The sequence below is a fragment of the Panthera tigris genome, chromosome B4, assembly GCF_018350195.1.
Source record: "Panthera tigris isolate Pti1 chromosome B4, P.tigris_Pti1_mat1.1, whole genome shotgun sequence".
NCBI classification, from domain to species: Eukaryota; Metazoa; Chordata; class Mammalia; order Carnivora; family Felidae; genus Panthera; species Panthera tigris.
This window is the reverse complement of record NC_056666.1, coordinates 105,230,293-105,302,381: the sequence shown is the minus strand read 5'-3', so window position 1 is coordinate 105,302,381 and position 72,089 is coordinate 105,230,293.

Below are 72,089 nucleotides of genomic sequence, written 5' to 3'. Positions count from 1 at the left end.
TTTTTGTAAGTCTCATAGTAACCACAAAGGAAAAACGTTTAGTAAAGACACAAAACACACAAAAAAATCTAAGCCTACCACTAAGAAAATCAACAAATTACAAAGAAAGAGAGCAAAGTGGAGAAATTGCAAAATAGCTGGAAAACAATAAACATAATGACAATAAATCCATATTTATCATTCCAAATAAAAATATATACAGTGGCTGAAAGGATTAAAAAATGAGCATTTATTTGCTGCCTACAGGAGATTCACTTCAGGTATAAGCACACACAGGCTGAAAGTGAAGGGACGGAAAAGGTGTCTATTGCAAATGGAAACCAAAAGAATGCTGGGGTAATTATACTTATATTAGATAAATTGGACTTAAAGTACTGTAATAAATAAGAAACAAGTAAGGTAGTTATATAATGATAAAAGTGTCAATCCAACACAAGGAAGAAAAAAATAACTGTAAATGTTTATGCCTCCAACATAGAAGAACCTAGTATGTCAAGCAAGTATTACAGTCAATGGAGAAGTAGACAGTATTAAAAAAAAGAATGGCAGGGGACTTAAATGTTTCCACTTACTCAAAGGATAGATCATCCAGACAGGAAAACAACATGGAATCGCTGGACTTAGACCACACATTAGAGCAGATGGACTTAGAATTTATAGAGCATTCCATCAAAAAATAACATTTTGTTCTGTTTTGAAACATATTTTGATTTGCTGTTTGATTTTTTACTTGGCCCATTGCTTGTGCAATAGTGTGTTGCTTAATATTTACATTTAAATATTTAATATTTACACTGTAGATTTTCCAACTTTGTTTTATTGTTGATCTTTAGTTTTGTACCATTATAGTTGGAAAGTATACTTGGTATGATTTCAGTCTTCTTAAATTTGTAATATTTGTTTTCTCTTTTTATGTGATTTAACCAGGGGATTCTTCTGTGTGTACTTGAAGACCATGTGTATTCTATTTTCCTTGGATGGAATGTTTTATATACATCTTTTAAAACCAAGTATTATTCAAGTAAGAGAAAAGAGTTCCTGTTGGAAGAAAAATAACTTTAACTGAGCGTACTCTTTTAAAATAATGCATATTAGAGGAGAGGTTCAACACACACAAATCATCCGTAATACACGGCATTAACAGAATGAAGGGTGAAATTCACATGGTCATTTTAATAGACGAAGGAAAAACAACTTGACAAAATTTAACATCTTTTCATGAAAAAACCTTCAACAAATCAGATAGAGAAGGAATGTACCTCAACATAATAAAGGCCATATATGACAAATCCATAGCTAACATCATATTGCACCTGAGATGAGTAGAAAGTAATGTATGTGCACTCTCAGCACTTGAATCAAAATCATTTTGAAGGGGTGCCTGGGTGGCTCAGTCTGTTAAGTGTCCAACTCTTGATTTTGGCTCAGGTAATGATCTCATGGTTTGTGAGATCGAGCCCACGTTGGGCTCTGCGCTGACAGTGTAGAGCCTATTTGGGATTCTCTCTCTCTCCCTTTCTCTCTGCCCCACCCCCACTCATGTTCATTCTCTCTCTCAAAATAAACAAACATTTTATAAAAAACCTTTAAAAGTAATATAGAAAATCTAGTTTCAGCAACTGGGCAAGAAAAATAAAAAGCATCCAAATCAGAAGGTAAAAATAAAATTATCTTTGGTGCAGATGGCATGATATTTTATATATAAATTTATATATATATATACATTTATATTATATATATTATAAATATATAAATATACATTCATATCATATATATTATAAATATATAAATATACATTCATATCATACATATTATAAATATATAAATATACATTCCATAAAAAAATGTTATATTAAATTAATTCAGTAAAGTTTCAGGAAACAAAATCAACATACAAAAATCAATTGCATTTCTATATACTAATAACCACCTAAAGAGAAATTAGAAAGCAATCTCATTTACAGTCACATTGAAACCAATAAGATATTTAGAAATAAATTAATGAAGGAGATTAAACATCTTTACACTGAAAACTATAAGATATTGATGAATGAAATTGAGGAAGACACAAATAAATAGAAAGATACACTGTGTTCTTGGATTAGAAGAATTCTGTTAAAATATCTATGTATACTACTTAAAGTGATATACATATTTACCACAATCCCTATCAAAATTCCAATTTTAGTTTTCACAGAAATGGAAAAAACTATCCTAAATTTGTATGCAACCAAAAATACTGAATAATCAAAGCAATCTTAAGAACAAAGCTGGAGGCCTCACACATCTATATTATGAAGTATAGAAATCAAAAAACTATGGTACTGGCATAAAAACAGGCAGATAGAGGGGCGCCTGGGTGGCTTGGTCGGTTAAGCGTCCGACTTCGGCTCAGGTCATGATCTCACAGTCCGTGAGTTCGAGCCCCGCCTCGGGCTCTGTGCTGACTGCTCAGAGCCTGGAGCCTGTTTCGGATTCTGTGTCTCCCTCTCTCTCTGCCCCTCCCCTGTTCACGCTCTGTCTCTCTCTGTCTCAAAAATAAATAAAAACGTTAAAAAAAATTAAAAAAAAAAACAGGCAGATAGACAAGAGGAACAAAATAGAGATGTCATAAATAAATCCATATATATATATATATATATATATATATATAGTTAAAGAATTTTTGAAAGGGTCAAGAACACACAAGTAAATGACAGTCTCTCAATAAATGGTGTTGCGAAAACTGGTTATTCATATGCAAAAGAATGAAATTGGACTCTTACAGCACTGACAAAAATCAACTCAAATAGATGAAAGACTTGAACATAAGACTTAAAACCATAAAATTCTTAAAATAAATCATGGGAAAATGATCCTTGACATTGTTCTTGCAAATAATTTATTGGATAAGGCAACAAAAGCTCAAATAATTAAGTCAGAGTATATCGAACTTAGCACAATGAAAGAAACAATAAAATGAAAAGGCAACATATGGAATAGGAAAAAAATATTTGCAAGTCATATCTGATATGGGGTTTAACATCCAAATTATATAAATAACTCATACAACTCAATAGCACAAAAGTAATTAATTCAATTAAAGAGTGGTCAAAGGACCTGAATAGACATTTTTCCAAAGGAAACATACAGATGGCCAAAAGGTATATGAAAAGGTACTCAACATTATTAATATCAGGGAAGTGCAAATCAAAACAGTTAGATGTCCCTTCATACCTGTTAAGTTGGCTATTCTTGAAAAGAGATGACAAGCCAAGAATATGGAGGAAGAGAATCTTTATATATGTTTGATAGTCATGTTAATTGGTATAGCCATTATGAAAAACAGTATGGAGCTTCCTCAAAATATTAAAAATAAAACTATTTTAGTATCAAGTAATCCCACTCCTATGAATATATCCAAAGGAAATGAAATAACTATTTCAGAAATATCTTTATTCCCATCTTCATTGCAGCATTATTCATAATAGCCAAGATATGGAAACAACTTTAATATCCTTCAACAGATATATGAATAAGGAAATTAGGGTATTTATACAATAAAATATTACTCCATATAAAAAAATAAAATCCTACCATTTTCAATAACATGGGTAAACCTAGAGGACATTGTGCTAAGTGAAATAAGCTAAGTGAAATAAGAGAAAGAAAATACTATATTATATCACTTACATTTAAGTCTGAAAGAAAGAAAGAAAGAAAGAAAGAAAGAAAGAAAGAAAGAACCAAATTCATAGAAATAGAATAGAATGGTGGTTTGAGGAAAAATGGGGAGATATGAGTCAAAGGTACAAACTTTCAATTAGGAAAAGAATAGCCTGCATAGCATGGTGACTACAGTTAATAATATAGTACACATGAAAGTTGCTGAAAATAAATCTTTTTTTTATGTCTATTTTTTTTTTTTTTTGAGAGAAAGAGACAGAGCCTGAGCAGGGGAGGGGCAGAGAGAGATGGAGACACAGAATCAAAAGCAGGTTCCAGCTGAGCTATCAGCACAGAGCCTGACATGGGGCTCGAACCCACAAGCCCATGTGAGATCATGACCCGAGCCAAAGTTGGATGCTTAACTGACTGAGCCTCCCAGGCACCCCAGTTGCTGAGAAAAGTCTTAAGCACTCACATAACAGAAAAAAAGTAAGATGATGGATGTGTTAATTACCTTGATCTTGGTAATCATTTCATAATGTATATCTTTACCAAATGATCACCTTGTACACTTTAAATATATAATCATACTTGTCAATTATTCCTCAATAAATTTAGAGAAAAAAGTTGAATTTATGTCAAAACCATTGCAAGAGATTGGAAAGGCAATTTATGATATTAAAGAATGCTGTTAAGGATGAAGTTATAACAGTTTGGAATATGTATATACTAAGAAAAACAAAGTCTATATTATAAAGCAAAATTGTAGAAGTAAAGGAATATTAGTAAACCTCTAGTGTGAGGAAACAATTCATTTTGTTATCCCAGAAAGTTCAGTAGGTAAATAATACCAATGAAAATAGTAATCAAATGTAAAGACAGAGTTAAAAACATAATTAATGTTTTAGGTCTATAGCTCATTGAATATATTGAAATCCACATGTAAAAAGATACTCCTTACATAGTCAAAAACCAATAAATATAACCAGAAAGTCTAATACAAAACAAAACAAAAAAAAGAAAGAAAAACTCCATAAATCCCAAAGCATATTTTCCAGATACTATTATCTGATTAAAGAAAAGGAAAACTAGAAACTATTAAAATCAAAATCTGAAAACCAAAAGACCCTACAAATCAAAATTAATAAATTCTTCCTTAAATGATTCTCTAGTAAAAAAAGCAAATCAAGCCAAAATGTTATAAAATCTATAAAATGTTTGAATAATGACATTCTATATTGAAATATATAGAATACAGCTAAAGCTGTATTAAAAAGATAATTCATAGCTATAAATTTTATGTCAATAAAAAGAGATAATAAAATAAATAAACCTATTCAAAATGTTAAAAAAACACAAATAAAGCCAAAGAAAAAAATAGAAAATGATTATTGATGATAAAAGCAGAAATTATTAATAAACCTGGAAAAAATAAACCAATAAAACTGAAAGTTAGTTTTCAAAATAACCATACAGTGAACAAACTACTAGCCAATCTGGTCATAAAAAAAGAATATAGAACAAATACATACAGTTTTAAAATATGGGATATAATATCAAAAATTAGAAAATTAGAAAAACCATAAAAATTCTTTATTAATAAAATAGATTTAAAACATAGATCAAATGAAAAAAATGGACCCTGACTGTATTTGCAATAGAACCCTAAACATAATGATTCCCACGTGAAAAATAATGTTGGTAAAATGAGATCTCCCCCCAAAGTGGTAAGCCTAGATGGTTTTACATTGGAAACATAAAATCCTTAACTAGTAGAGCATTACAAAGCTATTTAAACTTTTCTAGACCATAGGTTTAAAAAAAAATACTAATTTTATTTTTCAAAATAGGCATAGCACAGGTTCTCAAATCTGTCAAGCCCTGCATAAAAATACTACAGACCCAAATCATTTATAAATTATAATGAAACATCAATTATAAAATATTTGCAAATAGGATTTGGCAGATCATTGCAGAAATAATACATAATTTTCATGAGATTTTTGTTCCATATATAAGGACTTTTCAAAATTAAACAATTAATATAACTTATCATATTAACAAGCCTCAGGAGAAATGTAATAATATCTATAGATATTAATTAAATATAAAAATAGTCAATGTATAGGAATTTATAGACATTTTCTTAACATGACAAAATATATTTATCTCAGCTCAAAAAGCTTAATGGAGAACAACTAAAAATTTCCCCTAGCAAAGTATGGAAAAGATAAAAATGTTCTCTATCACATTAGCATTTAAAACTATACTTCAGTTACTGGCCAGAATACTTTGATACAAAAAAGAAAAGAGATAAAATTTGGAAGTAAGACTGCCTTACTATTTCCAGATGATATGATTACATAACTGTAAAACACAAACGAATCAACAAAAAATATTATATAAGAAAACAGTGGGGCGCCTGGCTGGCTCAGTCAGTTAAGCGTCAGACTTCAGCTTAGGTCACCATCCCACTCTGGTGGGTTCGAGCCCATTTCGGCTCTGTGCTGACAGCTCAGAGCCTGGAGCCTGCGTTGAATTCTCCCTCTCTCTCTCTCTGCCCCTTCCTCTCTCTCTCTCTCTCTCTCTCTCTCTCTCTCTCAAAAAATAACTAAACATTAAAATTTTTTAAAAAAAGAAAACAGAGTATGGGATAAAATATTAATATGCATACATGATTAGGTTTTAAATAAAACAGTTTGAATCATATTGAAGGATTATTTTTTGGGTCAAAATCCATAAGGAATGAGCAATTCAATTAACCACCATCAACAGCAACCAGCAAAAAGAGATAATGGAACTATAATAAAAGAAAATAAGCTATTGTAAGAGTGAAAAAAAGATATAGTATCTACAAATAAGTTTAACCAGAAATGAATTAAGTCTTTGACTAGAAACTTAAAAATACTCATGAAGGAAGACTACTCAAACAATTTATAATTTAAGGTGAGGTCAGTTTAAAAAAACACACACACACACTTTTTTTTTTTTTTTAACTAAGCAGGTTATTCTAAAGATGACATGGAAAGTAAACAAACATGAATAGACAGGAAAATTTTTTAAAGGAAGGGCAATGAGGATAATTAGCCCACTACTATTAAAATACTCTCTAAAGTTCCATAATTGAAACAAGATAGTATATTAATATACAGACTACTGGAGAATAAAACATCACAAATAAAGATATATAATATATATATATACACACATACATATACACATACATACGCAATACTTTATGAAAATGTTTGGATCTCAAATTAGGAAAAGAAAAAAAAGACATTCCATAAAAGATTTTGGGAAACTGGATAACCATCAATACAAAAATAAATTTGGAACTGTTTGTCGTATCACACATTAGAAAAAATCCAAAATAAGCCAAATATTGAGATGTCAAATTTTAACAATTGCATACAGTGCAGCTGGGAAATGAATGACCCTAATTTTCTCTTGCAAAACCAGAATGACCTTCTAATTACAGAATCTAATTTCCCAATTCTTGATCCACTGGACATATTTGAACATTTTGCAGCTGTTCATTTCTGCTTAAAACTCCAGTCTTTGGCTCCAGGGATTTCAGGGTTCAACGAAGACTTAGGCCAGACAGTTACTTGTTCAGGCTGCCAATACATAAAGAACACTAAAATGTCACCGAATATATGAAGAAAAATGAATTTCTAAGACTATCCCTGGGTATGTCATTGATTAAACTGCTTGAGACTGAGGGAAATTCTGCTTTGACTCACCCTCCAATGACAACAATGTTTTATGGAGGTAAGTTTTATCAAGTCTAAGTCTTGTTTTGCTGCAGTTTATACAAACTGAGGCAATATATTTTTCCAAAATACCTCCATATAAATGTTTAGCTTCTTTGAATAAATGAAGAACAGCCACTAATAGTGAGGTTGGAATGGACACCCAGCTATTGGCTTGTCTAGAGATGTCCACGTTTCTGTATGTCGTAGATACTAAATCTTCTGATCTCTCTGGTCCTTTAAAATCTTCTTCTCTGGTGTCCTTCATGTTTGTTAAATAGTACTGTCTTCCCCATTTGGGTTCTCCCCTTCAGAGATTTCATATACTCTCGCAACTCAAAAATCAAATATATATATGGATGACTCCAAAATCTATAAAATTATACCTTTAGTCTAGAAAACTTTTGGCTCCAGACCATTATTACCAATTTTCTATCAAATTGTTGTCTGAAGCCAGAGACAACCACACAAAGGCATCCTAATATACTATTTAAGGGCATTGGAGCCAGATTGTCTGGGTTCAAATCCAAAGTCAGTTAATTACTAGATATTCAATCTTGCACAATTTGCTCAGTTTTCCTATCAAAATAATAGCAGTACTTGGTGTGTTTGGGTGGCTCACTCAGTTGAGCACTGGACTCTTGATGTCGGCTCAGGTCATGAGCCCAGGGTCGAGGGATCTATCCCCACATCAGGCTCTGTGCTGAGCATGGAACCTACTTAAGATACTCTTCTCTCCTCTGCCCCTCTCCCCTGCTTACTCTCTCTCTAACATTAAAGGAAAAAGAAAAATAACAGCAGCACCTACTTCATATAATTTTTAGACAATTGAATTAATAACTATTTATAAACCATGCAGAGCATGTTATAGTACAGAATAAGAGTTATACAAGTGTGTTAAATGAATATATGTAATGATAAATAAGGAAAATTTACAGCGCAGATATTCCCAACAGGCCTACCAAGTTAGAGGTCTATCACCCAGGACTATGATGCCCTATCAGCATTGTCCAGAATAAGATAGTTGACAGTAAAAGAAACAACACTGTCCCTTCAAGCCAAATAAAACAAAGAGATTCCTGTCTCTTTGCTCTGTATTTTTCCCCAGAGCAGCTAGAAGCATACAAGCAGAAGACAGAAGTGAGACATATGTCCCAGAGAGACAGACTATGACCTTCCATTTGACTCTTGTTGATAGTAAGGAAATGAGAAAGCAGATCATACTTCTTTCCAAGTTCCTAGGCCCCAAACCATGCTTGCCTTGTGATGCGGAGAGGATATGAGATTGGAGTTGCAAACTAGATTTTTTAATAAAGTAAAAAGAGGTTATGGAATCTGCCCAAGACGTCATTAGAAATCTGCTACCCAGCAGGGAAGGAAAATTGACATTGCACAGTTGGGGGCATTGATTAAAGAAAATAAATTCTTTTCAAGTGTGTACTTCATAAAGCTGAGAATCTCCAATAAACCTGATATTACTATATATAGTTTATAAAGAAGCTTTGCCATAGGAGGGGCATGCTGTAGCACTCAAAAGGCTCTGCTTGGAAAAACTTCAGCAAAATTTAAAACATTTTCATCAAGAAAAAAAAAATTCAGTAAGATTTTGTAGAAATCAGGAGCCATTCAAAATAGCTTACACTGATTTTATTGACATAATGATAAAAGTTTAATATTAAAAATTACTTTTTGCCCAAAATAAATAATTTCATTAAACTCAGGAATTTCTATAAACAGATATGCCTTTCTTTATACACATACATACACATACAAAATTTGGAAAATTAAGTCATATTTTAGCAAAATAATGATTATATCCTTATTTTATATGAATTAGATTGAATAGGAGGGTAGAAATAAAAGTGATAAATAAAGGTAGGCAATAGAGTAGATAACCACCTCCACAGTCCTGTTTGAAGAATACTAAAACACCTATCGGATACAGAATTAATTTTGCCCATTCCATTTATTGACAAATTGACTTTCTCATCCTTCACTATAGCTATTAAAACACACTGGGATTACAATAATAAAGCTGGGGTGAGGGGCATATTTTCTTTTTTTTTTTAATTTCAAATAGGTAAAAAAATCAAATCAGCCTGTTAATGTATAAAACACTCAGAACTGTAACAAACACTTAGCAATCATTACATATATGTAAGCTTTTGGGTATTATTATTAATCCCTGGGATGTGATGATTTGTATATTCCCATCAAAATCCACTAGGTTAATGGTTTTGATAGTTGAGACTTTATACCTGACTGAAGACTTGTGATAAAGCATTAGAAGCTCTCAAGTTTAGGTGAATCAGGGGGTAAAGAACACAGAGAAGACAGGTAAGACAACACGAGGATAGTAACAAGTAGATCACAAATGATTATTTGCAAAAAGTACTGGGGGGAGTCACACCCAAAATGAAAGGAAGGCTCAAATCTTTCCTCACTTAAAATATTTTTCAAAATAGTTTTGCTTTTAAACTTAATTTTTATGAAAACACCAATAGAAGACACAGAAACAATATGAAAAATGGATGACATGAGGAGAATGCCATGTGATCATAGAAACAGCAATTGGAATAATGCAGCGATAAGCCAAGAAACACCAAGGGCTGTGGGCCACCACTCAGAGCTAAGAAAAGACAAAGCATTCTCCCCTAGATCTACAGAGAAAGCACGGCCTCACTGACACCTTGAGTTTGAACTTTGAGCCTGCAGAACTGTGATAGAACAAATATCTGTTGTTTTAGCCACCAAGTCTATGGCACCTTATTAAGACAACCCTAGGAACCTAATAGCAGATTCGGGTTGTGAGAATCCACCAACTGTATGAAAGTCTTTAAACATGATGGAGATGAGGGATCTCTGCTTTGTGTTAGTTTCTTTATTCTCTTTCTCATGCCTCCATACAATTCTCTCTCAATCTGAATCCATAAATACCATAGGAACGTTTACTGGAAACACCAACTTCTCCAAATTAGCTTCAGCTGGTTCCTTCAGGCATTTCAGGAATTCTGTGTATTTTCAGAGTCTCTACATAGGTCAGCATCTCAGTTGTTCCAAATCCCCTCCCACGTCTTTTTCCTCCTCCTTTCTGTCCTTCTCTTTGTTCTTATATCTACCTTTTCAGTTTTAACCTCTTCTTCCTCATTTTGGCAAATTTGAAATTTGAAATACTGCCCAGAAAACTCTTCAGGACACTTCCTCTCACAGCTGTACTTTTCCAGCAAATATGCACAGCTAGCAGAGCCCTGGTTCCCATTCCTTATCCTGTTCTATAGAAAACTTTCAACGCAGTTTCCCAAGGCCTATCTGGAAGGAAATCAACAAAAGGAGATGGCCATCATCCATTCTTATAGATAAAGGATTCTCAAATTGTGGTCCCCAGACTGGTAAAATCAGCTATACTTGAAGGCTAATCAACAATACAAATTTTCCAACCACACCCCAGGACCCACTAAAGGAGAGACTCTGGGGTACAGGCCCTGACATTTTTGTTTTAATAAGCTCTCAGGTGATTCTTTTTACAAAAAAAAAAATTTAACGTTCATTTATTATTGAGAGACAGAGAGAGACAGAGCATGAGCAGGACAGAGAGAGGAGGAGACACAGAATTTGAAGCAGGCTCCAGGCTCTGAGCTGTCAGCACAGAGCCCAAAGCAGGGCTCGAACCCACCAACTGGGATATCATGACCTGAGCTGAAATCAGGCGCCCAACCAACTGAGCCACCCAAGTGCCCCAGCTCTCAGGTGATTCTGACACATGATAAAGTTTAAAAATTACTGCTACAGATGATGCTCAATAAAGTTAACTTTCCCCTGAAAGCTAGTTAGTAGCTGAGGCAGAGGGGTGAGCTGGAAGCAGATCGACATAGTTAATTAAGAGAGAAACCATGAAAAAAACTAGAGTTGTGTACTGTAGTCCTTTCCTGGTGTTTAAGTGGCTCAGAGGTAGAAGAATAAATTGTACTTTGATCAGAATAACTAAAAGGATCATTATCAACTAGCTATGATAAAAATATATGAGTTGTAATTTATGGTTTGATTTAGTTATTTACTTATTCAGCCAACATTTGTTGAAACCTTTGAGGACAATGAAAATACTACAGTCAACAAGACAGAGACCATACTTCATAGAGTTAAATTTTAATAGATGAAAGGAAGGAAAAGATCTCCTCCAATCTCTTTGGGTGGAGAGGCTCCAGCTGAGCCTTAGAATTAAACTGACATAGTAAGAAACAGGAGAAAAGCACACAAGTTTTAGTAAATTTTCGTATATAAATGGAGGCCTTCACAGAAGAATAAAGACCTGAAGAAGTGACTCAAGCAGAAAGCTTTTATATCTTAGACAAATAAACAATAAATTGATGAAGAATTTAAAAATAAACAATTAAGAATTTATAAATAAACAATATATTGGTAAAGTCCCTAAGGGGCTGGGTTAGAGGTAGTAAATTGTTGAGAACTGAATAGGAAGGTAAGGGTTAACTTCACAATGTTAGTGTGGACAGATTTCTCAGCCTTGATTCCCCATCTCTGATGATAAGAATGTCTTCCTTCCTTGTGGTATAGGGAAGGGGTATTATCTCCTGCTCTCAGGAAAAAAAAAGGAGGTTCAGAGGGCCCTTCTTGCACCTGCTTTTTCTCAAGTAACTTTAATTCAAAATAGTATGTGAGAAGGTTCCATATTTTAGGGTGACACATTCTGAACACCTTCATAGAGAAGACAGACAATAAAAACTAAACACTATAATTCTAGGTAATGGTAAAAGCTATTAAGAAAAGAAAGTATGTGTAAGGGGTTAGGTAATGACTGGGGCTGGAGAATGAGATGACCAGGAAAGGGGAATTTTTTTTAATGTTTATTTATTTTTGACACACACACACACACACACACACAGTGCAAGCAGGGGAGGGACAGAGAGAGAAAGAGACACAGAATCCTAAGTAGGCTCCAGGCTCTGAACTGTCAGCACAGAGCCTGATTCAGGGCTTGAACTCATGGACTGTGAGATCATGATCTGGGCCAAAGATGGATGTTTAACCAACTGAGCCACCCAGGTGCCCCAGGAAAAGGGAATATTTAAACAGAAAACTGAATGAAGTTTAGGAAGAAGTCTTTAATCTGAAGATAACATTCTGTCAGAGAGAACATATAAATGCAAATTCCTTGGGGTGGACTGAGCTTGAACATTTCAAAGAATAGCAAGAAGTCCAGAGTGGCCGCAGTGGACTTAACAAACAAACAAACAAACAAATAAAATAAGTGTAGGAGATAAAGCAGAAACAATGGCCGAATTATGTAAGGCCTTGAGGGCATCTCTGGGATGTCAGATTTTATTCCAAATATTATATGAACTCATTGGAAATTTTTCAGTGTGGAGATTGACATGATTTGCTCAGCTGCTGTGTGAAAAGACTATCTGTGGGGTGAGAGTAGAAAAAAGGTAGGACCACTTAGGACTGTAGGGTAAAGTTCAAAACAAGAGAAGGTGGTAATTTGGATGAGAATGACAGCAGAAGAGATAAAAAGGAATGCTAGATTATGGACATATTTTAAAGTTCCAACTACACAATTAATGGATGGAATAGATGTGAAGTATGACAGAATAAGGATACAAGGATGACTTTTAAGATTGGAGGCTGAAAAAGTGAAGATCTGATAATGCTTTTTATTGAAATGAGGATCAGTGTGACAGCAGTAGGCTTAGAAGGGGACATTGAGATCAATTTTGCATGTTAATCTGTTTATCCAAGTATGAGTACAGAGTTGGATGTTTCATGCTTAGGTGGAGAGGAAAGACAAGCTGGTGAGAAAAATCAGGAGGAATTCATGATGTAAGAGACAGAATAGCTCTGAAGACAACACAATCCATAGGAGTGAGAGCAGGAAGAGTGCTCACAGGTAAGGAGCCAAATATGGAACTTCCTTGGTGTGATGTGAAATGTCCAGCTAGAAACTAAATGGCAGGATTTGCGGCAAACATCCATTAAAATGTGTGTTGATAGTTTAAAATAGACTCTGTTCACAAACATGTTTCTGGCTAATTGGATACATTAATAGACCCCAAATTTTCATTCCATGATCTCCTCTCAGTGAAATACAAAAATTCACAGATTTTCTCCCAATTAATCAGGATTGATAACATTTAAATACAATGACAAAATAAGGAAGGAAACTGCCTCAAAGGAAAAATAGAAGTCAAATTTTAGATACGTTTTTCTCACGTAGAAAAGGGCTAAAAGAATACTTATAGCAAATATGCTACTATTGACAACAAAGAGCACTATAAAAACAGATTCACAGCCAAATATTAATGATTGATATAACGTATTACACATTGTCAAGAGAGTTTGATAAATGTGTTCTATTGCCTGTTAGTGTGGTATGCATAAACAAATAAAATGATGTGATATATTTTCTTAAAATGTTTCTATATATTTTCTTGGCCAAGATATTAAAGTAACTTGTAACTCTATTTCTTCTATTATATCCTAAAGCTACAGAATCTATTTTTGTAAACTTGTTAATATGTACATATTAAACAACTCTAATGTTTGTATTTCAGAATATAAGTAAATATATATTTCTTCTAAGTGTTATTTGAATATTACAGTTTTAAATAGTTGACTTCTGCATCTTAGATAGGAAAATTTGATTGTAAGCATAAAGAAAAGCCCAGAAAAAATGAACTTCTAGTTAAATACGAAAGCAAAAGCTAAAGTAAAACAGTTAGGTGTCTAATTAATATGGCTTTTACCAGAAGGACTATAATATGTAAATCAGTTTTTAAAAAAACATAAAGGAAACAATTCTTTCATAAACAATACATTTTAAACAATATGTTTTGGTTACAAATTCACACTAGCAATTTTATAGCAAATGTATAACATGTGTACCACCATGAAGACAGGCATGCTGTAATCAGATTGCTTTGTGAATTTACTGTAACAAAATGATTAGATACTGGATTTAATCACACCACGTCTGGCATTTGGCATTCTAACAACTGTAGCCCAGCTGCCAGCCTTGCCACAGTGGTAGAAACTTACCAGTTCTTTGTAATACACATGTCTGGAGCTATTCCTTTGATTATTTTCAAGAGCAAGGGAGAGGGGGGTAAGAATTACACACATTGTCTACATGCAGAGACATGGCATGACTCATGTGATTGGAGGTTTTTCTTACTTTATCTTACTCCTCAATGATATCCATATGAGTTATCACTGCCATGAGATCAGGAACTGAGCATCTGGAAAGCTTTCATGACGATACTAATATATTATTCTAATGAATTCTGATGAGCATGAACTAATACAATAATCTCAAAGATTTTAAATTATGTTGTGCTAGAATATAGCTGTTATAGCCTTAGCTAGCTGCCTTTCCAAGTTCTAAGATGTTATACTATAGTATAAATATCATGATAAAGAATTTGATTTGCTGCCAAATCATATCTCATAAAATATAACAACTGAATGTATCAAATATCTGTAGAAGAGTTAATTCTTCTATGGTCAGATTTTGAAATGCCCCTGTTCTCAGTCTCACTGAAATCCCAAACTAGAGAGGTTGCATCATATATATATACATATACATATATATATATATATATATATATATATATATATATATATACATATATACATATATATATATATATATTTGACAACTAACTTCTAGCATGATGATAACATTAACAGAAAAACCAGAATGTTGCAAAGGAGAACTGACTGGAAACACATATTAAAATTCTGTTCTAAGATTTTAGAATTTGATATGACACTATATTCTGCATATAAACATTGAGGTGATAGTTTGTAATTTATTGGTGTGCCTTAGAGCAAATAATCCTAGCTGCTGTAATAACAAATCTGAAAATCTTAGTAGCAACATATAATAAGTGTATTCCTTGCTCCAATGCAGATGTTCCTGTTGGCAAGCACTTCAGGTGATTATTCAAAGAGCAGGCTTTTTACCTCTTGTGACTCAGACCTCATCCAGTATCTCCATTCATTTACTGAATAAATATTAAGAGAGTCAAATATTACATATAGATTTTTGGAAGCTGAACCTTGAAGTGACATTTATTAATCACCCTTGTCCACATTCCATGTAAAACCGTAAGGAGAATGGAAAATACAGTCTCCTTGTGTGCCTAAGAGTAAAAGGTAAACACACAGATTCTGTGTCACATTTTGCTTGATTGAAAGGTGAGGAACTGCAATGTGAATCTGGGCAGAAGCACAGAGGTGACTACAAAAACTTAATGATGTGGGTCTGTATGAAAAAGTCAAAGTTTAAAATTGCATCTTGGGGTGCCTGGGTGGCTCAGTTGGTTAAGCATTTGACTTCGGCTCAGGTCATGATCTCCGAGTTTGTGAATTTCAGCCCCGCATTGGGCTCTCTGCTGTCAGCTCAGAGTTTGCTTTGAATCCTCTGTCTCCCTCTCTCTTTGTCCTTCCCCAACTTGCGTGCGCGCATGTGTGTGCACACACTCTGTCTCTCAAAAATAAATAAAAGCATTTTTAAAAATTGCATTTTAAAATGCAGTTGTACTTATGGAGAAAGAGTAGATGTAATTTTTTTCAAGTATATCAATATTAAATTAATCTTTGTAAGTACGAATTACATTAACTAAGTATTTTTGCCAATGGGATAAATGAGATCAATACATTGAACTGGTTGAAGAGATCCAAGTTCTTTAGTTTTATGCACCATTGAAGTCAACTTCTAAGAAAACATTCAGTGTTTTGTGTTTTTTTGAAATTATTTTTTTTAATTAAATTTAGTATGGGCCTCTGTAGAGATATAGCTCCATGTTATGCCTGCACAAAAGGAGTATTTTTTTTTAAATCCTACTTTCCAAAATATTAAACATCTCTCTTATACTTTCTTCATAGATCATGTTTTAAATCTTTGTTGGATTAAATCAAAACTATGCAAATTAAAAGATTAGCCATATTGTTTGGCAAGGTGCACAAACAGAAACCATAAATAGATATATTCAGTATTTCAAGTTAAATATCACATAAAAGCAGCTGCTTACACATAATGTTGTGCAATACTCTACACATTTAATGATATATATTGTTAACTGGGATTTATAGTTTAGATTTATGCATTTAAATGTGCCTCAAAGTCTTTTATTTTTAAATCGTCTTTTTTTTTCAGCAAATGAGTGTTTTTTTAATTGGCACATTCTAATATCCTCAACGTTCATTTCAGTTATAGACCTGTTATTCTGACAGATGTTTCCAAAGGAAATGTTTGTTTCAATATTAGCAGAGAAACATCTGCTGCTGGAATGAGAGAGATTGGCCATTTTATTTCTCCACATCTTACATAGGCCAGTCGCTCATCATCAAAACCATGTACCATCCATCTTGGACAAACATATTGATATTATTGGAATGGCAACAATTTCCTCAACATTAGGAATGGCAACAATTCCAGTTGTGTTTTGCTGAGATACATGAAAATATTTTTGCAATTCAATACTCTTTATTTGCCTATAACCATACAACCCAAAACTAATAAAGCTGAGATAGACTTACAACTCAGGTAAAAATTATTATAAATATAGTATTGGAAAAAAACCCCTACCATTTAAAAGGCAATCAACCGTTTTACTTATCCATCTGAAAGTAACTTCAGACTTGGAGGATATTTTTCTCATTATAAATTAAAGGTCAGAAATATATCTGGTGTTTTCTTGAGTTCTGTGTTGTCCAGAGAAATTTTATCTTGATATGATTTCTATCTTTTAAAGAGTTTTAAGGAAAATCAAATTGCCTAATCCAATTCATACATCTTCCTATCACTACTTTTTAGGAGAAAATCAAACTCTGTGAGCTCTCATTTAATGAATACCTTACAAGTAATGAGCATTTTTTAATAAGTAAAACCTAATGTTCCAATGTAAAGACTCTTAAATATGACTGTTAAATCTTTAATGAACTGTGACATAATATTAAAGAGGAAAAGTCTAAATATATCATTGCTTCAAGCAGTAGAATATCCAAATAGAACAGAAATAATAGCAGTATTGATTTGAGTCCATGTGTTTTTGTCCAAGCCAAATAAAAATTAATAACATCATAAAGTAAAAAGTATTTTTCAGGCAACTATAATGATTATATCTCTTTACACAATTTTTCCCCTCAGTTATGACTAGTTCTCAAGAAACCTAGAGGATTAAAATTGTTTGGAACTTTAAGAGATTAACAACTGATTCAAGGACTTCAAGTAGTTCATAGAAATGGCAATGGCTACTTCTGCACAGGTGAAATGATAATATTTATTTGCCGATCTATTCTCTTAAACTCAAATCCCAAGGCAACAGCTTTCTATCTATATGACATGGAAAATGACTTAACCTCTCTATTCCTCACCACTCTCATCTGGAAAATAATGTAATACACAATTCATAGGATTGTAAGTACTAATCTTGTAAAGTTCTTAGAACAGTACCTGACTCATAGAAGGATATTGTTATTATTATATTATCAAGTAAGAGAAAAAGAGATTATAAGAAAGCACAAAAGAAACATATAACCTGCTGTCATCCTTCTGTTTTATACCAATAAGATTATGCTACATGACACTTTTATTTATTCACCCATTTAATTTTTTCTTCATTTGAGAGAGAGTGTGTGCTGACTGGGGGAGAGACTCAGAAGGAAAGAGGGAATCTGAAGCAGGCTCCATGCTCAGCATAGAGACTGATATGAGGCTTGATCTAGACCCTGGGATCATGACATGAGCTGAAATCAGGAGTCAGATGTTTGACCAACTAAGCCATCCAGGCACCCCACCCACTTAATATTTTTAAGTGATAGTCTGTATCAGGCCTTTTTAGGAGGGCTACAATTCTAGCCATGGACAAGGCAAAAGAGGCCTGTCCCTTAGAGAATTCCACAATTAGAGAGTATTATACAATTGTACGCAATTAAGAGTTGCAGTGGCCTTGAAGCAACCACTGATATAAGCCTTTATAATTAACAATGTCATATTAACTGTTAATTTAACAGTTACCTTACATTTGTTATGTCTATCTTTATAACAAATTACAGGGTGTATATTTAACTCCTATTAGAAATAAAGATCTTGAGATTGCACAGAATTTAATAGCATCTCTGAGCTCACAAAACTAGTAGAGTAACAGGTTCAGAATTCACATTTCTACCTTTATTCAATCCACTGTTACAAAACAGAGTTCCATTTTTGGAAATCCCTAGATTCTGTACTTTGCACATTTTTTAAATTCCTCGGTGCTTTCTTCCCTATTAGGGAACCGGTCCTTATTTTTACCCCAAATCAAAAACAAACAAACAAGCAAAAGATTCTTCAACTAAACCATTGGTTCTCAAATCTGTCTACATATTGAATTCACCCTTAAAATATACTGATACCTTGGTCCTACTACCAGAAATTCTGATTTAATAAGTCTGGAATATTGTCTGGGCATTGGAATTTTTTAATGGTCCCCATGTGCATAATGCATTGTGAAGGTTTACGATCAATAAAAGTAAGGTATAATTGATTGCTTGGGCAGTATAGTGCTTAAAACAGGGATCAGAGAGTTGTTCAGGTCCAAGATAGCAACACAGGAAGACTCCGAACTCACCTCTTTCACCAACACAGCAAATCTATACCTATTTATGGAACAATTCCTCCTGAAGAAGAATGAAGGCTGACAACAGCTTATGCACAACAAAAGACAGACCACATAGAGAATCAGAAGACAGAGACACAGTAACAAAGGAGTTACTGATGTTGTGAACAGTAGTGGGGAGATATAGTACTGAAAGACTGTAAGCAGATTTGTCTGCCCTAGAGCACAAGAAAAAAAAAGCCTTGGTTTAAAATAAAAACTAGCGTATAAAAGATCCAGTCCTAGAATGCCACAAAAGGCAGGGGAGTTGCTGTAATTCTCTCCAGATCAGAAGGGCTATGGTTTTACGCAAGCACTATGGTTTTATGCAAGCACTATGGTTTATGTTCCTCATTCACCATGATAGTACAGAAGGGAACAAGGTCCAGGTGCCACAGCTGGCCAGCCACTTCAGTGAGCCATGGGACCCTAGCCCATACTGTCCCAGACACCCTGGGGTCAGAAATAAAAACCCACAGTTTAAAAGAGTAACTAGAATATAGAGGATCTAGCCCTAGACCCTGTCAAATGGTGGGGCTGCTGCTGAAACACTCTGGATCAGAGGGGCTGACAAGAACCATGGTTTACATTCTCCCTTTACCTTGACACCATGGATGGGAACAGGGTCCAGGCACCCTAACTGGCCTACTGCCTCAGTGAGCAGCAGGTCCCTAATCCATATCAGCTCTGGCCATCCCACCAAGGTAATCCCAGGCCAATGCACACTGGGATACCATTGGTCAATGCTCACTACAGCTCTAGTCATGGTGCCGTGGTGACCACATGAAAACCACCCCTAGAACATTCTATGCCCACATCATTTTGGCTCCAGATGGCTTGTTAGAGCACCCTCACGGGGTGGGGGGGGGGGTGTTCCGGAACCTCCTAGCTTCTACCTGCTTTAGCTCTAGCTGCTCTACTAGGGTAGAGCAACACAGGAACTCCTGGCCTGTGCCTACTCCATCTTTAGTCACTCAACCAGGGCATCCACTACACTGAGCACCCTGAGACATTCTGGCTGGCACAATCTTCAGCTTCAGTTGTCCTACCAGGATGTGAGCTAGTTAGAGAGCCCCAGGATGCTGTAGTTTGCACCCCCTTCAGCTTGAGCTATCCTCCCAGGGTGCTATCTGTGTAGAGAACCCTGGGACCAAGCCAGACCATGCCCACTTCAGCTACAGTTGTACTACCAAGGTGCCCCTGCACAGAGCACCCTGGGACTCCTTGGCCTGCATTCTGCCTTGGATCCAACCACCTCACCAAGGCAGTTTCTGTGTGGAGAACCCCAGGATACCCTAGCTTGTACCTACTTTAGCTTCAATTATCTTGCCAGTGTGCCCTTCACATGGAAAACCCTGGGACCACCCTGTCCCATACTTTAGCTCCAGCCTTCCCACCAGGGCAGCCTATCACAGAGTGCCCTGGAACCCCCAGACAACATCAGCCACAGCTCCAGCCAACTAGCTAAAGTCACCAGGCACATACAGTCTACAAAGGAGATCTCTCTCTCTCTCTCTCTCTCTCTCTCTCTCTCCATATATATATATATATATATATATATATATATATGACTATTTCTTCAAATTTAGGAGAAGTACATGTTCCATATAATTCATAGAAACAAACTCAGAAAATCAAGCAAAATGGAGAGACAGAGGAATATGCTCCAAATGAAAAAGCAAGATGAAATCTCAAAGAACTAAATGAAATAGAGATAAACAATGTGTTTGATAAAGAGTTTAAAGTAATCATTGTAAATATGCTCACTGGACTAGAAAAAAGAGTGGAAAAACTCAGTAAGAATTTCAACAAAGAGGCAGAAAATACCAAAAAAAAAAAAAAAAAAGCCAATCAGAGTTGAAGATAACAATAACTGAAATGAAAAAACACTAGAGATCATCAACAGTAGATTAGCCGATACAGGATAATAGCTCAGCGATTTGGAAACAGTGTAATGATCGCACCCAAGCTGAAAAGTAAAAAGAAAAAAAAGCATCAAGTGAATGAACATTCATATTATAGGAACCAAAAAAAGAGAAAAGACAGAGAAAGGGCAGAAAACTTATTTGATGAAATAATAGCTGAAAACTTTACTAACCTTGGGAAGAAAACAGATATCCAGATTCAGCAAGCACAGAGAATTCCAAATAAGGTGAACCTGAGGAGATCCATCCATGACACGAAGTAATTAAAATGTTAAAGGTTAAAGAGATAATTTTAAAAGCATCAAGAGAGAAGCAAAAAATTAGGTACAAAGGAAACCCCATAAGACTATCCAGTGATTTTTGAGGAGAAATTTTGCAGGCCACAAACGAGTGGCATGATATATTCAAAGAGCTAAAAGGAACAACAACAATAAAAAACCAAAACCAAGAATACTCCACCTGACAAGGTTATCATTTACAATAGGGGAGATAAAAAGTTTCCCAGACAAACAAAAGTTAAAGGAGCTCATCACTAGTGAGTCAGCTTTATAAGAAATGTCCATGGGACTTCCTTAGGGGGAAAAAAGGCCACAATTAGAAGTAACAGAATTATGAATCAAAGATGTAAATTGCTCATACAAAGATGTAGCATATATGTAAAACATGGGGAGGATAAAAAAAAAAAAAGAAATTCTTTTAAAATCTGTTTGACTTAAGTGACCATAAACTTAGTACAGTATATAGTGCTGTATACTTAGGTATACTTAGGATGTGATTTATGAACCTATTGTAACCACTAACCCAACACCTTGAATACATACACTAAAAATAAAGAGAAAGACAAGCATAACACTATAGAAAGACATCAATCACAGGGAAGAGTCTGGGAAGATGGTGGAGCAAGAGGACCCTAAGCTCACCTCATTCCATGGATACAACTAGATAAAACTCACACCAGAGTAAATAACCCAGAAAATGACCCAAAGATCAGCAGAACAAACTCCAAAACTAAATGTAGAGAAAAGCCCACATCAAAGAGGGCAAGAAGGGCAGAGACGTGGTTGAGAACTAAACAGATCTGTGGGACTGTCCATTTGAGGGAATGAGCTGCTGATGCAAAGAGGGGAAAGAAACAGACTGTCACACTGAAAAGCCTGCCCCGGGAAGATTAACTCCCATAATATTTGGCTTTGAAAAACAGATGCTAAATTTTGTGAGTTTGCACAACCAGTAGGACTTAAAATATGGGATTTAAAAAATCAGCCATCTCAGCTCTGGGAGAGTCAGTGGGACAAAAGAAAACTGAATCCCTACCTTTAAAGAGACAGCACAATAAACAGCCTGCAGAGATACAGCATAGAAGCTACAGTTTGAAAAACACCTGGAGCATTTGGGAGAGAGAGTTATTTATTAATCTGAGAGCATGTCCTGGAGGAACAGAGATCTTTGGGGGACACCTCTAGGAGCAAAGGAGCTGACAGGCACCATTTCCCTCCCCCACCATTCCAGCATAAACACATGGCCACCTACAGGAATCAGCACAGCACCCTACCTAACTTGCTTATACCACACACTGCCTCCCTACACTTGAGCACATCCATCCCCTATAGCCAGGACTGACTCAGTCCCAGCACGGTGGGTCTCCTCCCGCAGAAAACCAGTGCAGACCTTACTAATACTGTGTCTCCCAAACCTTGCACTTTGCAGATCTACCCCCTTCAACGTGGCCAGCCTCAGTACTGGCAGTGGCAGTGGCACTCATGGCTGGATCCCATCCAAAGTGGTGCCATAAACCTAGCAGTATGAAAGGTGTCCTAGCAGGCCAGCACCACTCCAAAGAGACTCCTGCCCTGGGCAGAAAGAAAGATAACCACACACACCAGTCATGCTACAGCTCTAGCAGTGGGATAGGGACAGACAATTGGTATGATTACAGGCCTTGCCCACCAACAAAAGCTTCTTGGGGGACAAAATAGGGATAGTACCCTGCAGTTTGGTGCTACTACATCTATGGCAAATGCCTTCTCTGACACAACTCAAGTCCAAGGTGGCCCCAGACTGGCCCACTAACACCACAAGAACCAAACACTGTCCATGATAAGCAAAGAGACCATGGCAGATGACTGGACTGAATGAAAAAGCAGTTCAGCCACAATAGCAGAATGCATGTAACACATAGAAGACACCTCTGAAATGATCGTTTCCAATAAAAAAGGGACACTGCACTACAGGACACAACAGGACCTCTTCTTCATAAGGTCACTACTTTCAAGAGCAGGAGACAAAGCTGACTTTCCTAACATATAGAAACAAGCACAGAGTTTGACAAAATGAGGAAACAGAGGAATATACCCTGAATGAACTGAATGGGACAAAATCATAGCAAGAGACCTAAGCAAAATGGGGTATAAGTAATATGCTAGATAGAGAATTTGATTTAATGATTATGAAGACACTCACTGGACTGGAGAAGGAAGGAGGACATCAGTGAGACTCTTAACAAGGAGAAAAAAAAGAAACAATCAGAGATGAAGAACACAATAATAGAAATTAAAAACATACTCGATGGAATAAATAGTAGGCTAGAAGAAGAAGAATGAAGCAATGACCTGGAGTACAGAGTAATGGAAAGTAATCAAGCTGAGCAGGTATGAGAAAAAAGTTATACAAAATGAAAACATACTTAGAGAACTCAGCAACATTATCAAACATCATAACATTTATATTATATGTATCCCAGAAGGAACAGAGAGAAAAATGCGGCAGAAAATATATTTGAAGAAATAATAACTGAATACTTCCCAAATCTGGGCAAGGAAACAGAAATCCAGATCCAGGAGGCACAGGGAAACCCCAAAAAATCAACTCAAGGAGGTCCACACCAAAATACATAATAATTAAAATAGCAAAAAGTAGTGATAAAGAATTTTAAAAGCAGCACGAGAAGACAGTTACATACAAGGCGAATCCCATAGAGCCATCAGCAGATTTTTCAGCAGAAACTTTGCAGGTCAGAAAAGGAAGTGGCAGAAAGAAAAAAAAGAAATCTGCAGCCAAGAATATTCTATCCAGCAAGGATATGGTTCAGAATAGAAGCGGAGATAAAAAGTTCCCCAAAGGAAAGTTAAAGGAATTTGTGACCACTTGTGACCACTAAACCATAAAATATATATATATATATATATATATATATATATACACACACACACACACATACATACATACATACATATATATTAAGGGGATGCTTTGAGTGGAAAACAAAGACCATAAGTAAGAGAAAGAAAAGTTAAGCCAAAAAGCAGTAAAAATAAGTATATTTATAAAATTCAGTCAAGGAGCTCACAAAATAAAAGTATTTAAGGTATGATACCATATAACTAAAATATGGAAGAGAAATGAATAAAGAATGGATTCAAACTTAAGCAACCATCAGCTAAATATAGACTGCTATACAGAGGAGGTTGTATACAAACCAATTGGTAACCACAAATCAACATCAAAAAAACAGTAATAGTATGCAAAAAATAACAAGAAAAGAATCCAAGTATATCGCTAAAGAAAGCCAATTTATCATGAGAGAAGAGAGCAATGGAAGAAAGGAACAGAGAACTACAAATACAAACATAAAACAGGTAACAAAATGGCAATAAATACACACCTATTAATCATTCATTACTTTGACTGTAAATAGACTAAACACTAACAACAACAACAACAAAAAAAACATAGGGTGACAAAATGGATACACACACACACACACACACACACACACAAAATGTGTGACTGGCACATTGGACAGATAGATTTAACAGATACATTCAGAACATTCTATCCTAAACAGCAAAATATACATCTTTTTCAAGTGCACATGGAACACTCTCCAGAATAGATCAAAGATTAGGCCACAAAAAGGTCTTAACAAACTCAAAAAGATTGAAGTCTAACATACAACTTTTCCAACCAGAATGCTATGAAACTAGAGATCAATGACAAGAAAAAAGAATCTTGAAGGAACACAAATACATGGAGGTTAAATAAGATGCTACTAAACAATGAATGGTCAACCAAGAACTCAAAGAGGAAATAAAACATTATATGGAGACAAATGAAAATGAAAACACAAGGGTCCAAAATCTTTGGGATATAAGAAAAGCTGTTCTAAGAGGGAAGTTTATAGTAATACAGGCCTACCTAAATAAGTAAAAAAAGAAAAATATGAAATAAATAACCTAACATTACACTTAAAGGAGCGATAAAAGTAAATAATAAAGATTAGCACAGAAATAATGAAATAGAAGACTAAAAACACAAGATCAATGAAACCAGGATGGCTCATTAAAATGAAACCACAATGAAACCAGGTGGCTCTTTAAAAATATCAATAAAATTGATAAAACTTTAGTAACACTCATGAGAGAGAGAGAGAGAGAGAGAGAGAGAAGGGGGAGGGACTCATAAAATCAGAAGTGAAAGAGGAAAAACAACAACTGACACCACAGAAATATAAAAGATTTTAAGAAAATATGAAAAATGATATGCCAACAGTCTGGACAACTTAGAAATGTATAATATCCCAAAACTGAATCAGGAAGAGATAGAAAATTTGAACAGACCAATTACCAGCAATAAAACTGAATCAGTCATTTAAAAGTTCCCAACAAACAAAAGTCCAGGGCCAGATGGCTTCACACGTGAGTTTCACCAAACATTTAAAAAGGAGTTAATACCTATTATTCTCAAACTATTCCAAATAATAGAAAAGAAAGGAAAACTTCCAATTTCATTCTATGAGGCCAGCATTACCCTGACACCAAAACTAGATAAACACACTACAAAAGAGAAGAACTACAGGCCAATATCTTTGATGAAGATAGGTGCAAAACTCCCCAACAAAATAGTAGCAACCCAAGTCCAACAATACACTAAAAAAATCATTCACCACAATCAAGTGGGATTTATTCTTGGGATATAAGAGTGGTTCAATATTCACAAATCAACCAATGTGATACATCACATCAATAAAAGAAAAGATTAAAAATCCTATGATAATTTCAATTGATGCAGAAAAAGCATTTGATAAATTACAGCAACGATTCATGACAAAATCCCTCACCAAGGGAGGTATAGAGGGAACATACTTCAACATAATAGGGGCCATATATGACAAACCCACAGCTAACATCATCCTTAATGGTGAAAAACTGAGAGCATTCTCCCTAAGGTCAGAAACAAGATAAGAATGTCCACTCTCACCACTTTTATTCAACACAGTACTGGAAGTCCTAGCTACAGCAACCAGAAAATAAAAACAAATAAAAGGCATCCAAATTGGTAAAGAAAAGTAAAACTTCCACTCTTTGCAGATAGTGTGATGCTATATATAGAAAACCTGAAAGACTCCACAAAAACCCTACTAGAACTGATAAATGAATTCAGTAAAGTCACAGGAAATATTCAGAATTCTGTTGAATTTCTGTGCATCAGTAATAAAGCAGAAAAGGAAATTAAGAAAGCAATCTCACTTATAATTGCACTCAAAATAATAAAATAACAAGGAATAAACTTAAACAAGAAAGTGAAAGACCTGTGCTCTGAAAATTATAAATCTTTGATGAAAGAAATTGAAGCTAGTACAAAGAAATGGAAATATATTCCATGCTCATGGATTAAAAGAACAAATATTATTGAAATGTATATACTCTCCAAAGCAATCTAGATTTAATTCAATCCCTATCAAAATACCAACAGCATTTTTCACAGAACAAGAACAAACAATCCTACAATTTGTATGGAACCACCAAAGACCTTAAATAGCTAAAGCAATCTTGAGTAAGAAGAACAAAGCTAGAGGTACCACAGTTCCAAATTTCAAGATATACTACAAAGCTGTGGTAATCAAAACATTATGGTACTGGTACAGACAAAAACACATAGATCAGTGGAACAGAATAGAGAGCCCAGAAATAAACCCATGATTATATGGTCAATTAATTTTCAACAAAGGAGGCAAAAATATGCAATGGGAATAAAATGGTCTCTTCGGCAAATGGTGTTGAGAAAACTGGACAGCTGTGTGCAAAAGAATGAAACTGGATCACTTTCTCACACCATACACAAATATAAACTCAAAATGAATTAATGGCTTATTTGTGAAGCCTGAAACCATTGAAATCCTAGAGGATAACACTGGCAGTAGTTTTTCTGACATTGGAGATAATATTTTTCTACATATATCTCCTGAGGCAAGGGAAACAAAAGCAACAATAAACTACTGGGACTACATCAAAATGCAAAGCTTCTGCACAGCAAAGGAAACAATCAACAGAACTAAAAGACAACCTACTGAATCGGAAAAGATATTTTCAGATAATATATCTGATAAAAGGTTAATATCCAAAATATATAATAGGCTTATACAGATGGGCACCAAAAACAACAAAACAAAACAAAACAAATATTTCTACTTAAAAATGGGCAAAAGACATGAACTGACATTTCCCCAAAGCAGACATACAGATGGTCAACAGACATGAAAAGATGCTCAACATTACTCATCTCAGGGAAATGCAAATCAAACTACAGTGAGGTATCACCTCACACCTGTCTGAATGGCTGGAATCAAAACCCAAGAAATAACATGGGTTAGCAAGGATGTGGAGAAAAAGCAAATTTCACGCACCATTGGTGAGAATATATACTAATGCAGCCACTGTGGAAGACAATATGGAGGTTCCTCAAAAAGTTAAAAATTGATTACCATATGATCCAATAATCATACTAATGGGTATTTCTCCAAAAAATATTAGAACACTATTTCAGAAGGATACATATTTCAAAAGGATATATTTCAAAAGGATACATATGTAAATACTATGTTTATAGCAGCATTATTTATAACAGCCAAATAATGGAAGCAGCCCAAGTGTCCATCAATAGATGTATAATAAAGAAGAATTGGTATATATACATAAATAGAAAAACAGCCATAAAAAAATGAAATTTTGCCAATTGCAAGAACATGGATGGATCTAGATAGTATAATGCTAAACAAAATGATCCCAGAGAAAGACAAATACCATATAATTTTACTCATATTTGGAATTTAAGAAACAAAACAAATAAAGTGAAAAAAGAAGACAACCCAAAAAACAGACTCTTAACTATAGAGAACAAATGGATGGTGGAGGAGAGGAGAGGAAGGAGAGTGGAGGGATGAGGGAAATAGGTGATTGGATTAAGAGTACACTTTTTTTTTTTAATTTTTTAATGTTTATTATTTTTGAAAGAGAGAGAGAGCAAGCAGGGGAGGGGAAAAGAGAGAGGGAGAAACAGAATCAGAAGCAGGTTCCAGGCTCAGAGCTGCCAACACAGAGCCTGACGTGGGGCTCAAACCCACAGACCGCAAGACCATGACCTGAGCTGAAGTCAGCTGCTTAACCTACTGAGCCACCCAGGCCACCCCAAGAGTACACTTCTCCTGATGAGCACTGAGTACCATATGGAATTGTTGAATCAGTATATGGTACAGCCGAAACTCATAAACTAATATAGGAAACACTTGTATGCTAACAAGAATTAAAATTTTTAAAAAGAATGTAATTCCACTTAACAATAGCATAAAAAAGAACAATATACAGAGAAGTAAATATAACAAAGTAAAAGCTTTATATACTGAAAACTATGAAACATTGTGGAAAGAAATTTAAAGCCTCAATAAATGGAATTAAATCCCATGTTCATTAATCAAAAGATTTATTATTAAGAAGGAATTAAAAGGGCATTAATTAGGGCAAACTGATGTACAGATTCAACTCAATCCTTATCTAAATCCCAGCTGGGGTTTTTGAAGAAATTGACAATCTCATCCCAAAATCCATATGGACATGCAAGGGACCCATAAAAGCCAAAACAATTTTGAAAATTAACAAAATTATAGGATTCACACTTTTTCTTTCAAAAGGTAGTACAAAGCTGGGGTACCTGGGTGGCTCAGTCTGTTAAGCATTCAGCTTCAGCTCAGGTCATTGATCTCACAGTTTGTGGGATCAAGTCCTATGCTGACAGCTCAGAGCCCAGAGCCTGCTTTGGATTCTGTGACTCTTTCCCCCTCTGCCCCTCCCCTGCTTGCACTCTGTCTCTCTCTGTCAAAAATAAATAAATGTTAAAAAAAAAAAAGTTAAAAAAATTAGTACACAGCCACAATGACCAAGACAGGGTGGTAGTATCATAAGGATGTATATAGGTCAACGATATAGAGCTCAGAGTCCAAGTTTTTGATAAATTGAATTGTGCCAAGATAAGTCAGTGGAGAAAGAATAGTTTTTTAAAAATATGGTGCCGGGAAACAACTGGATATTCACATGCAAAAAGAAAATAAATTTGGACCCTTATTTTATTTAAAAAAAAAAAAAGACATCAATCACAAGAAAAGAGTACAAAAAAAAGGGGGACAGAGAACTGCAAAAAACAAAAACAGAAAAAAAATTAACAAAATGACAATAAGTACACACCTATTAATAATTACTTTAAATGTTAATGGTGTGAATGCTTCAATAAAAATACAGAGAATGGCAGAATAGATAAAAAATAAGACACATCTGGGGCACTTGGGTGGCTCAGTGGGTTATGCATGCGACTTTGGCTCAGGTCATGATCTGCTGGTTAGTAACCTGGAGCCCCACATCTGGCTGTCTGCTGTCAGCACAGAACCTACTTCGGATCCCTGTCTCCTCTCTCTCTGTACTTCCCCTGCTCATGCTCTCTCTCTCTCAAAAATAAAGAAGACAAAGAAACAAAGAGGGACTATATAATAATAAAGACGGGGTACCTGGGTAGCTCAGCCAGTTAAGTGTCCAACTTTGGCTCAGCTCATGATTTCATGGTTTGTGAGTTTAAGCTTCATATTGGGCTCTCCACTGTCAGCACCAAGCCCACTTTGGATCCTCTGTCTCCCTCTCTCTGCTGCTCCCCAATGCACTTTCTCTCTCTAAAATAAAAATAAATAAAAATTTTTCAAAAATAATAATGATAAGGAGTCGATCCAACAAGAGGAGAAAATATAAATATGTATACTCCTAACACGAATCACGTAAATATATAAAGCAAATATTAACAGACATAAAGAGAAATTGACAGTAATATAGTAATAATAAGGAACTTAAACACACTTTTGCATCAATTCATAGATCATCCAGGAAAAAATCAATAAGGAAAGTGTCTTTGAATGACACATTAGACTATATGGACTTAACGATATATACAAAACATTCCATTCAAAAACAATAGAACACACATTATTTTTGGTGCACATGGAACATTCTCCAAGATAGAGCCCATGTTAGACCATGAGACAAGTCTCAACAAAGAATAGTAAAATCATATTGTGAATCTTTTCTGACCATAACAGTATAAAATTAGAAATCAATCACAGAAAAAAAAATGGAAAAAAAACCCCCAAGAAACAAGGCTTTAGTGGAGTTAAATGACATGTTACTAAACAGCCAATGGATCAACCAAGATATAAAAGAGGAAATAAAAGATACACGGAGACAAGTGACATCTTTGGGGTACAGGAAAAGTTTTAAGAGTGGACTTCATACTAATATAGGCCCACCTCAAGAAACAAAAGTATCAGATAAACAATATAACCTTACACTTAAAGGAACTTGGAAAAAAGAACAAAGTCCAAGTTTAGTAGAAGAAAGGAAATAATAAGATGAGAGAAGAAATAAATGAAATAAAGACTAAAAGAATAATAGACAAGGTCAATGAAATCAAGAGCTGGTTCTTTGAAAAGATAAATAAAACTAATAAACCATTAGCTAGACTCAGGAGGAGGAAAAGAGAACACAAATATGTTAAAAATCAGAAAAAAAAAGAGAAGTAACAGATAACACAGAAATACAAAGAATTATAAAGAACTAAAAAATTATAGGCTGACCAATTGGACAACTAAGAAGAAATGAATTTTAAGAAACATACAATATTCCAAATGGAATCATGAAGAAATAGACAATCTGAACATACCAATTACCGATAATAAAAGGAATAAATTATCCAAAACCTCCCAACAAACAAAAGTCCAGGAACAGATAGATTCACAGGTGAATACTATCAAACATTTAAAGAAGTGCTAATGTGTTCTCCTCAAACTATTCTAAAAAAACAAAAGAGGAAAGGAAATTTCCAAATACATTCTGTCGGTCCAGCATTACCCTGATACCAAAACCAACAGAAACACTACAGCAAATGAAAACTATAAACCAATATCACTGATGAACATAGATGCAAAAATCCTCAACAAAACATTAGCAAACTGCATTCAACAATATAGTAAAAGGATCATTTACCAGGATCAAATGATATTATACCAGGGATGTACGTATGCATTACTTGCAAATCAATCAATGTACAGCACCACATCAACAAAATAAAAGATAAAAACTATATGATCATCTCAATAGATGCAGGAAAAGCACTTAACAAAATCCATCATCTGTTCATGATAAAAAATCTCAATGAAGTAAATTTAGAGATAACATACCTCAACATAATAAAGTCCATGTATGAAGAACCCACAGGTAACATCATATTCAATGTGAAAAACTGATAGCTTTTCCTTTAAGATCAGGAAACAAAAAAGATGTCCACTCTTAACATTTTTATTCAACATAGTCCTAACCACAGCAATCAGACAAGGAAAAGAAATAAAATGCATCCAAATTGGTAAGGAAAAAGTAAAACTGTCACTATTTGCAGATGATGTAATACTATATTGAAAAACCCTAATGACTCAACCAAAAAACGTAGAATAAATACATTCAATAAAATTGAAAGATAAAGAATTGATTCACAGAAATTGGCTGTGGTTCTATGTGCACTAATTATAAAATAGCAGAAAGAGAAATTAAGAAAACAATTCTATTTATAATTACACAAAAAAAGAATAAAATACCCAGGAATAAACTTAACCAAAAGGTGAAAGACCTGTACTCTGAAAAATCATAAAACAGCGATGGAAAAAGAAGTGAACACAATTCAAACAAATGGAAAGGTACTCCATACTCATTGATTGGATGAATTAACATTATTCAATGTCCATACTACTTAAAACTACCGACAGATTCAATGCAATTTCTATCAAAATTCTAGTGGTATTTTTCACAGAACTAGAACAAATAATCCCGAAATTTGCATGGAACCACAAAAGACCATGAATAGCCAAAGCAATCTTGAGAAAGAAGAACAAAACTAGAGATTTCACAATTTCTTATACTACAAAGATGTAGTAATCAAAACAGCATAAGACTGGCAGAAAAGCAGACACATAGATCAATGGAACAGTCTAGAAAGCCCAGAAAGAAACCTACATTTATATGGTCAATTAATCTATGACAAAGGAGGCAAGAATATACAATGGTGAAAAGTTAGTCTCCTCAATAAATGGTACTGATAAAACTGTACAACTACATGCAAAAGAATGAAACTGGACCTATTTCTTGCAGTATCCAAGAAAATAAACTAAAAATGGATTAAAAGATCTGTATGTGAGACGTGAAACCATAAAACTCCTAGGAGAAAACATAAGCAATAATCTCTTGGACATCAGCCTTAGCAACATTTCTCTAGGTATGTCTCCTGAGGCAAGTGAAAGGAAAGCAAAAATAAATTATTGGGACAACACCACAATAAGAAGTTCAGAGAAACTACCAACAAAACAAAAAGGCAACATACTGAAGGGGAGAAGATATTTGCAAATGATATATTTGATAAGGGGCTAATATGAAAAATACAGAAAGAACTCTTACAACCGAACACCTGAAAAAAGCATAATAGTAATCTAATTAAAAATGGGGAGAGGGCCTGAATATACATTTTTTTTCCCCAAGGAAGACATACAAATGGCCAACAAACTAATGAAAAGAGGCTCAAAATCACTAATCATCAGAGAATGCAACTCAAAACCACAATGTGTATTACTTACAGCTGTCAAAATGCCTGGAGTCAAAAAGACAAGAAGTAACAAGTGTTGGCAAGCATATGGAGAAAAAAGAACCCTCATGCACTGTTGGTGGGAATGTCATTGATACAACTACTGTGGAAAACAGCATGGAGCTTCCTCAAAAAGTAAGGATAGAACTACTCTATAATCTAGTAATTCCACTACTCATCCAAAGAAAATTAAATCATTATTTCAAAAAGAACTATGCACCCTTATGTTTACTGCAGCATTATTTACAATAGCCAAGATGTGGAAACAACTCTAGTGTCCATCTTACAGATGAATAAAGAAGATGTGGGTTGCGTGTGTGTGTACACATATCCATTGCTATGTACACACACAAACACACTGGAATAGTACTTGGCCATAAAAATGAATGAGGTTTTGCCACTTTTGACATGAATGGACATAGAATGTATTGTGCTAAGTGAAATAAGTCAAAAGTCATATGACTTCATACACATGTGGAATCTAGTACACAGATGAATAAAAGCAAATCAAAAGCAGAAAGTAGAATTGATGCTTTCCATAGAGGAGGGAGGATAGGGCAGTATGCAAAGTGGGTAAGCAGAAGCAGGGGATACAGACTTCCAGTTATGGAGTAATAAATCATGGAGATAAAAGGTGCAACACTGGGAATATAGCCAATGGTGTTATGGTATCATGTGATGACACATGGTAGCTATACTTAGGATGAACACAGCATAACAAACAGTCATTGAATCACTATGTTGTAAACCTGCAACGAATGTAACATTGTGTGTCAACTATACTTTCAATGAAAAAAACAAGGATCAGAGATTTAAGTTAATTGATCAAATTATGAATAATTTCTCCAAGTGTCAGATACTTTGGAGAAACAAAATGTAAGAGGGAAATAAATGCCACATAGGGATTTAGAAATCTATCATTACACTAGAGGAGGGAAAAAAAGATGGGTTAAAGGTTGGGTGGCAGAGAAGGAGAAGAGAATCAGGGTTAAAATTCTCAGTGTTAAGACAGTATGTCTAAGAGATATCTGCACCCCCTGGTTCATTGCAACACAACTTATAATAGGCAAGAACTGCAAACAACCTGAGTGTCCATCCATGACTGAATAGAGAAGTTGTGGTTTATATAATGGAATATTATTCAGCCATAAAAAAAAAACAAGGACGTTTTGCTGTGTACAACAACACAGATGGACCTTGTGGGCATTATGCTAAAGGAAAGAAGTCAGACAGAGAAAGACAAACAGTGTGTAATTTCAGTTCTATGTGGACATTAAAACAAACTCACAGAGCAAGATTAGAGCTGTGGTTGCCAGAGATGGTGAGTGGAGGGTACAAGAACTGGGTGAAGATGGTCAACAGACACAAACTTCCAGTTAAAAGAGATGAATACGGGGTATGGAATGTACCAAATGATGAGTGTAGTTAAGGGTATACGGTATATTTGAAAGTTGCGAGGAAAGTAGACCCTAAAAGTTTGTATCACAATGAATAAAACTTTTTTTGTATCTGTATCAGATGCTGGATGCTAATTAAATTTACAATAAATGTAAGTAAAATCCCTATGCAGTAAACTGTAAACTTATACTGTGCTGTAGGTTAACTATAGGTCAAAAAAACTGAAGGAAAAAAAAAAACCTGGCACATAAAATCGCCCATTGTATGTTAGCTGCGGTGGACGCAGATCTTGTGAGTACTAAAATTTTTATAACTTGGAGGACTATACTGAAAAATAATAATACGAATTCAAAATTAAATACATTTTGTTCATTTATTTAGAATGTGAAGATAAACACAAATAACTACAAAGTTAAAATGCTGAAAAATATCCACATCACAAAATCTAAAAAAATAAGAACATTAATTTCTTAATACAAATGTTCTTCTACATGTGGCTGCATACTCTTTAATTGTCCTTTCACGTGAAATTTATGTTGTAATTTTTCTGTAAGGAATAGAAAGATTATGGAAATAGATTTCAATATGTTGTTATTCTTGATGGTTTTAACAAAATATTGATTAGACACAAATTCCGCCCCCCGCCCAATTTTATATGTTCTATGAAAGAAGGTTTTCTACAAACTAGCTTCTGGCTTCACACATTTCATATTCTATCTCCTCTACTACACATATTTTGGTGTTGAGACTCACAGAATGAGTTCACATTTCATTACAACCTCTAGCTCTGTTAGGATGCCATGGTAGGTTTGCATCATGGACAATAGAAGGATTCCTGAAAGCTCTTCATGATTGACAGAGCTAACTACTTAGCTATTAAGCAAAGGCGTCATAAACTAGTCAACTATAGCCTACAAAACCCAAAGTACATATATTCCCAGCTCAACTTCCCCTTAATTGTATCCCAATAATGCCTGTGGCCAATCCACAGGCATTATACTAGGGGGAAAGTCATAAAGGGAAGAGACAATGATCTCAACTAATTGCTCTTACTGCACTACTTTTGGAGGTTTTGCCAAAAATGCATGACCAAAAAGGGACCTGTCCAAACAAGAGATCCTAAAGATTAAGCTTTATTATATTCGTGTGGATCTACCTCTGAATATTGGCCATTTTTACTGTCAGTAGCATCTCATAATATCTGGCATTAGTAAATGCCATTCTAAGCATTTTACAGATATTAACACATTTAAGTTTTGCATAAACCTTACTGAGTAAGTATTATCATCATCACTATCTCTCAGATTAGGAATACATACAATACATAAAGGAAAACTCTAAAGTAGACCTCACAAGTGAAAATGAAACAACTGAAAGAAATGCCAAGCAAAATGAAAATTGAATCAATTTCCCACCTTGTATCAAAGTCAAAGTCCAAAGCAAACATGCATGTATATGACTTACAAAGATACACAGAGTCGATTAACAAGACAAGTTCCATATATGTTATTAGGATAGACACATAATAACGTGAAGAAATTACAGGAGAGGATGGAATGGAGTGTTAATTATGTTGCAGCCAAGGAGAAATCAAAATGTGAAGTGTGTTGTAGACAATTGTATCCATTCAACATGGAATGTATAATAGTTATGTTAACAATGTAATTTGAGAAGGTTAAGAGAGGAATTGGAACTAAACTCAGGGTTAATGTTACTCTGAGAGATAAATTTAAACAGATTAATTGAGTTTTGAAGACAGGAGACAAAATCGGATGCACCAAACTCGACACATTGCACATACTCTCTCTCATAGCATTTATCATGATCTATTTTAACTGCTTATTTATTTTCCTATCTCCTCATACATGGTGACCTCATTAATGGAAGATCTCTTTTATATCAGTGTTCTGTTCTTATCATTGAGAGGTGTTCAGTAAACAATTGAATGATGAATGAACAAATGAAAGGGGGAAAGAAAGAAATGTAATGCCTCATATCTGCTTACTATGCATCACAAGGTTTCATGTCCAACAACACCACTGAACACAGCAGTGAGCTAATCCAGGAGTGTGACTCATGAAGTACTCTGCAAATATCATATACTACCAACCATGAGTTGAACCCTTGGAATACTTCTTTTCTCTTATGATATTTATCCTACCTATTCATCCAACAAATATATATATTGAGCACCACTATGTGAGAGGCATTATTTCAGTCAATAAGGAAGAAGAGTTGAACAAAATGGTATTGTGTTCTATTTATAGATATATTATTCCTGTCCAATTCCTCCTATATTAAAACTTCTTATGGTCTACTCAACACTCTACCACCTCTAACAGCTAGTAAGTAAACCATCTAAAACAAAGCAAACCCGCTTGTCCATTGCTAAATGAATTTATACTAAAAAGTAGCTATATACTCAAATCCTATAACTTAAATTAACAGTAAATTTTTTTCATAGTAAATTTATACAGACACACACACACACATATAAACGCACATGTCTGTGTGTGTGTGTGTGTGTGTGTGTGTGTGTGTGTGCGTGTGTGTATATCATCACTGGCAGCATTGAAAACTATCACCTGGGGATTAGTTCCTTCCTGAGGAATTTTTATGTGTACATTATGGCTACTGAATCAGAACCCTATGACTTAACAAAAAAATATGATCTTCTAGAAACCAGTTCCTGAGACATCGCCTCCATAGATCTACATGACCCATGTAAATGGATCCATGACCCACTGACGCTGATGTAGCCAAGGACCAAATAAAGTGGCTTAATTTCTGAGCAACTCTTAGTATCAACAACAGATTCCTCACTTGGTCTGTGGGATTCAGAATAAGTCATTTCCTATTTTTATATAGATTTTCAATTTCCCCATCAATTGAAATAATTTATTTCTAGGCTATGAAACAATAGCCTGATTTTACTTTTAAAATCCTTTTTTGTTTTGTTTCAATAGATTTAAAAAAAAGAATTATGTTTTTATTTTGAAAATTAATATGGTTTGAAATGTGCACTTTCAAACATTCAAACTCTTGATTTACCAGCTCTGTCTCAGAGTTCCTGCTATTCAAGTCCTGCTAAATGTCCTTTTGTCTGTTGAGAAATGAATGTTGTCTTCTCTAGCAGCACCAAAAAGTTTTCATGTGAAAATTGTTTATTTCATCATTTTGATTTTAACTCCCCACTTCTCCCCAAATCAAAGTTTTATGATTTTATGTATATTTATGACTTAGTTTGTTTATTTAAGGAATAATACATGAAAACAACAAAGTTTAAAAAAAATTAGATTTTTGGGGCACCTAGGGTGGCTCAGTCAGTTAAGCATCTGGCTTTTTAACAATTTTTTTTAGCATTTATTTTTGAGAGACAGAGACAGTGCAAGCAGGGGAGGGGCAGAGAGAGAGGGAGACACAGAACCTGAGCAGGCTTCATTCAGGCTCTGAGCTGTCAGCATAGAGCCTGACGTGGGGCTCAGGCCCATGAACCCTAATATCATGACCTGAGCCGAATTTGGACGCTTAACCGACTGAGCCACCCAGGCACCCCAAGTATCTGGCTCTTGATTTTGGCTCAGATCATGATCTCATGGTTCATGAGCCCGTGTTAAGCCCTATGCTGAAAGCACGGTGGCTGCATGGGATTTTCTTTCTCCTTCTTTCTCTCTGCCCTTCCCTGCTGGTGTGAGCATGTGCTTGTTCTCTCTCTCTCTCAAAATAAATAAATAAACTTAAAAAAAAACTTTAAAAATGGGGCACCTGGGCGGCTCAGTCAATTAAGCGTCTTGACTTTGGCTCACGTCATTATCTTGGGTTTGTGAGTTTGAGCATCGCGTGGGGCTCTGTGCGGACAGCTGGGAGCCTGGAGTCTGCCTCAGATTCTGCGTTTCCCTCTCTCTCTGTCCCTCTCGTGCTCTGTCTCTTTCTCTCTCAAAAATAAACATTTTAAAAATTTTAAGAAATTAAAAAAATTAGATTTTAAAACTGAGCATTGCTAGAAATTTAGAAGACAAAAACATGTCCTCTGAAATGTTTTAGTTCTTATCATCCTTTGTATTTTGAAGAGCATATAGTATAATGTGTATTCTATTGATTAAAGTGTTTTTGTGTGGTAAAATTCTTGACATTAACTCCTTACATATCTATAGATAGAGCTTTGAATAACTATTCTTTCTCCTAGAGAAAATTAAACAAACTTAGTCTATCTAGTCTAAAGACAAGATATTCCATAATATCTTATTTCCTTCATATTGCTTACTAATTATTCCTTCTTGAAACAGTTGCCACATTTAAGAGAAATAAATGGATAAATTTTAATATTTAACTTTGGGCAAGTTGGTAGGCTTCTTAAATTTAAACAACTCATATTCTCTCCTGAAGAGAATTTGACATCTTAACTCTCTCACCTTAAATTCCTACCCATGTCCCTAACATATGCAAGAATTGAGGCCTACAAATTCCATTAAAATTAAGTTGTGTCCGTTCATATCTGTTTACCTCCATTGATTTCAATATTTTCACCTAAAGACTGACTAGTTTTTTTAAAAAAAATTTAATGTTTTTATTTATTTTTGAGAAAGAGAGAGACAGAGCATGAGCAGGAGAGGGGCAGAAAGAGGGGGAGACACAGAATCTGAAGCAGGCTCCAGGCTCTGAGCTGTCAGCACAGAGCCTGATGTGGGGCTCGAACTCACGTAGTGTGAGATCATGACCTGAGCTGAAGTCAGACGCTTAACCGACTGAGCACCCAGGCATCCCAGCTGACTACTTTTACTACTGTTAAAATAATAATTAAGTTAGGCCCCAGCTAACATTATGGAAATCAGAAATATGTTTTGCTTTATTCAGCAAACATAGGTGTAAAGATATGAAACTCATTTGTTCATATTCTAACTCTTGAACCAAAAATACCAATAAGATTCCTTAAGACAATCCCACAAGTAAGAAAACTCCTAGAAACTAACAAGTTATTTAACTTTGTGTGAAAAGAACGAGGTAAAAAAAATAGCCCCAAGTCAAGAAATATCCTAAAGTAATACCTTGAAGAAATCACTTGTCCTTTAATAATTTAGAAGGGGCTGTCTCAATCATAGCGAACAAAAAGTCAATAACAAACTTCCATGCTGCGCTCAGAAACAGCTCAAAAAGCATTTTATACCACATACTACAAGTCATATTGAAATCCAGCATTCACGGGTGCTTTGTTTTCAAACTAGAGAATACAAAAACAAATGCAAATTTAAAACATTGTGTTACTGAGTGACTCAGTTAGCAAATTGTTTGGCTCCAAGGGAGAAAATAAAATTTGGGTAATATATAGGTTTTGTGTGTGCTTTCTCTATGATCTCTTAGCATTGTTAGCCACATTAATATAGCTACTGAAGGAATGCTAAAATAATACCATTGAAGGATTATTAGTTTAGATTTAGATTTGGGAGTGACCAACTAAGAATATGGGTTACTGAAGCCTTGAAAGTAAATATAAACCCTTAGAAAGACTGAAAGAGCAAGGTGAGAGAAGCAGTGAGAGAAGAAATTTGGGGAATACTGCTACTTAGGGGTCCAACACAGACAGAAAAGGAAACAAAGCTAATAAACCAGCAGAGAGGGCCAGGGAGTTCAAAGATGTAGAGAAAAAAGCAAACAATTGATTCTGGAATGGCGGGGAGATGGAGAGGAAATGGTATTGGTAGTGGAAGCCAGAAGATAAGTGCAGAAATTAACCTTGACTAAAAGGAGAAACAATTCACCTGCATTGGGAACATCTCAGCATGAATGGATTTGAAAATGGATGTTTCCTTGCAGAAATGGCGACAGACCAATTCAGGGAAAAGTCACACATATTATCACCGTGATAGTTAAGCAAATATATACTTAAGATATCTATAGTAAGAAATCAAAGTTTCTAGGAACAGGGAGACAATTATAAGCAATGAAGACTGTGGCCAATAAATAGATTTCACTTTTCAAGATATTTGGCATGGAGAACAAGATTGTGAACAGGAGAGAAATAGGTTGATGCCTTTATTAGTTAAGAAGTCCAGGGGCGCCTGGGTGGCTCAGTCGGTTAAGCGTCCGACTTCAGCTCAGGTCACGATCTCGCGGTCCGTGAGTTCGAGCCCCGTGTCGGGCTCTGGGCTGATGGCTCAGAGCCTGGAGCCTGCTTCCGATTCTGTGTCTCCCTCTCTCTCTGCCCCTCCCCCGTTCATGCTGTGTCTCTCTCTGTCTCAAAAATAAATAAACGTTAAAAAAAAAAAAATTAAAAAAAAAAAAAAGAAGTCCAAGGGCTCGTCTTTGTTGTTTGTCATCATCATTGTTATTGTCGGAGCATTTCAAAGGGAAAGTTTGGAACATGAAAAGTTAAAGATCCAATACAATGAGTATAGGGGCAATTTCAGATGTACAACATTTCAAATAGAATAATTTGCTTTCCTTATGTCCAAATATTTATGCAAAACTTTCCTCTGTTCAACTGCAAGTAAATTAGAGGAATTAAGACTGCCATTGCTGAAAAAACAGGGAGTTAATGAACAGATTTGTCTTCCAAATTGGCTTGTGAGGCCGATTTCATTGATAGCCATGTAAAAGCACAGTCTTTTAATTTGGAAGAATAGGCACTGTCCAGAAAGGAAAACAGGAGGAGGATCAAGGCTCAGAAATCAAAGCTCTAAAGGAGTACACCCTTAGATTTATTCATAAGCTTTATTTTTAGAGGTATACGGACAACTGTATTTTAAGTTATTTTTTGATAGTGTTAATTCTGGCAGAAAAGGTAAGGAAAACCCACAAGGCAGAAAAAGGAGAGCCTCCTAAACCTGAGTGGATCATTCTAGTTAGGGACTGGAAACATCAATAAGATGACCTCACTTCTTCCAAAAGCACATCCTGTCTACACCAGCCCCTGTAGAAGGGACACACTACTTGTGCTGAGCTGCTACTTAAAGCAGTTTCCTCTTACTGCAAGCAGTTACACAGGTAAAATAGCCTCTACAGATACCTGTGTGATATTGGCCAGTCTTTAGCAGGATGAATACTGCCCACTACTTGCATCAGGGAATCCCTTGTTTAATGTCCTAAGATACTCATATGTTCTCCAAAAAGGGTAAAGTCCTGGGTAATGAGAGACCTGAAGGTAAAGAGGGCAAAGCTCCATAAGTGTCTGGACTTGGATGGGGATAAGCAGAGCCAGTTTCGGAGTCCCCACACCTCCTATTTCAATTACACCTTTTAAAAAGAAGATGACTGGTATGAAAAGATCTTAGGAGCCACAATGTACTCAACAGCAAAGATATATGCCCAGTCTCATATGAGGGAGCAGGAATACTTCCTGATTTGGAGGTGAGAAGGAATGAAAGTAAATTAAATACAGGGGAGAAAATAAGAAAAGTGAGGGAAATAACTGGATTGCAACAATATTCACCTACGTATAGGTGACTAGACAAGTTATAAGAAGATGGTACTGGGTAGAGTAGCGAGTCTATGATTTGGGGTTTGAGAAATTTGGATAATTTTTGAAACAGATTTGTGGGTGACATGACATGCTGTAAAGAGGACATCATTGCAGAAGTCCAACTGATGTTAGGTAGGATAAATGTGTAGTTTAAAATAATAATTACTAAATTATAGCAACATACACTATGGTTCAATTTATTTTGCTTTAACTTCTTTTCCCAATAACAGATGTCCATGTTATTTGCTAGTTGCCAAGCCACATGAATCTGTTTTGATAATAATTGTGGGGCTTATTTAAAAATATGATTTGTTTTATTAGACATAAACTGAATATTTAAATGCCACTAAATGATTTTTTTAAAATAAGGCTACAGAATTCCAGTGATATTATTCACATTTCTCCCATCTGTTATGCAAAAAAAACCAAAAAAGTCCAGGCTTAAAAAATTTTAGCATGTATAAACACTTGACTTTCAGCATTTGCCTATTTACTGTGATTTAGCAAATTGTTGCTTTAAATGAACAGAAAGAATAAAATCAAAATGGAACCAGCAGGAATAGTCAAGTTTTATTAGCCCAGAGAGGCATTATATAGAAATGTCAAACTGACCACCTACTGAAAATGTCTGGAAGTCTCACTTCTTTCTAAATGTCACCAACTGCTCAAAATAAACACTGGATTGATGTACTAGCAGACTTATATGATGTTCTTTTAAAGCTATCCATATTTTATTCATTCTTTTTCCCTCCAAACTTCAAGTAACACTGCATTGTATTTTGCCTTTTCCCTAGCAGAAAATCATAAAGCTCTTGCTTTCTTCTCCCAGAGTAATTTCCTCTGGATCAGGCTCTTTCAATATACCCTTCAAATCCTTCAAGGTCTGTTCCAGCAGACCCGAAAAGGGCACAAGATCTAAAGTCTGAAAACTTGAGTTCAGAATCTGCCTTTTGCTAGCTATGTGGCCCTCAGGCAAATTTCAATCTATCTGGACTACAGTTTCCCCCAGATAGTAAACAGAACTCTAAGAGTCTCACTCTTCAACCTTTAAGATTCTGTGATACTGGGGCACCTGGGTGGCTCAGTCGCTTAAGCGTCTGACTTCAGCTCAGCTCATGATCTCGCGGCTTGGCTTGTGAGTTCGGGCCTGTGTAGGACTCTGTGCTGACAGCTCAGAGCCTGGAGCCTGCTTCGGATTCTGTGTCTCCTTCTCTCTCTGCCCCTCTGCTGCTCATGCTCGCGCGCTCTCTCTCTCTCTCTCTCTCTCAAATAAACAAACTTTAAAAAAAATTAACAAAATGATTCTGTGTTCCAAACACAAAATTCTTAATACTAAGATGCACACAGAAGCAGCAATAGATTACATAAACAAATTAGAATTAAAAAGAATGCCAAAATCCTCACAGAAGAAGAACATAAGCTTCTTCTTCAATACTTTTGTACTAAATTTCCCAGATTTTGCTTTTGGGCATTGAATTGTCATGTAAGTGTGACTATCACTGAGAATGTCAGAAAGAAAAGCTTTAATTTGTATATGTGTGTGTATACATATTAAATGAATATCTACTTCGGAAACCATCTTACAATCAGTTAAATTCAAAGGCATTCACAAGGTACTAGTTGGCAATATTAATATTTGCTTACTTCATAAAATATATCCAACCATATGATTGTTAGGGAAGCAATTACATAAAAACATTGAATATGTTCTTTGTATATAAAAAAAACATGTTTTAAATTACGATGACAAGCTAGTGCCAAGAATTTGTTATGAGTCCCAAATATTTAAAATTATTTTGATGAAAGTACATGCCTTTTTGGAAATTATAATAAATGTGCATTTATAGTAAATGTTTTGTTTTTAAATTTCTGACATAAAACTAAACTAATTTGTTTAGTATCAAGAGGAGATGTATACAGTCTTTTTCCAAAATAACTACGTTCAATGAATTTGCCATTTAGTTTCTGCAAAAAGTACCACTATATTTTTATATATGTATACACATATAGGTAAAATAAGTGATAACACTCTAACATTTTTATCAAATTCCTATACTTCTTCATATTTCATTAATGATTTAGTATTTCCATGTACTAAGAATGTATGTTAGAGAAAAACTCAAGAGTTACAGCAAATATATTTTTTTAATGTACTGTTTTTAGAGCTTATAGATGTATAAACTAAATCTAACGCAAAAGGGTAATTTATGATCACTAAGATAAAACAAAGTAGAATAAATCAAATAAACTCCAAGAATAATTTTGTACTGACAAGATACTGACTAAACCATTGTCTCAAAATTATAGATACTTGTTAAATCATCTCTCACTGTATTGGCTTCAGGTTTGTATCAATGTGTTTTGTGGTCATGTATATACAATCATCCAAACTTTAGAACTTCAGTAAAAATAATTCAGAATTGAGTCATAGGCTAGATGTGGTTTTTTTTCAGTCTCTTCATTCTGAGAGGGACAGGGACAGCGTGAGTCGGGGAGGGATAGAGAGAGAGAGGGAGAGAGAGAACTCTAAGCAGGCTCTGGGCTACCAGCACAGAGCCCACAGGGCCCAAATTCACAGAACCACAAGATCATGACCTGAGCCAAACCTAGTTGCACACTTAACCAAGTCACCCAGGCGCCACTAGACCAGAAGTTTTTGAAAACATCACAATACAGAATATCTCAGTAGTCATTCACACGAGTGTTAATTTTTTCATTGAAGTATAATTCATATGGTGTTATATGAATTTCAGGTGTATAGTATAATGATTCAACAATTCTACACACTCACTGCTTATCAAGGTAAGTGTACTTTTTAAAAATTTTGTTTATCATTTCTGACAGACCAAACTGAAAATATCAAAAATTGATAGATCGTTCCATCCATTCCTTCATTACTCATTCCATAATGAATGGTTGCTTTAAGTGCCTGGGTTACAGTAATTAAAAGAACAAACAGAAGCCCATCCTAATTTAAGATAAGTGTAGTCTTAATCCTCTTTATTTCACCCCTCCCTCTACTCACCTTCCCTCTGGTAACCATCATCTTATATTTAAGAGTCTGGTAGTTTTTTTGTTTGTTTATCTCTGTTTTTCTTTGTTTGTTTTTCTTAAATTTCACATATGAGTGAAATCATATGGCATTTGTCTTTCACTGATTTACTTCACTTAGCATTATACCCTCTAGGTCCATCCATGTTGCTGCAAATGACAACATCTCATTCTTCTGTATGTATACAAATATCATATCTATCTATCTATCTATCTATCTATCTATCTATCTATCTATTACAGGTTAGATATATATTACATCTTCTTTATGCATTCATCAATGGATGGACACAGGCTGCTTCCATATCTTGGCTAATGTAAATAATGCTATAATAAACATAGGGGAGTATATATTTTTAAAATTAATGTTTTCATTAATACCCTGTAGTGAAATTTCTAGATCATATAGTAATTCTAGATTTAATATTCTGAGGAACCTGCAGATTATTTTACACAATGGTTGCACCATTTTACATTCCCACCAACAGTGCACAAGGGGTCCCTTTTCCTCCACATCCATGCCAACACTTATTTCTTGTCTTTTTGATGCTGGCCATTCCGACAGGTATAAGATGATATCTCATTGTGGTTTTGATTTGCATTTCCTGAATTAACACAGGAGTGTTAATTTTACCTCCATTACTATTTTTGGAGTGTACAAATGGCATCTCAAAAACAAGGTTCAATTTTTCCATACGACGTGTGAATCACAGGTCATACCACATGTGAATTGCACACCCATCTTTCTAAATTATTTGCATGGGAAAGAAAAATGTTGCCCTTCAGTGCAGGCAGCCGCCATAGCAGATTCAGCTGCTGGTGTCTTCAGTAGCCTGTAATAGCTAACATTCTCCTTTTACTTTAAAGACCTCAGACAGGTCCAGACCTCTAACACCAGTTCCTATCTTTCCAGCTCACTTACTCAAATCTTTAGTTCCACTCCAATAACTCTTCAACCCACTGAAACCACTAATCCATTGATCTGTCACTTTCATATTGGCAGTCAACCTCTTAATTTATCATTAAAAAAAAAAAAATCCAGTTTAGAATCCTGGTCTACAACCTTCATCTATTCTACTTACTTGAACAAACAAAACAAAAAACACTCAGTCCTCATTAAACCCAAATATCTGATCACACCATGCCTGCACCCATGCTGCTCAACATGACTGGAAACTATACACAACCATGCTGGCGAGTCTCACTTTACACCTGGGACCATTTATGTCAAGTGGGACTCAGCAGTGCTCTGTGATTCTAACACATATCACAGGGAATTTACTTTCCCAGTCACAAAGAAGATTATTTCACACCATCTTGGATTTCCTCAAATTTCTAGCACCCATCTCCCCACCTCACTCTTAAGTGATAACCACATTCTTAGTTCACTGAGCAAACTGAGGGAAACAAAATTGAACTTTTCTTCTCACATCATCTGCCATCATGCTTTAATCCGTACCTACATACCGTGAGTTTCCTTTCTCTTACAGCAAATGAAAAGTCCCTGTATCCTCCTAAGGTAGACACATTCATTTATATGTATTTCATCCTCCTCTCTGTCTCAAGAATTTTGTTCCATTGGTTTTCTTTTTCGAATGTAAATTTCATTTTTTTCTGATTATTGGATCATTTCTATTTGCATATAAACATTCTATAACAACTTTCAGTAAAGAAAAAAGAAATCTATACCTTCTGTGCTTATTTAGTTACTGCCCAATTTCTCTATTTGCATTTTGGCAAAATTCCTCAAAGGGTTTGTTTATGTTTGCTGCCTCTATTTGATTTCTTAGGGCTTTGATCACAGTCATTCCTTTGAAACTGTTTTACTCAAGGATAATGACAATTTCCATGTTGGTAAATTCTATGGTTATATGGTCTATATTTACTCCTAATTTACTCAACTTCTGAGCAGCATATGACAGACATTTCCTACTTTGGAAACATTTTCTTCTCTTCAATTCTAAGACACTACCTATTCCTGAGTTTTATTTTATATTACTATTACCTTTCACTTTCTGCATTTTCTTCCTCTTCCTGATTATTAAGTATTAGGATATCCCAGAACTCAATCACTGCCTCTGTGCATTCTCTGTCTACCCTAACCTCCTAGGCAACGCCATCCAGTTTTAAGACTTTGGAAACCATCTGTGTAAATTTGTATGCTTATCTTAGAACATCCCCACTATCTCTTGACTCTTCATTGGACTGCCAAATCTCTATCTCCACTTGGATCCCTAATTGACATTTAACATTTAATGTTTCTAAAATGGAAACGTGATTATTTCCATCCCCTCAAAACTGGTACCACCATTAGGTCAGGCTAAAAACTTTGAAATACTTCTTTTCTCTTAACATCCAAACTTCAAATCCTAAATCATGAGCAATTAATATTATATTCTGCCTTTAGAATGTATCAATCTGATTACGTGTCATTATGCTCACTGCTAGCGTCTTAGTTTAAGGCATTACCTCCACAGTAGCTGGAGTGATTTTAATTTTCTAAAAATCTCATTACGACACTTCTCATGTAAAACACCCCCCGTGGCTTCCTATCTGGTTCACCATAGGAACATTATGCTATGATCTAGTGGGTCCTCAATGATCTCACTCCTACCTGTCTCTCAAACCTCATCTTCCAGTACTCCTCCCTTTGTTTTCTGAACTCAATGTACTTACACTTATTCTTTTCTCTTAAATTATTTTCCTCTACATGTTTGAAAGCCTTGGTCATTCATTTTAAATCTGTTTTCACACTTACCTTCTTAGAGAATACTCTTATGAACACCCTTTAAAAGAAACTTCTTTCACTCTCTACCTTCAGTCTGCTTTATTTTTCCTCATAGAACTATTTCAAAAAATATTGTAACACACATATTTATATATTTATCAACTATCTCCACCAATAAACTATAAATTCATAAGGACATGCTCTCTGTCATGCTAAATCTTCTGTCCCTAATATAGTATCTGCCACACAGAGGAGAATAATTGTAAAGAATGAATGAATATGAGAACAAGGGATTTTAGATGAATCCAAGACAAAATTCAACAATGTACCTTTCTCATTCTATTGAAGATTCTGTCACCTATTCTTTGTGTTGTGAATAGTAGGTCTACTGTGGCTTGACGTAAGAAAAAAATATACTAAGGAATATTCTACTTAACTATAAATTTCAAATGTAGGAGTTATAGTTACTTTAGTCCCCACTACTTCATGGTGTCCAAAGATGAATTACACTCAAATATGATCATATTCACCTTAGATTCTCACCTCACCTTGTTCTAAAATAGTTTATAGGTAGCTCTGGAGTCTAACTATCTGAATTCCAATCCAGACTTCACTCATTACTAGTGTGATCTTCAGCATATGATTTAATCTCTCTGTTCCTCTGTTTTTCCATAAGTATAATGGAGATAATCCCTGTAACATACACTAAGGATTAAGAGAAATAACACATATAAGGGTACTTGCATTCAGTAACTGGTTCCCAACTTAACACTTACAAACTGTCAGTTATTCTATGAACTTCAGAAAGTACAAACTGTTTTGCAAGGTTGTTTTTTGTTTTTGTTATTTTTTGTTTTTGTTTTGTTTTCTATAGAGAAAGAGCATGAGTGGGGGAATGGGGCAGAGGGAGAGAGAATCTTAAGCAGGCTTCATGCTCAGTGTGGAGCCTGGCACAGGGCTTGGTCACATGACCCTGGGATCATGACCTGAGCCGAAATCAAGAGTGGGAAGCTTAATTGACTGAGCCACCCAGGCGTCCCTTGTTTGTGTTTTAAAATCAGGGTTCTAAGATAAGAACTTACAAGCCCTACTTGGTCATGATATTACTCCTGAATATTTGACCCTCATATTCTGAATTCTACTTGTCTTACTAGACTTTAGAGATCTGTCAGTCTCTCCCTATTTAGGTTCCCTCCCAGAACTTGCCTACTTTCCTCTATCTCCAGACTATTTATTGGATAGTCAAGTGGCACTGCCTGCCCCTTTCCAGATCTTTGCACATCTTAAATCTGATACATTTATCTCTCTGCCACAAACTTTGTAAATTATATTTCTGGTTGCTACTGTCAGATCCTGACCCATTTCTGACTGTTTCATTATAAGTTTACAAATGTATTCTGATAGGTTAATATGCTATACTTCTTAGCATTTTTTAAAAATTTTATGCTCCTTGTGGGATTTAGTCAGAGATAAAATAACAATTTTAACTCATGTCTGCATCTATACTGTTTTATCTATTTTTCAGATATTTCTTTTCTTTACATATATGTTATTTCTCTACATGTCTCTGAAATTAATGATGTTAATTGAATACAATAAATAATCTACATGATTGAGTCAAAAGGATTTTTCTATTAAAATGAGTTTTTTTGGTTCAAGCCCCATGTTGGGCTCTGTGCTAACAGCTCAGAGCCTGGAGCCTGCTTTTTGTTCTGTGTCTCCCTCTCTCTCTGACACTCCCCCACTTACACTCTGTCTCTCTCTCTCTCTCTCAAAAATAAACATTAAAAAAATTTAATGAGTTTTATTTGGCATTTCAGAACTATTTTATGAGAAGGCAGTTATGCTCAGGAACTAATTAGTTCCTCCTAAAATCTAGTAGAAAGTGTTATATTCTGTTACACTGCTTGATTTAAACTCTTAGAATTAAAATAAATAAAACAAACGCTTGGGTGGCTCAGTCAGTTAAGTGTCCAACTCCAGCCCAGGTCATAATCTCGCAGCTTATGAGTTCGACCCCCCATCCGGCTCTGTGCTGATAGCTCAGAGCCTGGAGCCTGTGTCTCCCTCTCTCTCTACCCCTGCTCCCTCCCTCCCTCCCTTTCTCTCAAAAATAAACATTAAGAAAATAAAAGTTGTAGATCATTTGCTAAATTAAAAATGCAATATTCCAAAATATATTTTTATTGCTACCCCTAAAGTTCAGTAAATCTATCTTATTGGACTGATTTATTTATTTTTAAATATAATTAATTGTCAAGTTAGCTAACCTACAGTGTATACAGTGTGCTCTTGACTTCAGGAATAGATTTTCATGATTCACTGCTTACATTCAACACCCAGTGCTCATCCCAACAATGCCCTCCTCAATGTCCATCACCCATTTTCCCCTTTACCCCAGCCCCCCCCCCCATGAACCTTCAGTTTTTTCTCTATATTTAAGAGTCTCTTATGGTTTGCCTCCCTCTCTGTTTCAAGTATTTTTCCCCTTCCTTCCCCCTGGTCTTCTGTTAAGTTTCTGAAATTCCACATATGAATGAAAACATAGGATATGTGTCTTTCTGTGACTGACATATTTCACTTAGCATAATACCCTCCAATTCTATCCACGTTGTTACAAATGGCAAGATTTCATTCTTTCTCATTGCCATGTAGTATTCTATTGTATATATAAACCACATCTTCTTTATCCATTCATCAGTTGATGGACATTTGGGCTCTTTTCATAATTTGGCTATTGTTGATAGTGCTGCTATAAATATTGGGGTACATGTACCCTTTTAATCAGCACTCCTGTATCCTTTGGAGAAATTCCTAGTAGTGCTATTGCTGGGTTGTAGGGTAGTTCTATTTTTAATTTTTTGAGGAACCTCCACAATGTTTTCCAGAACGGCTGCACCAGCTTGCATTTCCACCAACAGTGCAAGAGGGTTCCCATTTCTCCACATCCTCATCAATATCTATTGTTTCCTGAGTTGTTAATTTTAGCCACTGTGACCAGTGTGAAGTGGTGATTTGTATTTCCCTGATGAAAAGCAATGTGGAGCATCTTTTCATGTGCCTGTTGGCCATCTGGATGTCTTCTTTGGAAATGTATCTATTCATGTCTTCTGCCCATTTCTTCACTGGATGATTTGTTTTTTGGGTGTTGAGTTTGGTAAGTTCTTTATAGATTTTGGATACTAACCCTTCATCTGATATGTCATTTCCAAATATCTTCTCCCATTCCATCAGTTGTCTTTTAGTTTTGTTGATTGTTTCCTTTGCTGTGCAGAAGGTCTTAATCTTGATGAGGTCCTAATAGTTCATTTTTGCTTTTATTTCCCTTGCCTTCGGAGACATGTTGAGTAAGCAGTGCTGCGGCGGAGGTCAGAGAGGTTTTTGCCTGTTGCTGATGCTAGGACTTCCAACACTATGTTAAACAACAGTGGTGAGAATGGACATCCCTGTCGTGTTCCTGATCTCAGGGGGAAAAATGTTGGTTTTTCCCCATTGAGGATAATACTAGGTGTGGCCTTTATAATGTTAAAGTATGTTCCTTCTATCACAACTTTCTTGAGGGTTTTTATTAAGAAAGGATCATGTATTTTGTCAAATGCCTTTTCTGCATCTATTGACAGGATCATATGGTTCTTATCCTTTGTTCTATTAATGTGATGTATCACACTGATTGATTTGCAAATATTGAACCAGCCCTGCAGCCCAGGAATGAATCACAGTTGATAATGGCGAATAACTCTTTTAATATATTGTTGAATTTGCTTTGCTAGTATCTTGTTGAAAAGTTTTGCATCCATGTTTATCAGGGATATTTGACTGTAATTCTCCTTCTTTGTGGGGTCTCTGTCTAGTTTGGGAATCGAGGTAATGCTGGCTTCAAAGAATGAGTCTGGAAGCTTTCCTTCCGTTTCTGTTTTTTGGAACAGCTTGAGAAGAATAGGTATTAACTCTACTTTAAGTGTCTGATAGAATTCCCCTGGAAAGCTATCTGGCCCAGGACTCTTACTTGTTGGGAGAATTTTGATAACTGATTCAATTTCTGCGCTGGTTATGGGTCTGTTCAAATTTTGTATTTCTTCCTGCTTGAGGTTTGGTGTTGTGTGGGTGTCTAGGAAATTGTCCATATCTTCCAGGTTGTCCAGTTTGTTGGCATATAACTTTTCATAGTATTCTCTAATTATTGTTTCTATTTCTGTGGTGTTGGTTGTGATCTCTCCTCTTTCATTCAAGATTTTATCTATTTCAGTTCTCTTTTCTTTTATAGCAGTCTGGCTAGGGGTTTATCAATTTTGTTCATTCTTTCAAAAAACAAGCTCTGAACAGATTCATTGATCTGCTCTACTATTTGTTTTCAATTCTAAATTGCTTATTTCTGCTCTAATCTTTATTATTTCTCTTCTTCTGCTGGATTTGGGGTGTCTTTGCTGCTCTTCTTCTAGTTCCATTAGGTATGAGGTTAGGTTTTATATTTGGGATTTTTCTTGTTTCTTGAGATAGGCCTGGAATACAATGTATTTTCCCCTTAGGACTGCCTTTGCTGCATCCCGAAGGGTTTGCACTGTCATGTTTTGATTTTCATTTGTTTCCATATTTTTAAAAATTTCTTCTTTGATTGCCTGGTTGACCCATTCATTCTTTAGTAGGATGTCTTTTACATGCATTTGGAGGCTTTCCAAATTTCTTCTTGTGATTGATTTCAAGTTTCATAGAATTGAGATCTGAAAATGTTCATGACATGATCTCAATTCTTTTATATTTATTGAGGGCTGTTTTGTGACCCAGTATGTGCTCTATCTTGGATAATGTTCCATGTGCACTCAAGAAGAATGTGTATTCTGCTGCTTTTGGATGAAAAGTTCTGAATGTATCTGTCAAGTCCTTCTGGTGCAGTGTATCATTCAAGGCCATTGCTTCTTTATTGATTTTCTGCCTAGATGATCTGTCCATTGTTGTAAGTGGAGTATTAAAGTACCCAGCAAATTACCATATTCTTATCAATAAGATTGCTTATGTCTGTGATTGATTTATATATTTGGGTTCTTTCAAGTTGGGGGCACAACCATTTATAATTGTTAGCTCTTGATGTATAGACCCTGTAATTATGGTATAATTCCCTTCTTCATCTCTTGTTAGAGTCTTCAGTTTAAAAGCTAGTTTGTCTGGTATAAGTGTGGCTACTCCAGCTTTCTTTTGACTTTCAGGAGCATGATAAATGGTTCTCCATTCCCTCACTTTCAAGCTGAAGGTGTCTTCAGGTCTAAAATGAGTCTCTTGTAGACAGTGTATAGATTTATTTTAGTTTTGTTATTCATTCTGATACCCTATGTCTTTTGATTGGGACATTTAGTCCATTTACATTCATAGTTACTACAGAAAGACATGAATTTAGTGTCATTGTGTTATCTGTAGGTTTCATGCTTGTGATATCTCTGGTCCTTTGTAGTCTTTGTGGTATTTCACTCACAGAGCCCCTCTTAGGATCTCTTGCAGGGATGGCTTAGTGGTCATGAACTCCTTTAGTTTTTGTTTGGGAAAGCCATTATCTCTCCTATTCTGAATGACAGCCTTGCTGGATAAGGGATTCTTGACTGCATATTTTTACTATTCAGCACATGGAATATTTCCTGCCACTTTCTTCTGGCCTTCCAAGTTTCAGTGTACAGGCCTGCTACTACTCTTATGTGTCTACACTTTGTAGGTTAAAGTCCCTTTGTCCCTAGCTGCTTTCAGAATCCTCTCCTTATCTTTTTATTTTGCCAATTTCACCATGATATGCCTAGCGAAGACCTATTCTTGTTGAATCTGAAGGGAGTTGTCTGTGTCTCCTGGATTAGGATGTCTGCCTCTTTCTCTCTCTCTCTCTCTTCCTCCTTCCTCCTCCTCACTGCTCCTTTTCCTTCCTCCTTCTTTCTCCTCCTTCTCCCTCCTCCTCCTTCTTCTGGAACTGCTATGATATAAATATTATTACATTTCATTGAATCATTTAGTTCTCTAATTCTCCCCTCATGGTCTAGTATTTTCTTATCTCTTTTTCTCAGCTTCATTATTTTCCATAATTTTATCATCTATTTCACTTATTCTCCCCTCTGCTTCTTCCATCCTTACTGTCACTGCATCTAGTTTGTTTTTACAACATTTACAACATTCCCTAATTCATCATGACTATTTCCTAGTTCCTTGATCTCTACAACAATAGATTCTGTCTTCTATGCTTTTTTCAAGTCCAGCTATTAATCTTATGACTATCCTAAATTCTTGCTCAGATATATTGTTTATATCCGTTTTGAGCAATTCTCTGTCATTTCTTCCTGGAATTTTTTGGAGAATTCTTCTGTTTCATCATTTTGGCTAGTTTTCTGTCCTTCACGTGTTTTAACAGCTTGTTATGTGTCCTGCACCTGTGAGCACTACTATATAAAAAAGGGGTCATACACTGTCCAGGGCGTAGCCCTTCACGAGGTGTTTCTGGAGTGTGCTGCATGCTCTCTGTTGTTGTGACTCTGGCTGCTTTATCTCCCTACTCGTAGTGGTGATTTGGACATTCCACCAAGTGTGATTTGATTTGTTCATTGAGAAACCTTGGAAAAAATTTAAAAAATGTGGTGGTGGAAGAAGCCTTATCCCATACAAAGAGGGAAATTACAGGGGTGGGGAAAAAGAAAAGAAAAAAGAATTGACCAAGCAGATAATCAGAGAAACTACACAGCTTGATCCAGAGAGAGGGAGAGAGAGAGGAAACTAAAGAAGGAGATGCAAAAGAGTTGTAAAAAGAATAGATTAAAAATGTGTGCCCAAACAAACCAACAACCAGAATAGAAAAGGGAGAAATAGGAGGAAGAAAGAAAACAATTTTATATATATATAGTTTATATATAAAAATAATTTGACCAAGGATCAAATCAGAAAATGCAAAACCACTGGACCAATAATTGATGTTGCCTTGGAACCAGTGTCTGTGCTGGTCTGGAGGAGAGGCCATCTGCTTTGGTCAGTGTCAGTCTTGCTCTGGTAGATACACAGTTACCAGGGACCGGAGGGGCAGGTTTGTGTAGGTGGGTCCACCTCCACTGTGGGCCTGCTATCCATTCCCTGAAGCCCCACCTTGTTGGTGATGGGGAGAAAAATGACGACAACCCAGTCTCTCCTCCCTGGACCAGGTGTCCCAGACCACTCTGTTTGGTATGTCCTCACAGTGTCATGTGGATGTGAGTGGGCTGGTTTGTCCTGCTCCACAGTCTCCCATGCCTCACAGGGGCTCAAATGGGATTCAAACTCTGATACCTTAAAGGATCCCACTCCACACACCCCAGTTCTGGCATAGTGCCACTCCGGCCGGCCAGCCAGCCGACAAAGAGCTTTGGCTGGCAGGCACCGGCAGGATCTTTTGTCCTTGAAGTGGCTATATACCTTCTTCCCACAGCACTCAAGGATAGGGACTCCTCTTTCTGACTGCGCCTCTGAGCTAGCTACTGAGTCCAGGGCTGGCCATCGCCCCAGGCAGGCGCACAGGGCAGCTGGGCCCAGTCTAGACAAAGTCCTGCAACCCAGGATCATGTTGGAAATTGGTTCTTTCTCTGTGCTTTCTGTTCCCCAGTCCATAGTCTGGAGAGGTTTTCTCTTGTCCAGATACAAACCTACACTTCCACAGCCTCTCTTTCTCTTCCTTTTGTCTCTCCACAGAAGGGGATCCCTCCTCTCAGTGCCTGTGCTGACCATTTTATCCCTCCCAATTCACAATCATGCACCTATGGCCCACCAGGTTGTCCTCGTGGACCCATGGAGATGTTTCTGTCACTCTGTAGCTTGGATTCCTGGAATTCCAAGTCTTCTGGTCTCAGTACTGCTGTTTTCAAGGGATGAGGGAACTTTGGGCCCCCCTACTTCTCCACCATGTTGACTCCTCCTCCTTACTGGACTGATTTAAAACATTTAGTTAGAACAAGATTATAAATATTATGCTTAGTTTTTTTTTATGTTTGAATATATTACATGGAAATTAAAAAAAAAACAACCTTGATTTTAGCATATCCATTTTAATGTATAAACTGCCTACTGGTGCCCATCTCTAAATTTTAAACTTATTTACATATTTATAAGTTTGAAGGTCAAAAAGGTAATATAAGCTTTAACAGTGAAAAGAACAAAATTAGTCATATATTCTATGCTAAATTTTAATATCTTAATAGTGTTAAATTATAGTGTGAAAATGCAGGCATTTTGTACTTTAACTGGATTAACAAACAAGGTACAAATAGACAATAGAAATGAAACTGAATGAATAAAAATACAATGTTCAAACAAATAATTAAGGGGAACACTGTGCTTTAAGTCTCCCAAGATGAAATTGCAGTACTGAAGGTCATGCTGATTAACACGCTAAATAAATATAAATCAGTGGTGTGATTCTACTATTAAAGCTAATGAGGTACTGAGGCGTTTTTATAATAGAATAGCAGCATAGATGGAGAGGGAAGCTTTCTAAATTACCTAAGTAAAGAAAGACATACAAGGGTTAGGAAGGACTCAGAGGAAAGATCTAGAATAAGAGTTTGAGATACTCAGAAGACTTAATATATCAGAGAATCATGAATAATTATTCCCAAAGTACACTGCAGATTGAACAAGGTAGAAGATTAAAGAGCAGCACAAGATGCTTAATCATATAGAGAAATATTCTGACAATAAAAATGGGTAAATGTCAGATTGACTTTAGGAAAGTTGTGGAGTCATTTGCTTAGAGAGGTTTTAACACAGATTAGGTCTTCACTGATGATACAGTTAGAATAGAGTTCTTTCGAAAATGCTGAAATGTTCACTTTAAGGTTATCTTCCAAACATAATTATTAAAAGACAAACCAGGGACACCTGGGTGGCTTAGTCAGTTGAGCAAGTGAGTCTTGATTTCAGCTCAGGTCATGATCTCATGGTTAATGGGACTGAGCCCCACATTGGGCTATGTGCTGACTGTGCAAAGCATGCTTGGGATTCTCTCTCTCCCTCTCTGTCCTTCTCTGCCCGAGTACAGGTGCACGTGTGCACACTTTCTTTCAAAATAAACTTTAAAAAAAAAAGACAAACCAGACACTTTACTTGGCACTTAATAAAAATTCTTTTCACTGGTATTTACTTTAAATCGTAGTTGACTGGTTTTAATGAGCTTAGAAGATATTTTGGAATTACAAAAAAATAAAAACTTGGGATTCAGAATCAGAGAACCTGATTCTGCATTCTAGCTGAACTGGTCTTTCTTCTTACTCTATTGTGGCCACAGTATCAAGACATAAGGCCATTTGTTTGTGAGAAGAAATAATAAGGACACACACACATACATATCAAGAAACTACACCCATTACCATTAACTAAGAATAAATGCAAATTTAAACATTAAAAACAAACAAACAAACCAAAACAAGCTCTTAGACTTTGTGACATGTGTATTGATGGAAGGGACACAAAGTCTTCTATATAAATCACAAATAATGTCTCATTTTATGAGTATGCTTTCATCAAATACATAAGAATTATAAAAAAAAAATAAACATGGTTATTAATAATGGGCCAAATTCGAAAGCAGATATCTCAGTCCAGAATATCATAGGTGTTGAGACTCAGAGGAGGAAAAAGTAAAATTTAGAAGACTAATTTCAATCACACCAGAAGAGGGACCAGTCCCTTAGCTCCAAGGTTAATAGTTATAAGTACTTTCTATACAAGAGGAAACTGTAAGTTGCTATCAGAAACCCAATCCATAGATGCATAGTTGTTCATCATTATGACAGAGTAGAAAACAGGCATATTGTTCATTTCTTAATGGGTTCAGTCATTACACAAATCATTTTGGCATCTTTAATAAACTCTAAGTTTAAAAATAAAAAAAATACATACTCTTCAAGTATTGTTATACAAAATTCCACGAGCTAGATTACCTGTTCCTAAATACAGTCTGACATGGAAAAAAAAAACAATATTCTAAGTTTAAAAATAAAAAAATATATACACTCTTTAAGTATTGCTATACAAAATTCTATGAGCTAGATTATCTGTTCCTAAATACAGTCTGACATGGGGGGGGGGGGTGGGAAGCAATGCACACTCTAAGGAGACCATTTTAAGGAGGCTTAATTTTGTTTTGATCCACAAATGAAAAATTTAAGATTTGTAGTTCCCACATATGGTAAATATCTGAAGAGTTTTTCTTAGACTGCTTTACTTGAAATATCAAGTTTTAGTATTTAGTACTAGAATCTTGAGGTTATAAATATGGTTAGAACTCTTCAATGTGTATTACACAGCTTCCAATTGTTTGTGCTGCAAAATAAAGACACACAAATACACATAAACATATATTTAAAACTAAAGCTACGATGGGGAATTACTATAGGATTCAAATATTTATTTACTAATCTGTTCTACAAATGCCACATTGATCCACATGAAATTGCCGTTTTTGTAGGGCAGAAGTAATTGGATATTGGCAGTTTCATATTGTTCAACTTAATATTTATTCAGTCACTTCTGTGTTTGAGGATCAGTTATAGGCACTGAGGATATAATGTGAGCAAAATTAGAGTCTATAAGTAAATTAGTCCTCTTCAGTTTTAATGGTCTTTTAGTATCTCCATAGATCCCCTGGATGACTATTTTCAATTCATCCATCAGCTCATCCATTCTTTCCTTATATAAATATTTATTTGGCACTTAATATAGATCAGGAATTTGCCTATGTATCACAAATAAATTCATTATCAAAAGAAACATAATCCGTGCCCTGATGAAATGTAAGTCTCAGGGAAACCGACATTAAACAAACAAGCTGTCACAACATTTGAAGTATAAACACTATGGTAAGTGCATTAAAGAACAGGCACAAGAAGCTTTGACAGAGTATACCAGGAAGGTATTGTCTGATTTTTGAGAGTGCACATTTTGTCATTAGAAATCCAGATTCTTTGAAGCATTTCAGGACTACAATGGAGGAACCTGTAATAATGGTTAATAGCTAATGTAACTTAGACTAAGTGCTTTAGAGATTTAATCATCACGGCCAAGTAGACACTGTTCTAGTCCCCTTTTTACTTATCAGGAACTGAACCTTAATGGGCTGGATAAGTTGTCTAAGAAGACAGAGCAGACAAATGGTAGCAGAAATGGACTCCAGCAATCTCTCCCTAGCACCCACGTGTTTAGTCATTGCTTGCGCTGTTTTCAACAGCTCAATTCTGACTTCTCCTGCATGGCCTGGAACTCCAGGGCTAACACCCACAGCCCTCGGATTCGAATCTCCAAAAATATATCCCTAGGATTTTTTCAAATAAGCCCTTTTATTTGCAAAATAAGCTCAAATTGGGGGAAGCAGAGCTGGAGACTATGGACACTCGATGGCATGGTCAGTCAGCTGAAAAAGGATTTAAACGAGATCGACTCAAGTGGCCATCATCTCTGTTCTTATAATCAATCCTGTGAAAGGGGACCCGAAGGTCCTCTTCTGTTTAGGACGGATACCTGAGACGCGACACGTGAACTGAAGCAAACTTTACCCAACTCCATAAATGCACGCTCCAAAGAAGCTCAAGCTTACAAACAACTGTAAGCTAGGGCAGAGTCTTACAATGTCCATTTGTGTGCAGTCAACTCCAAATTTTAGTAGTCAGGTTTAAAATTTAATAAGTAAAACATACAATGTTAAATCATTAAGCAGACTTAACAAAAGTTGGACAGATGAAACACTACACTGGGTGGAAATTTTTCGCAAGCTGTTAATTTCACAGCAAATGACATTTATTTACCTCTTCTCATCACTCCTGATAAAAACAGATACTGTGAACACTACCATTTAAGGCCCTTACTCTGAAATGCAATACAACATTCATAAATAATATATAATTATGATTAGAGCCAGCAAATATCAACTTTAGGAGACAAAACTTTCTATACCACTAAATCCCCTCTCTTTGAATATCTACCTCTCCCATGAGGTTAAGTCAGAGAAGCATAATCGTCACCATTTTCCACTACACCTCATTTTAGGAAGCATTTCCACTCTGTTCAGAAATCATGAATATGTACATTTTAGATGTCCTCATCTATATGTAGATGCCAAGATTCTTTAGAAGTTTATCACATTCAACGGAATACAGTTAGATGGAACACTGTAACATAGCCGGAGAGAAGTTGTTATTGGTGCGTGTGGTATACGAGCATATCTATGACACAGGTTTCTTAGGTTGTTAGCAACCGATGCCAGCACAGATAGTTTCATCAAAAAAGGAATGTGTTGGAAGGAGATACATGAGCTTACAGGATCAAGGGAAGGCAAACAATCAGGCTTAAAACTGATAAGAAACCAGCAACACAAATCTCACCAGACTTCCCAAATCGCCACTGCTGCTACCAAGACTGAATGCTAAGCATTTGCTCTGTTTGAATCATTCTACTCAAGTTTCAAATCCCTCTCCCACACAGGAAAAAAAGAGAGAAGGAGGGAGAGAATGAATCTGACTGAATAAGCTTACATCTTAGGCCTCTATATTCTTGCCGGAGAAAGGAGAATTCTAGTAAAGTTCTAGTAAAAGAGGCCTCCAAGAACCCTTCTTCTGCTCCTGGAGTAGAAAAACTTGACATATTACATTAAAATTGCTATATACTGAAGTCGAATCTTTCCTCAAAAGGAAATCAAGATCCAGTTACAAGTTACTATTGGTTGGCAGAAGATGAGAACAGTAAATAAAACAATTTTTCCTCTAAACTCTATACTCTGTATATGCATTGCCTTTGACCCAACAATACTGCTCCTAGATATTCACCAAAAAATGAACATGTATGTTCCTAAAAGATATGTACAGAATATTCAGAGCAATATTTTTGGTGGTAGGAAATACTGAAAATTAACCTAAATGTCCATTAACAGTAAAATGGATAAATACTACAGGAAATAACACAGATGGATCTCAGAAGTAACTTGTTAGGGGAAAGAAGCAAGATAGTAAAGAATACCTAATTTATGATTCTATTATCAAATTGAAAACAGATGAAGGTCACTTGTATTGTTAGAAGTCAACCTCTGAATTACTCTCAGGAAGGTAGGGACAAGCAAGGGACAGGAGGGAGTTTCTAGAGTGCTTCTAATCAACCAATCATCTGTTTCTTGATCTGCTAAATGGCTGTGTTCAGTTAGTAAAAATCTATATGCCTGTGTATCATTATGGTTTGAGTACTTTTCTGGGTATGTTTCACTGCATATCAACATAAAACATTACATAAAGGATATATGGTGGCATAAATTATAAAACAAAATTAGAAAGAATTAAATGAATCCATATAGCCCTCTTAATGCAGAAGTGACCAAAAAACAAAATGAAAGCAGGAATGAATGTTTTTAGTTTTTATGTAATATTAAATGTGAATCATATACATGGCATTGTTTACACTCACTCTCCAGAATTAGCTAATGTTGTTAAAGTGCTTTCACATGTATTACCTCAAATGCACTATAACCCTAAGAGAAGTTCATGTTAGGTAAGACAGAACACAGTGTTCTCCACAATGTGGGACAAATACTCACTGATGGCATACAGATTGATTTCGGGTGGCCTAGAGGCATGGCCTTGAATAACATTGAACCACACAGTGTGAGATTTGTCCTGTTTCAAAGCTTTTGATTTCATTAAGAAAAGTTCTCAGTTTGGTGCCAGTATATCTTCAACCTCTTTCTATGGCTTGCTAATCTCCTTTTTTAACAAAGAAAGAGCAAACCTCAGGATCAAACCCTTAGCTAGATTTTCTTGCTAGTATTTAATGACCTGGATTTAGTTTGGGTTCTTTTCTGTGGATGTGTTGTATGGACATCTCCTCCCATTTATGGCAAATGTGACTGATTATTCATTTTCAGTAACTATATAATCTTACTTTATGTAAAAGCAGGCTAAAAGGGAATCAGTTAAAATATATTTAGGATATAACAGAACATTTGAAACACAGACTACCTCGGGCTCTGTGGATAGCTCAGAGCTGGCTTTGAATTCTGTGTCTTCCTCGTTCTCTCTGCCCCTCCCCCACTCACGCTCTGTCTCTCAAAATAATAATAAACAAATGTTAAAAAAAAATTTAAAAGAGGTGCGGCTGGGTGGCTCACTTGGTTGAGCGTCCATCTTCGACTCAGGTCATGATCTCACGGTTCGTGAGTTCGAGCCCCGCGTCAAGCTCTGTACTGCCAGCTGGAACCTGCTTGGAGCCTGCTTCAGATTCTGTGTCTCCCTCTCTCTCTCTGTCCCTCCCCTGCTCATGCTTGCTCTCTCTCTCTCTCTCAAAGATCAATAAAACCTAAAAAATTTTTAAAAATTAAAAAGAAACACAAACTAAAAAATAAGGTAATTTGTGATGCCATTTGAAGTTTGAAAAAAAAGTGATATGGTTGGGGTGGGGGAGTGAGAGAAAACAACTGTATTTGGAGTTTAAAATCTAGATTCTAGATGCAAATCCAGAACATATTGTGAGGACTATCCAAACAGAGTCTGTGGCTGTGGGCAAGATATCTCACATATCTGAATAGAAGCTTTACCTGTCCAATACGAATAATTCTGTCTGAGCTATTATCTCATAGCAGTATTATGAGAATCAAATGAAGTTTAGTGGGTGTAACTCTTAGAAGCAAAACACCATCCAAACCTAAGCCATTACCGTTGCCTTTAGTTAGCGCCGTTTTCAGGAAAAAAGGCACAGAGATGTTAAGTGATTTGCTAAAGACCACATCCCTAACAGTGGTAGACATATGGAAGTGGCTTCTTAAATGCCTGACAGCAGTATTCTGTCTGTACTGCTCCTGCTCTCATATTAAACAGTTCCCAAAGTTTATATAATTTCTGTTTACAGAAAGTATAAAGAAGAAATCAGGTTAAGTGAGGTCCTACAGTGCCAAGTATAATGAGCTACAGCTAAATGGATGGTCCTGCTTAGAGCACACCTAGAAGACAAGTCAGAAGCCAGTAGGTAGCAGCTGCTTATACATACTTGACAAAGAGGAATTGCCATTCAAGTCCTCACTAATCAATCTTTGGTTGTATTGCACTTAGGAGCCCTGTCACCGTCATGCCAACTCTCAGGTATGGGCAGGGGTCATTTTCTAAAATCAAAGCCTTAAGTGAAAACCACATGTAGGTAAAAATTACCCTGGAATTTTTTAATATCAGCAGGACTTAACAATACACATATTGTCTGTGTGCACTCCCACAGTATAATGCTTCTGTGCACTCATATTTGAGAAAGTCTAAGTAGCACAAGAAAGGAATAAACTATTGGGAAATCTAGGTGTAGCAGCTAATAAATTCAAATACTTTTGACTTTAATTATCAAAATTCCTAGTAAGAAATGAATGAGGAGCAAATTGAAAACTATGAGATATCTCTGCTCATTTTAATATTGTCTCTAAAATTTAACATAATTTCTTATGATGATTTTATAAGTTAGTATGTTCACATACCAGAGGGTGGAATCAATTGGTAATGCAGTGTGAAGTGAAATGAATTTATGATGGAGGCCTTATGATGATATTATTACATTGCTGAGATTTAAGGATATCTTGGACAGAATATGGTGTATCTTCTATCTATAGTTCACATATGACCTCGAAGTTTCATCAGATGACAGAAATTTCTCTAGGAAATGCAAATTATAAGCCAGAAACCACAGTTATCATTACAAATAAGACAGATTTTTTCATAACCAAACACATTCCCAATACAGCAATCAGAGAGCTTTATAATCCAGAGCCACAGATATATTATAAAATATGCACTCATTTATATTCAAAAAAATAAATCAAAAATCTAAAAATCTTATGAACTCTGAAATCTATCTGAACCCAAAGATTTCAGATAATGGTGGACCCTTGCTATTTAGTAAAATTATTCAAATGTGTATTTAAAATGGTGTCATCCTATACTGCTGAGATTGCTATTTGTTTAAAGCAGAATGGTCCAGTACCAGCACTTTTCTATGGTTCAACCTAGTTGGTCCTCATTCCTCATACTTTTAATTATTGGTACAACAGGATATTAGGATGTACCTGGTTATGTCTCAGTTTCAAGTAGGGCTCCAATAATGAGTATGGGTCGGACTCCCTACAACTCCTACCCAAACAGAATTTAGAATGGAAAGGCAAGAGAACCTGTCCCATGGTACTTGAGCCCCTGATCCAGATCAAAGATTATTAGAGAACAAAGAGAAGAGAAGGGAGGACTGCTGAAAAGATATTGTTGCAGGCACAAAATCCTACCTCTAACTCCTAGCACAGTAGGAGGAGATAGGGGCTTCAATTCCCCTAATGAGAAAGACTGTTTTCAAAATTGTTTGCTGGGATGCCTGGGTGACTCAGTTAAGCCTTGGACCCTTGACTGTGGCTCAGGTCATGATCTCATGATTCTTGAGACTGAGTCCTGCTTTGGGCTTCGTGCTGGGCATGGAGCATGCTTAAGATTGTTCTCTTTCTTCTTCTACTGCTTGTGCTCATGAAGGAAGGAAGGAAGGAAGGAAGGAAGGAAGGAAGGAAGGAAGGAAGGAAGGAAAGAAGGAAGGAAAAAAGGAAGGAAGGAAGGAAAGAAGGAAGGAATGAAGGAGGAAAGGAAGGAGGGAAGGAAGGAAGGAAGGAAAGAAGGAAGGAAGGAAAGGAAGGAAGGAAGGAGGGAAGGAAAGAAGGAAAGAAGGAAAGAAGGAAGGAAGGAAGGAAGGAAGGAAAGAAGGAAGGAAGGAAGGAATGAGGGAGGGAGAGAAGGAAAGAAGGAAGGAAGGAAGGAAGGAAGGAAGGAAGGAAGGAAAGAAGGAAGGAAGGAAAGAAGGAAGGAAGGAAGGAAGGAAGGAAGGAAGGAATGAGGGAGGGAGAGAAGGAAAGAAGGAAAGAAGGAAGGAAGGAAGGAAGGAAAGAAGGAAGGAAGGAAGGAAGGAAGGAAGGAAGGAAGGAAAGAAGGAAGGAAGGAAGGAAGGAAGGAAGGAAGGAAGGAAGGAAAGAAGGAAGGAAGGAAGGAATGAGGGAGGGAGAGAAGGAAAGAAGGAAGGAAGGAAGGAAGGAAGGAAGGAAGGAAGGAAGGAAGGAAGGAGGGAAAGAAGGAAGGAAGGAAGGAAGGAAGAGAATTATTTGCTAAAATTGTTAGATAAAGAGGGCTGATACTTGGCTCAAACCTGAGAAATCTAAACCATGATTGGGATCTAGTTCCTGCTTATAAGAGATGGGTTCAGTCTTTGCTTATGTGACACATCCAAGAAGAATCAGCTTGCATTTTAGAGTTTGGTAGGCCATAGGATCCTAAGAAGTGCTTTCTGCACACTGGTGAATGCCACACCAGAGAGAAAGGGCAAGGAGCCACCTCGAGTCCTCCCCTTTAAGGCTGCTTAGAGGGACCAAAGACCTTTCTCAATAGTGATGCCTTCTCCCAAGAAGGGTGGGACTAGAAGCAAACCTGAAAAGAGCCCAAAAGAGTGTCCCATTTTCCAGGGCACAGGTCAGGACAGAGCTTATTATGAGACCACAGCAAATGAAGGTTTATTTTGTCCTAGCCCCTGACCAAACCTTTCTTCCCTTATTGAGATTAAAGCAGCAGTTATTCACAGAAAGGAAAAAGAGAAGCCAATCTCACTTTGCATCCCTCTTCATTTTTTTCTGGTAATTTCCAGTCTAGAACAGATCTCTGCAAGTTGAGATAGGGTAATGGTAGACCAAGAAAAGATTTAAGGCATGCAAATTCAGATTTTAATTACAAGCATCAAACATTGTAATTTCTAATTTGAGATTATATGCAATTTAGAGAGACAGAGGTCTGAGCAGAAAACTCAGATTTAATGGAGTTTTTATCCAGCAAAAAGGAAAATTAGTTCACTGGGAAAAGTTAACTGGGATGGTGGAAGGCAGAAAAAATCCATTATATGGTTCCTTGATTACATCATAAGTTGTGTTTATTAAGCATACTGGTTTATATGTATTAAAAAGAAATAAAGTGAATTATAATAACCCTACCATGGACTAATCACATGAATAGGTACACAAAATTTTATATTTTTTAAAGCAGTATTTCCTTGTGCAGAAAGAACCAGGACACTCAGTTCAATTTCCATAATTGGAAGAGCAACTCCCAGAAATGTTGCATTACAATTATAAAAAATTAAAATTGTGATTATTAGAGATTGAAAGGTAAAGATAATTACAAATCACAAACTCAAATCCATAAACTATCTTCAATATGAAATTGTCATAAAGTATTGGTTATGAATCAACTTTCAGAAAATATCTTTCAGAACATTTATTAAGGCTTTATATCAAGATAAACACAATGTAATTCAGAATGGAAACTTCATTTCCTGTTAAGCTCAAACTTCTACGAGAAACATAACCATATATTTCAAGCCCACAGCTTGAGTGGCTTAGAGGATTTTTATCTTCTACTTAACTACATTCAAAGTCATTGTGTTTATGTATATAACCTTCTCAAATAACGTCTCACATTCATTAATACATTCTACACATATTCTGAATACTTACGTTTCAGACATTGTCCTAACCAACAGTAGATCAACAATGGTGAACCAGACATAAGTGTTCACTGTTTTCAGGAAGCAATGAACAATTAACAACAAGCATGACACATGTCACAAAATGGTAGAAAGCATAAAAGAGCTTCAAGTAGTAATGTGTAGCCATATGGAGGCATGAGGGAGGATAAACGATTGCTCATCATTTTTTGAACAGTATTAGAGATGTGCTCACTGCAGAGGTGCCTGAGTGGTTCAGTCAGATGAGCATCTGACTCTTGATTTCAAGTCAGGTTATGATCCCAGGGTCATGGGATCAAACATTGCATCCTGTTCCATGAGGAATGTGGAGTCTGCTTGGGATTCTTTCTCTCTCTCCCTCTGCCCTTCTCCCCAACTTGCACACTCTCTCTCTCAAAAAAAAAAAAAAAAAAATTAAAAAAAAAGAAGTGTCACTGCAATAGATTCAGTATGCTCTTACAATGACAATCAAAAAATAATAATTACAGTGCTGATAAAGTAATGTTTTTATGGGTCCACATGAGTGATTTCAAGTCTACTTTGGCATTATATTTTAATCAAGTGGCTCTGCTATATTTCAAAGCAAAAGTTCAAAATAAATATTCTACTTTTCATTCCATGAGATGGCCCAGAGTAAATTTTACTAATGAAATATGGGCCTTGATTTCACAATAGTTCACCCAGGCTATTATCCTAATCACCATTTCAACTTTTCCAGATGCTTATTTTTTTCTTAAATCACCTAAACATAGGACTAGGGTCAGCACAGCTTTTGTTGTCCATTTTAGTGATACAGTCAGAAGATAAATAGAGAACTAGACAACCAAATAAGCATCCACTGAAAATATCTCAAAGGAGACATATTTTTAAAAGGGTACCCTGAAGACACATGGGAGGTTATTTTTAGATTTGAAAATAACTACTTCAGAAAGCAATATTGTTTATTTGGAAGAAACATTGAAGGAAAAGAACAATGGGTTAGGTGTAGAGCAAAACAATCTAGTATAAAAATAAGCAAAGAAAAAAATAAAAATATGTCATGTGGAAAAACATATTTCCCCAATGTGTTATGAAAAGTAACAAATACTACCAAATCACACTGAGGAAGAGACATTTCTTCATAGTGATTTTCTACAGATGTCAGCTGTGGCAGGCCACTAATTTATGTTCAGAGAAATAAATAAGAATGGATGGTTTTAGCTGAGGAATTTTTAGGTTTGATGTTTAAGCCTTGGAAGGATCGCTGGCTATTCTGTATATATAAAGAATACTTGCAAACACACACTCAAATCTTATTTTTAACATGAAGGCAGTAATGATCTGTAAAAGGTGTGTGCATCACTATGGTAATAACAAAAACAATCGATCTAGACCCCTCTTCTCATCCTTCTAGCCTCCACACATAGACTAGTTATTCATTTTTCTGTTTTTTTTTAATGGGATCACAATTTTCCTGGCTTCCACACTTGAAAACAGCTGTTGAGACCACCGGTTTGGAATGAGACAACTACCTGAGGCCCAGCTCTATCACTAGCTGTTTGACCTGAGCAAACAGTTTAACCTCTCCCAGCCTCAGTTCTCCCCATGCAGTAGGGATCGTAATATTGTCCTCACTCAGATTTCTGTAAAGAACATTTATAATGCAGGTAACCTGAGTAAAAGAGCATTTATAATGCATGTAACCTGAGTCCAGTAAGCGTTCGTTACGTGAGATGATATCATTATCACTATGATGATCTATGCTTTGTCAGCATCACTATATTTTATTCTTCCTTCTCCTTTCTTATTCATCTTCATTCCGTCACTGAGCCTGTTGACTCTTCCCTCTTGATGTCTCTCCCTCCATTTCCTAGTGTTCTACCTTTCTGGGTTGCAGGCATAGGTTCTAATCTCGTCATAAACAAAAACAAAACAAAAAGAACTCTCCTCTTTTGTACACCTGGTTTTTGCTATAAATACAACCTGTCCCTCTCCTCCTCCTGGCAAGCCTACCCAAATGTGACACCCCAGCTGCATGAAATCACAGACTAATAGGCTCTCCAGCCTAAAGTGTTTGCAGATGGGGAAGCCCAGAATTACTGCCTAACCTCTCTGGTAAGCGGAGTCCCATTCCTTCTGAACAAGATTACTCTCCAACCTATGGCATTTAACCTCTGTCAGTACCTTTCATCAGGGGTTGACCAGACCTTCCCCTGCAGAAGCCCTGGAGTGCATTGTAAAGCAGAAAACTTGAACAAATTAGAGAATTTCTCTTTTGCCACAGATTTTTAAAGTCTCATACTGTGAGTACTACCCTTGATTCCTTACCACAAGGTCCTTGGAGTACAAAAGGTTTTGTGGACTTTTGTCTAGTTCCTTTCCTTTCTCTCCTTTCTGCCTTCTTTTCTCCCTCTTTTCCACCACCCTTCCTCTACCTATGTCCTCTTCTGTTTGTTAGACCTGAGTGGATGCTTTTTCAGACAATCTTAAATATGTTTGGTTGCCTCAAAGTGCATCTGGCTTGAGGAATCCTCTGTCAATCACCCAGAACAACATCTGGAATCTCCGGTTCTAGATGGATGACAAAAGTAGAGCAAGTTATAAATATGCAGCTGGGTTGGATAAAGGAACTTAACTCTTTGTGTTTTGCTTGATGGGCTTAGAATTGCTACACCCATTCCAAAAGTATAAGGTGAAGAGTCAGACCCTACTTCACTTACCATAGAATGACATGAAAATACTCTATTTGTATTTTGAGTAAATATTTGAACATTTGAAGATTTGTCTCTTTGTCCTCAAGGAAAAAGAAACCTGTTTTTTGATTGCTAATAGTTTGGGCTCTGGATTACTGGTTTATTAGGATCAGTAATAAAAGAAAAATTGAGGCTAGGGTTTTTTGTAGAGGGATAAAAACAATCTTGGGAATTATTAGAGTTAGGAGGACCTACCAGGATGGACAGTAGATGGCATTCCAAATATATGGGAACAATGGAAAGGAATCTAAGAGGGATTATCTGGAAGGTGTGTGTGTGTCTATACTGGAAAAAAGGCCTAAATGTGATGGCACTGACTCAGAGAAGGTCCCTCACAACGAGCACAGTGCTAGAAAACACATTGCATCAGAGTTCTTAGCAGCTGACAGTTCTGCTTTACTTGGGTGAGACACTGCCACCAGTTACATTCAAGTTAGGTAGACGGTGTGGTCCTCATGGAGAAAGGGAATTGCCCCCTTCCTCATAGATTTTGTCATGACTGCCCAACAGGGGAAATGCTGTGCCCTGTCATGAAACTGATCTGACCCTATTTGACTTCACTCCTTGTTCAAGCCTTTCTATAATGCCTTTAGAGAAACTGTAATCCCTAAAGTGACTCCAGGAAATCAGCAAGATGCTGGGGGAGGAACCCTCATATATTTAACTTAGAGAGCTATACTGAGGAAACTCATCCCAGGAAAAGACTTCATTCAAGGAGGAGAGTAGGGGGTAGTACACTGACCTGTTATTACCAGTGGCTACATATTTGTGTCTTTTCAACAGCTTGAATTTCTTTCTTCTCCCATTCCCTCCCTGCTTGGGCAAGCTGTAGGGAAAACTAGCCAAATTCCCCAGCACCATGTGATATCGCTGCATCCCATACCACCATCCCTCTGACCCAGAACCATATGCCAAATAATCTCTGCCTTGGAAATTACTTTTCCATGAAGTTGGCCTCAATGGATATGAAGTCACACATCTAGACACAGCACCTCTTGCCATCAAGGCCATCTCATGGGCTTAGAGCATTAATTCAAGGTAACACAGGCTCCTGTGATCAAGTACTCAGACTTCAGTGAGCTGAAAAACCCAAAATGAAAAATCACACTGGCAGCTTCATAGGAATCAAAAAAAGGTCATCTTCTTCAGACATTTCTCTTACCCATCTCGTGTGTGCCAGGCAATGAAAATAATCAGAAAAATGTGTATTCCCCAAAATAGAGCATAAGATTTTAGGAAAAGCCTCTGATCAAAGTGTCTTGCATCAACTTAGAGCTAGCTAAATTTACACATGATGATCTGCCATAGAGCACAATGCCTCCACATAAAGGCTCCTGAGCTCCAGTGTCACCCAGGAGAGGGACAGGGGGAAGAGTACTACAGATACAGACGACAGTGTATCCACCAGTGCAGCTTCCTCATGTTCATCTGTGGCAAAATGTGACTCCAGAATATGATTGTGATCTAGTTAAAACACTGAGTGTGGTCTACATGGAATTGTGTTGCTCCTGCTTGCCAAACTGGACTTCCCCATCACCTCAGCCATCTGTCCACCAAGGGGACCATTAGATTCTCCAAACACTGGAGTACCTACACCACACCATTATGCTATATATTATGTCTACACCTTCCTGCATTCCATGCATCCTCCCTTTCCCATTTTGAAAATTTATTTAAGTCCAAGTTAACATACAGTGTAGTATTGGTTTCCGGAGTAGAACCCAGTGATTCATCTCTTATATATAACACCCAGTGCTCATCCCAACAAGTGTCCTCCTTAATGCCCATCTCCCATTTAGGCCCCACCCCCAACCACCTCCTCTCCCGCAAGCCTCAGTTTGTTCTCGGTATCTAAGGGTCTCTTATGGTTTGCCTCCCTCTCTGTTTTTATCTTATTTTTCCTTCCCTTCCCCTATGTTCATCTGTTTCGTTTTTTAAATTCCACATATAAGTGAAATCATATGATATTTGTCTTTCTCTGACTGACTTATTTCACTGAGCATAATACACTCTAGTTCCATCCACGTTGTTGCAAATGGCAGGATTTCATTCTTTTTGGTCTGAGTAATATTCCATTATAAACATACATACACACACGCATATGCAGCCCATCTTCTTTATCCATTCATCGGTTAATGACTCCCTCTCTTCTTATTCATAAATGCTTCTTTGGCCTGGGATCATCCCATCAGACAAGCATTCTAAAATATCTCCCATCTCAAAACAAAACAAAAATCCTTCTGTGATATTCACATGGGCCTTCAGCTTCCATCTAGGACCTGCACTCCTCTTTTAGCAAAAAAAGATTTATTACGTTTCTATCATCTCTGAATTCAGTCAGTCAGACTTTCATCTTCACGATTCCACTGAAACAATAGTTGACAAAGTTGGCAGTTATCTGCTTCATCACTAAATGCTATGGTTGCTTTTTTTTTTTTTTTTTTTTTTGGTCATCTTCCTATTTGTCTTAGCAACAGCATTTGACACAGTTAATTACAGTCTCCTCCTAAGAGTCACTTAGCCTCTGTGATGTCATCTCCTCGTGGTTCAACTCCTAGTTCATGGAAAGTCCTGAAGAGTTTACACTGTGGGATTCTCCTTACCTTTTCAAACTCTAAATTTTGGAGTTCCCTTGGGTGTACTTTCCGGGCTCCTCTTGTGTCAGGATTTTATATCACCTATATCCTCCTGACTTCTAAGTTTGTATCTACAGCTCTATGTCCCTTTCTGACAAAGTCATTTAAAGAAATCAACTATTTTAAGTCTGTTTTAAACAATTATAAGTTATTTAACATTGTAAGCAGTTTATTCACCTAAGATTGAAAATAATATCTACATTTTAGGGTTATTACAAAGTTGAAACGAAATACCTTAAGTGAACAGATTGTTTTTTAAAGTGTTAAAAATTTTAAAGATTCAAAATTAGAAAATAGGTCTAATGTTACTTCTCAAATAGGCCCAGATATTAAAAATGTTAGTGGCCCAGGGCACCTGGGTGACTCAGTCCATTGAGTACCCAACTCTTGATTTCAGCTCAGGTCACGATTCTAGGGTCGTGGGATCAAACTCAGCATCCGGCTCCTTGCTGAACGGGGTGCCTGCCTAAGATTCTCTTTTTCTCCCTCTACCCCTCTCCCCCTTTCATGTTCCCTCTCCCTCCCTTCCTCCCTTCCTCTCTCTCTCTAATAAAACAAAAGTCAGTGGCTCATATATA